Source organism: Gossypium raimondii, chromosome 5, assembly GCF_025698545.1.
Source record: "Gossypium raimondii isolate GPD5lz chromosome 5, ASM2569854v1, whole genome shotgun sequence".
NCBI lineage: Eukaryota > Viridiplantae > Streptophyta > Magnoliopsida > Malvales > Malvaceae > Gossypium > Gossypium raimondii.
The window spans coordinates 29,447,272-29,519,360 of NC_068569.1; the positions used below are offsets into that span (position 1 = coordinate 29,447,272).

Here is a 72,089-nt window from a genome sequence, read left to right on the forward strand (position 1 = left end):
AAGATTAAACATGTCACACTTCAAACGCCGCACACTCAAAAGATAGAATCTCACGAATATACAAGACTATCACTAAGTAACTGAAATTCAATTTAGCCATAACTTTTTACATAAGAATTATAGTTCATAACTCAAAAAACTTTTATAAAATTTGATTTGAAAATAAGCTTTGTGATAGGTAGCAAATTAATAAACCTTAAAAAGACAACTTAAACTTTTAATAGTTGAAAATCTATAAAATAAAATAAAAATTGAAACGTCTTGAAAGTTTTAATGAAATGCAATAATATCCAAAACCGTCACTTCCCAAACTTTTCATGTTCACGAATATAGTAAAGCTTGTACAAAATTATTATAAGAGGGAATGAGTTTAGCTATTCAGTAAGTAACAAGCATTTCCTTAATTGGGTTAAGCAAACATGAAAACATTAGACCAAATATTTAGTAAAAAAAATACATAATTGTAAAATTTATGGGTAATTCATATTAAATAATTCAAAGCATAATCTCTGTCAAAATTGTAATAAAGACAAACTAATAATTTTTGAAATACCAATCAACTCATTTTTTATACATATGGTCACCGTTAACCTCGGTGACAAAGGTCAAAACCACAATTAATTTTGATGGTAATGGGTTGGAACAAAAACACAATTAACTTCAATGGCAATGAGTTGAAACAAAAACCAATGCATTGAAACAAGACCATAAATCACTTCGTCAAAAACAACTATTCTAAATCAATGGCATAGTTGAAATCAATTTCTATGCATAAAATACATGTCGGCATGACCAACATTTAACCCCATTGATTGGTAGAGTTAGAACATAACATTTTAGGAGCAAGTTCAAAATCATAAAATTAAATTAACGTAATGTCTCAAATATATACAAAATATGCTTTATATACAAAGATATACTTTTTCATAACATAATAATTATATATATAACAAAATATAATTTGAGTAGCATAACTATACCAAAGCACAATCCAATAACATATTTCTCTAAAAAATAATCATACTGCTTAACCCAATTTTTATAAAACATAAATAAAAATATTATATTTCACAAATATAACATAAAATATTGAAGGCTAATTTTTGGGGAATTAAGCACCAAAGGAATGTTAAGTCACTTATCTAGTCTACTCAATCAACACTTCAGCTACGGTTACCAAAAGCCTTACTTTCAAAAGCCAAAATATAAGAATGCAAAATATACCATGTAAATTATCAAATAAATATTTATAGATAGATGTTTAGTGTGTTATACAAAATTATCAAAACTCAGACGACAAAAACTTCAACAATTATTTTCTCCTAATATACTCTATAAAAAGGATGCCAAATATACCATTTGAAAGATACAGAAAAGAAATTTCATTTAATGTCAAGAATGTCACCAAAATCTCACTGGAAAGACAATGGAATTTGGCAAACTATAAAACTAACCCAACGTGAACTTTAAGAAAATTAGTTTAAAACCATTGACTGAGAAAAATACTGTAAAATGATTCTATCTTTTCTTTTCCTTCTATTCTTTTATTAAAAAAAACCTATAAAATACGCATAAAGTTCGCCTTCATAACAAATGGGCTAATGGACCACATAATTAATTTGGCATTATATATATATATTCAATACCAAGGTGTACTTGCAAATTTGGATAGTTCTAATGTTGATGAATAGTGGTGAGCATTCGATCGAGTCGAGTAAAAAATTTTGAGTTAGTCGAGTTAATGAATTCTATTTTACCAACCGAACTCAATTTGAAAAGTTTTCGAATCGAACCGAGACAAAAAAAAATTTAGTCAAGTCAAGTTGAGTTAATGAATCTTATTATTTATACTCAATGTTGCGTTTACATGGACTGATTATTTAACTAGTAGACAAAGTATAAGATTATTCAGTAACATAAACAATATAATGGTTTTACCTTTTAACTTAATTAATGGGTAAACTTAATTGATGGGAAAACTTTTATCAAAACGACGAAGTTTTACTTTTTCTTATTCAGATTTTCAGATTACTCAAATTGTGTAGTTCATATTCAATTTAAACCAAAAATTTTGATATTTTATTCGAGTTGATCTGAACAACTCAATTAACTCGAACTATTTAATTTAAAATTTAAATTTTTATCGAGTTTTTTGAATTGAATCAGATTTTACTCACCCCTACTAACGAGTAGAACCATTGGTTATTTGACACATCAACCTGTTTTCAATATTATGATTAATGGGCCCCATTGCATTTGACATTTTTAATTACATTAATTTTAATGTTTTAAATAAATACTACTTTTCATATATGGCAATTCTTGGAGTTACAGGTTAATTTTGAATTCAAATAATTTGCATTTAAAATTTATGTAATTTTGTCACTTATATTACTATCAATGCAATATACTTGATTTATTAAAAATATGAGATTTTTAACCCTAATTTTAGTTTGTCAATTCTCTAGTAGATTAATTATTGAGCTTGGATGCTATAAAGAATTTAAACAAAGAAAACATTGAATTATAAGAGTAATTAGCAACATCAAATTTTGCCATCAATTTTAGGTTTTCAAAGAAAGAGCAAACGGTTTATATATATATATTCTGCTACTATTAGTACTACATGTAATTAATTGAATTAGGATTATTTATTACTTAACAAAATTTTTATGTACAATTATAATAAAAATAATTTTAATTTATTAAATAATAAATTTCAAAATACAATAACGAATATTAAGGCATGCTACATAAATTAATAAATAAAATTAATATACCAACCTTTTCTATTACAATTATGAATATCATTACGAATGAATGAAAATTTATTCCTTACTTTCATACCGTAATTACCACAACCACATATTTAATTAACTTAAATACCCAATCAATTCTACTTATAAATAAGGTTTTACTTTTGAGAAAACTCTATGAGAGTTAGGACTTTGTATTCGGGATTTTGAGTAATTTACGTTTGGTACATTTAGGTTTATTTTCTCCATATTGTACTCTCGTTTGTTTACTCATTTAGTGAAAAACTGAAGCCTCCTTGGCCTGTGGTTTTTCTCCTCTTCAAAGGAATCTTCCACGTAAATATTTGTGTGTTTGACCTTCTTTATTTTTCTCTTTCGTTGCTTATACAGGTCAGTCCCTAATAAATTGGTATCAGAGCCAGGTTCAGCTTTCGCAAATCGGCTCGTTCGATGACACAATAACGAATTTGGATATCGAGAAGTTAGATGAGATCACAATTTCCAGTTTCTGGTAGTTTTAGGTAATTACATAGGTAAATGATGTGGCCGAGCATAATGGTGATGATTCGTTGTTCTCCACATACAATTTTGTTGAAAGTGGAATCATGTAAGATGTCAGACATGCGCTTGATTTAGAGAAGAATATCATCCCCTTTTGGTCTTTAAGAGTCGAATGGTTCGCAAAGTGTTTGAGACAAGGTTGGTCGCAAAGGGTTACAATTAGGTGGAGAGTTTATGTTTTCTCTCCTATTTGGGTATTATTGGCTCTTGTTGCATTATACAATTTTGATTTGAAGACTAGGACTCTTTCAGTTTCCAAGTTCGAGCACGATTTAGACTTGGTTAACATTTTACAAAATTTGAGTTAGACCCGTGACGGGGCATGAAAAAGGAGGCATGATAACTACGAGTCAATGTGGATATTTGTGGGGTGTGCCTCGCATTTATTAGACACGTTGCAGGCACCTTAGACGATAATCAACGAGCAACCGAAGAAGGACCAAAACAGATCCGATGACAGGATGAGGAGGTCCCCGACATCGGGATGACGCGACGGTTTTTGGCAATGGATGTGGCGACGGCGTCGTGACAAGGAGAGATGGCATATCATGACAATGCCTGATGTTATGCAGCCACGTTTTGTACAGGTGAACATGACTTCTTCTCCCAATTAGATTGTAATTACTTTAGGGTTATTTTAACTATTTTAGCCCTTAGTATTGAGTCTATTTAAAGGGTCTTTATAACCCTGATTTAGACATACCATTAGCAAGGGTTTTTCTTAAAGACGACAAGATGTAATCACATGTGGAGTTTTGGTGAGAGTTCAAGAGAATTTTGTGAAACCCTTTTGTGAGAGCTTTAGGTGTGAACTTTGTATTCGGGGCTTGGGTTTTTGTATTTTCATTGTACCATTGTTTTGTTTACTCTATTAATGTTAAGTTGATGCCTCCTTTGCTTATGGTTTTTTATCCCTCTTTGAGGGCTTTCCACGTAAAATATTTGTGTTTGTTCTTCTCAACTTTTAATATCTCGTTGTTTATACGAATTGATCCCCAACAATAATTTTTTTTACAACAACAGAATTTAAATGTTATCCTACTACTTAAACATTTATTTTTCTAACTAAAGTTATGATTTGTGCACACATTTTCTCAATCTTCACTTGACATAACTTTATCATAAATTTATTCTGAGAACATATGCATGTGTTAATCTAAAATTTTCATATATGAATATTATAATTAAACATAAATCACATTCATATAGATACATAAAAGGATATAAATAACATCCCATTTAAACAAATATAATAACATATGTTAGTAACTGTATACCCTCATCATTATTCAATAAACTTAAACATTAAATTGCTTTTCAAAATTTACCACTGCCCTTTATTTGGAATAATGGATCATTATCACAAAAGAGTATTTTTAAAGAAAAACTTTGTAAAATGTAAAGATTATTTGTAAAATGTCAAGTTATTTATAGTGTTATAAGTTATTAAATATATTTTTCACGAGTTAGATTGTTTAAATTCCTTTTATAAAAAATACTACTTATTCCTGGAATTAAATAAAAGAAACTGTTCATTAAGTGTATACAATAATATTTTTATAATTTGACATTTAGTGTTAAAATTAATTGTGGTTTATAATTTATGTTAAGTTCTAAGGTGTTATATACTTAAAATAATTTAAAAAGTACAAAATGAGTTAGGTTAATAAAAATATATAAGTTTAAGTAATTAATAAACATCAATTTTCATTGACCAAATTGTTTTCCGTAAAACAAGTATAGGAAAAATAGAAAACACTGTCCGTATAATTTTTACATATAAACAAATAGACCCTAAAATTAAAATTAATCGTGTAAAGTGAATTAAAGAAAAGAATTTAGCTTTATATATGGAAAAGCAAAAGGTAAAACTGCATATGTTATTCAAAAACAAAAGTATTATTTTAACCAATTAAAATGGTTAAATTTTAAAAGACATCTTCAAATTTTCTTATTATTCAAAACCAATTTAATACATATAAAGTTTATATGTAATTATAACAATTTATTTATTGTTATTAGAATAACATAAATAATAAATGAAAATAAAAACTTGAATATAACATACAAATCCACATCCAAAACTCACATTTGACTATGTTATTAAAAGCTCCAAACAAGTACAGTAATTTATGGAGACGAATTTAGGCAAAAGTTTACAAGAAATTAACTATTAAATAGGGAAATGAATGAAATTGTAACTAAACTTTTGTATGCAACCATAACCCACCTTCGTGTTCAATCACATAAGCATTTCAGTTTCAATTTCTGCAATACGCAATGTGTTAGAAATGGATTATCTTCCTCCTTTTTCTCGTGATTAAACACTTATTCGTATTTGACATTCACATTCGAATCACAGTAATATAAGAAGGATTTGTTCGCACCAGCATGACCTTCAGATGGTGGATGGTGATTGTTATTGACCTCTTATTGTTCCAACGAAAACGAAATTGATGTCCCAATCATTGACCGGTAAAAAGAATGTAAGATCATCCTCCATGTTGCTTTCACAATCCAAAATTTCAACCAACTTGTTACAGACACATTCAACCTCTTGCTGAAGCCAGTGGAATACCGGTTGAAATTTTCATGGCGGATAATCTTGAAAAAACCTATGTGATGAAGTTATTCATTCTCTTCCAAGCTAAAAAGGAAAATTGCACAAGTCAACCTTTCTATTATCATTTAAATTCACAAGAAGAACATACTAAATATCAAAATTCACATGAAGTAGAGGATAATGTGAAAAGTTGATTACCTTAAGATCATCCTTCAAAATTTTTAAGCCATGAGGTTCTGCATGAACAAATCTGCTATTGATATTCAAAAAAAATCAACCAAGTCCCGTGTCTTATTGATGGCAACTGCTCACATCCTTAATTTCCATGTTGCCTTCTCAAATGTCCAAATTCACATGAAACACAGGATAATGTTAGAAGTTAACAGAGAGATGATTGTGAATATGAACACAATGTCAACTATGAATGATAATCAATTATTGAAAGATAAAATTTACGCTGGAAATAAAAAAGTTTACCAGGTTTTCCTCTATTCAAAAACTACAGCTTCTCCTCTTCAACATTTTAGCTTAGAATAATACACAAAATGCACAGGCAGAAGGGGCTAGCAAGTCTTCAGAAATTTGAGACTGGCGTCTGAATTCATCATTTGTGGGAAGGAAGTCATTTTTAGAATGGAAGATCTCACAAAGGAATATTTGGAACATGGTATCTGTAAAGAGCGTGCTCAAAAACATTTAAGAGAAATAAAATAAGGTGCGAGTAAACATGGGCAGTAGTTGAAAGCCAAAATGATTCAACTAAAAACGCCTTTACATTTTACAACCAAGTTTAAGCTCATTAACGCAAAGCTGCGATTGGAAATGATCCAATCACCCACATTTATGATCCCAACTTTCCTTAAAAGCATAATAATAATAACCTTAATTACCTTTGGATTCTAAATGATCCAATTAATGTCCAAACAGAAAACCTTAATTTGGATGACAATCATGCAATTCAAAACATGTTTCCTTAAGTTAAACATATTTCGCAGATCTAATTCTTTTTTTTTTTTTAAATACATTTGTCATGAAAGTAAAAAATGAATGGAAATACCTGCGTCAGAACATTTGTTTTCTCAGTCACTGCCCCTTCTATATAATGACCTCACCATCAATTTCAATGACAGGGATGTGGGAAATGTTGGCCCAATCTTTGCCTTCCTCCTTTTTACAACGTTTCTCCAGCAAAGGACATCCGCAAATGGACAAACGAGAAAGAGAGGGAGGAAGCATGTTTGGGGGCATGGATTGGAGCTTGGGACAGCTGTAGATACACAAATCGCAAAGAGAGGTGAGGTGTTGAAACCCCTTATACTCCAAACTCTTTAGATTTGGAAGAAACCGGATCCAGAGAGATGAAAGAGAAGAGGGAAGCAGATGTTCATCTGGAAAACACTCCATCTCTACTTCTGAACCCCAGATCTCGAGATTTGTAAGAGAAGGGAGTGTACGCAAACTCCATTCCCTTTTCCTAATCAAGCTCTCAATTAGTTTATCACTTCCTCCGATTCTAATTTCTTTTAATTTTGAGGGCAAACCCTCTTTTGGAACCCTCTCTATTTCTGGACAAATTACTATTTCCAAATACTCAAGGGATGGAAAGACGGAGTGCATTTGCTCTGGCAATGACTTTAAACTTCCGCAACATACAAGCTTAAGTCGGGTCAAATTGGTGACAGCTAATCCATCTTCAATTTGAAAAGATATCAACTTTTGGCAAAAATATATCTCCAAAGAATTGAGATGCTGGTGGTGAGCGCCCTCTGAAGCAGCACTAATAAACTTCAAGTCTTCACATCTCGAAATCCTAACACACTTTACCATAGGAAACGATCCTAATGGGAAAGATTCCAGTCCATAACATTTACCACTCCCTATTTCCAAGGATTCAAGGGATGCATACAAGAAGATATCAGAATAATCCAAGTTTTCACAGAAAGAGATGCTAAATCGCTTCAGCTTGATGGGCACCCTAACTTCAGTAAGGGATCTAATTTCTGAACAAAAGTCCAAACGTAGCTTTTCAAGAAGTGTGCATTGTTGCAACATTTGTTCCAATACGGAATCATCCATATTCGAAATTCTAATGCGCAACTCCCGAAGCCCACAAGCCAATGGCTCCAACTGCAATGCTTGGCATTTCTTTAACTCAAGTTCCAAAATGCTTGGTGCCGTTGGAAGCAAGCCTCCAAGCTTCTCACAATCTTCAATCTCCAGTTTCTTTAAACAAGGGAGGTGTTTGGGAAGAGACTTAGTTAGTTTTGGACAATCTCTAATGCATAGCTCTTGTAGAAGAGGGAAAGCTTCATCACTCCGACAATACCATTCCTCCCACTCGGCCATATTCTCAAACCTTAGCATTTCAAGTGATTGAAATGGTTTAGTTGAAGCTTGTCCAGTCCCGTAGAACTCATCACCAACTATTAACACTCCACTCAAACCGGAAATGGAGAGAGATTTCAAAGATGATAACTGCCCAAGCGGTGGTAAGGATATGCAAAATTTACAATCATGTAACCCCAAAGATACCATATTTGAGAAGGAAGGATGCCCCACCCATTCCGGAAATATTATGTCTTTATAACTCCTAATAACAAGATGCTCCAAATTTGTATGAGGCTGTAGTTGTTTAAGTACTTCTCGATGATGCCTTGAATCACCATCAATATCATCATCTTTACCCCATCTCAACTTCAACATTTTAAGGTCCACCTTATCCTTCAAATTGGCATCTTTGGCATCCATGGCACATGCAACAGTTTTTAGTCCCGAAATGGAAAGTCTTCCACGTAGATGCTTGAGCTTTCCCAACTCATTAATGCTTGATCCAGTTTGATAGCCTAAAACAAAATTTGTTACCATTCGAAGATCTTTCAACTTACCCATTCCTTCTGGCATCCTTGCTAACTTTGTTCCCCTGATATCAAGATATAGCATGTTGATCAATCTTTCCATGTCTCTCGGCAACTCATCAAGGTCGCTGCATCCACGCAATTTTAATGCTTGCAAATTATACAATGTACACAAAGAGTTTGGCAACCTTTTAATTTTAGTTCTTGAGAGATTCAAATTTCGTAGATGCTTCAAATTACCAATGTCTTCTGGCAAATTTTTTATATTTGTATACTCAGCCAATGAAAGCACTCGTAAGCTTGATTTCACCATCAAATCATGCATTAGCACATCACTGACAATTGAGAAGTACCAGCCAGACTTTGTAATTAAGAAAGTACGTAGACCCTTTGCTTTAGCTAAACTTTGAAATTTTTGCCGCACATCATATCGTTCTTGGACATTTGACAAATGACGGGTCCTTTCGGTCATTACACAAGAACCACCACCACTACCTTCCAATCTGCAAATGAACTCTCCGGTTACAGATTTAGCCAAGTCACTAATTAGATCATGCATGACAAAACAAGATTTCATTCCTTTAGATTGTTGAAAGAATGACCTCAATCTTAAATCTTTGAAGTACTCGGTACCCCGTTCTTCCAGATCTCCATTGTCTTTGGGAAGCTCTAAAAGACCTTCAGCCATCCATAATTGAATAAGTTCTTCCTTTTCAAATTCGTAATCTTTAGGGAAAATTGAACAATAAGCAAAACATCGCTTCAAATGGGAAGGAAGATAATGGTAACTCAATGTTAACGCTGGAAGAATATTAGTTGCATCATTTGGAATGTCCCAAAAATTGCTATGTAAAATTTTCTTCCACTCATCAGCATCTAGTTTGCAACGCAGAAGGCCTCCAAGAGCTTTTGCAGCCAAAGGGAGACCGCCACATCTTTTAACAATTGCTTCCCCGATTGCCGTCAGATCTGGATGCTTGGTGGGGCTTGAACCATCAAATGCATGCTTTGCAAATAACTTCCAACAATCATCATCTGATAACACATCTAAACGATAAGTTGGAACGTTCCTCATGATTGCTGCAACGTTTTCATCACGTGTTGTTACAATAATCTTGCTATTCTTGGCCCCAGAAGTGAAGGGACTTGCAAGCTCTTTCCAATGAAAATAATTCTTGTTCCAAACATCATCCAAAATGATTAGATATTTCTTTCCCGACAGCTGCTCTTTGAGTTTAAGTTGAAGCTTATTTAAGTTCTGGTTTCCATCACAGCTACATTTGATCTCTTCAAGAATGGTTTTGGTTACCTTGAAAGCATCAAATTCCTCTGAAACACACACCCATGCTTTGCGGTCAAACCATTTATCCACTCTGGGGTCGTTGTAGATCAATTGGGCAAGGGTGGTTTTGCCAAGCCCGCCCATACCCACAATGGGAATCACATCTATCTGATTTTCAGACAGATTTTGAGGATCCAACAACTTCATTATTTCTTCTTTTTCATCATCTCTGCCACAAACATCAGACTCGTCCACCAAAGAAGTTGCGGGCGTTCTTTGAAATGCCTTTTCTCCTTTATAGTTTTCTTTCAGACCCAGAATCTGTTTTTGCTTGAGTAGATAGTCTAGTCTCCCAAGGATCTCCTCCAGCTTTGACTGCATCCCATCTTTGAAAGGATTGAAAGAAGAGAAAAAGCTACTAACCTGCTTCATAGCAGTAGTTTGATATTCGGATTCGATCTTGTTCCGAAGAGCTTCAGTAGAGATTTCATCCAGGAGGTCCTCGGCATCATAAACAGCATCTTTGAGCTCATCAGTCCAACTTTTGACATTTAGGTTGGTAATCTGCTTATTTTCAGCATCATCCAACACTGCTTTCACCGACATCAAGGTTGGCTTCAGTTTCTTCAGCAGCACAGCTTCAAGTTTCTTTCCTTGGATAAGCCGCAGAACATCTCCAGAAACAATCCTATCAAGCAGCACCTCAATGGAAGCAGAGAGAAAAGCTTCACCCACCATAGCCATGTTTTTTTTTTCCTTCTTTGTTTTTTGTTTTACAAAGAAAGGTTTAAAGGAAGATGAAAACTAAATAATTGCAAACAATGGAAAAGAATAGTGCGTAAAGTCAAGTGAAGAAAGTTGCAGAGATGAAGGATTTGAATCAGAAGAAAGTAAGTGAAAGTGAAAGTGAAAGTGAAAGCAAATAGAAAAGAGGAGAGCAAGAGTGAAAATGTGAGATGAAGATGAAAAGGGGAAGGCTTTAACTTGAAATACTTTAATTTCAATAAAGATGAAAGAACTTCAGCACTGCTAACGGAACTTGTAAAATGAGCTGTGATCCAATTAAATAAATAAATCTATAGCCATAATTGTTTGTTTACAGATACTTTAGACTAAGGATGAGTTTGGATGGGCGGTGCGTTTAGCTGCGGTTAGTGTAAAAACAGCGGTGGTAGTGAGATTAGATACTGTAACGACACTGTAACGTGAGACAAAAAGTAAGCTAAACGCACCGCACCGCACTCAATCGCCTATCCAAACCCACCCTAAATTAGGCTAAAGGACGTTTTTTTAATTAATTAGAACTTTAAGACGATTTTAAAATTAATTAGGGAAATAGGTTAATTTTAAGAGATAAATGGAGAGTGCATCAGCTAGGTGAACTTTCTCTAGGAAAACGTGATTCGTTCGATGCGCTTTCCCTCTATGGTCAAAAAACAATTGTTTTTTTTAAACGTTGTCGTGCCAAAAGTAAACAAAAATTAAAATTCCAACAATGAGTTTTTTTACCAAATTCTATTTTTTTTTCATTCGCATTCTTCTCTCAATTCTCCCAAACTTTCTCAACTCTCTTAAATTCTATCAAGTCTCTCAACTCTTTCATTCTGATTGTATTCGATATTTTCATTTAAAAATAATATTTTTATTAATTATCTCGTATTGCATTTGTTTAAAAATTTATTTTTCACAAATAGATGTCTCTCTAATCCGCTTCGACGACAAGTATATGTCTACCGCCTAAGCAGTAATAATAAGACGGAAATCTAAATTTCGTTAATTTCAATATTGTTAAATTTATTTTTTTAATTTGAAATTGTTTTTATTGTGTTTAATAAATAAGCGATGATAGTATTCGGATGGTTTCATTCATAATATGGGAAAGTTTTGCATTCTTGAAATCCATTTAGGCGTAACTAGGTTTTTAAGTCTTTTATTTTAATTTAGGGAAAAAACACGCTTTTGGAGAGAGAGTTAAGTTGTATTTTCTGAATTTTTAATATAGTTAATTTTTTGATTAGATAGTTAAATATTAATAATTTTATTCTTTAAGTCTTAGGTTCGATTTCTCTCCCACTCACATTTTTTAATTAATGTTTTAAACATTTAAGCTCATTTGGTTAAATGGTTAAATAATAATGATTTCATCCTTTAGACTCAAATCCTATTTTCCTCTTTCAAACACATTTGTAATTTTTATTTCATGTTATTTTAAGTTTTTTTATTTTTAATTAATAATTATATTATTTTCAATTTTTATTTTTAATTCATATTTTAATTAATAACTATTTTATTCTTAAAATAAATAATAAATATGTAATTATATAATAAATATATATGTATTTGACATATATCATTATGTTAAAAATATTTGAAATTAATAATTCATTTATATATATTATAAACATCAACTAATTTTTTGATATATTTTTCTTTATATATAGTATTTACATGTCAAATATTTATTTTCCGACCTATATTGTGGGTACGGTGATTTCTAATATTGTAGAATGAAATAATTATTTCAAATATAATGATTATTTTTATATGTAAAATATTTCAAATATCATTGTTTTTCATCTACATTGAGGGTATGATATTTCAAATATTTTTATATATGATATATTTTAATTAATTACTTCAAATATCATTATATTTATATGTGAAATATTTTAAATACATATACAAAAATATATAATACTAAAATTTACTACACTCATTTTATGGATTGAAAATGAATATTACACATATAAAATTATATTTAGTAAAAATAATCATATTTTTAATAATTATTTGATTTTATGAATAAATGAGTTATTAATTAAAAGATGAAATAAATTTTTTTGAAAACAATATATTTATTAATTAAAATAAAAAATTTAAAACAACATGAAATAAAATTAAATATATTTAAAAGAGGAAAATTAAACCTAGGTCTAAAGGATGAAATTATTATTTAACCATTTAACCAAATGAGCTAATATGTTAAAATTTAAAATTTAAAACATAATTAATAAAAATAAAAATGTGTGTGGAGAGGAATCAACCTAATACTTAAAAGGATAAAACTACTAATATTTAACTATCTAACTAAAAATTTAATTATATTAAAAAGAACAGCTTAAAACTTACCTAAAAAACGGCATTTTATTTTTTCCTGTAATTTGCAAGAAAAACACTTTCAACTAAACACATTTTTCCACTCTCCTTCCAAAACAATCTAATTTCCTAAATTAAAAAACAACTTAAAAGCAAAAAAATAATTTATTTCTAGGGTATAACTCTTTCAAATAAAATAATTATTATCAAACTTCTTAAAAATATCACAATCATTTCGCAATTAATTAATTCTTTTTCTTAAACTCCTCAAAATATAAAACAATTACTTTTTCACAGGAAAATAAAACCATTATCCACATGTGAATTTAAAATATAAATCCAATCTCTGTTCCATCATTAATTATATTTCTATATTTGCTTCATAAATAAAATATAATATTGGTTAAATTCTGCTAATAGTTTTTGTACTATGCATAAATTATAAATTTAGTCATTTTAAAATTAAAATGTTAGTCGTGATCAAATTGAAGCTATCAAATTCGTTAACTTATGCTTTTTTTAAGATTGATATGACAACCATATTATAACATGTATAATGTCATATCAACTTATTATTTTCACATACTCACAAAAAAAAAACTAGCTAATAAATTTAACAACTATTGTTTGCATTAAGATTGAAAACTATAGTGACAAAAACGATCTAATTGAATAATATAGATTAAATCTACAACTTTACATAATACAAAATTAATAGCGTAATTGAACCGAATAGATTTAGCAACTATCATTTGGTCATGACTTAAATACTCAAAAAGTACTTGGACTAAATTAACCAATTCGATAATTATAGGGACTAACATTGATCAAATTAAAGTACAAATACTAAATCTACAACTTACTCAAAGTATAAGGTCTATTCACAAAATTTGACCATCTCTATTTTATGTTTGCTTATATTTATTTTATAATTTTATTGTTTTTAACAATTTAGTAATATGGTTGAAAATAGAAAATATTTATATTCCAAATGCTCTCTTCTTTGCAACTTTCCGGCAACAATGGGGACGGTGATCCTCATCCTGAATATGATCGTAATATTAAAAAAGTGAGATTCAAAGATCATGTTTTGATGAAGACACTACGATGACCAGGGTTCCAGAATCTCAATCGGTTTTTTCATGGAAAGATAAACTTTTTGGGGGCAAATCTGGTGAATCTGCCTTGGATCTATCTGCTCCTAATGTGGGATGTGAGAATTATTTTGAGTTACTCGAAGGAGATGTGAATACGACCCTTATCGATGGCGTTCCGACCATTACTTTTTCTGATCGTATTAAGGAGATTTTATTTAGAGAAATGGAGTTAACTGTTGTTGTTAAATTAGTAGGGCGTAACATTGGTTACAACACCCTGTATAATCGTATCATTTTCTTTGGAAACAAGCTAATTCTATCCGATTAATGGACATTGATAATGGCTATTTTTTAGTCAAATTTCAGGATGTTGTAGATTATAAAAGATCTTTGACGCAGGGTCCTTGGGTTGTATATGGACAATACTTGATCGTTCAGCCATGGACTAGACATTTTAGTCCTTCACAACCCTACCCCAGTATAGTTTTGGCCTGGATTCGTCTACCGAATCTATCAGTTTATCTCTACAAATGGAAAATAATTGAAGCCATTGGGGGCCTCATCGGAAAAATGGTTAAACTCGACTTTCAGACCGACAATCAGACCAGAGGTAGGTTTGCTCGTTTGACTGTTTATATTAACCTGGAAAATTCATTGATTTCTCAAGTGATTGTTGATGGGGAGCCGTTCAGAGAGTCGAATATGAAGCCATTCCTGTAATATCTTGAAAATTTCTACAGTAAGATATTATCTTTGGTATAGTAAAATAAGGAAATAAACTGACAAAAAGGGAAATTTTGAGTTATGGCAACATTGGAAAGTATATTATGATATATTAATTCAAGAAAGGATTAAATCGCAAAAGTAAGAAAAGTTTTGTTGCCTAGGAGTAAATACTTAAAATTTGAAGGGTTAAAGTATAAATATGAAAAAGTTGAAGGATCAATAGTGCAAATATTTTAAGGGTGGAATGATCTAGAAACTAAGGAAAAATAGATGAATTAGGACCAAATTGAATAAGTGAAGAATTATGAGGGACTAAATCGTAATTTTACCAAATTGAGTGATGACTCAAGGATGGTATTTTAAAAGATCATAAAGGGCAAAATGGTCAATTAGAAAGAGAGAGAAATCTAGAAGGCAATGATGATGTTGGTGATATTTTAGATAATTAAATAAATATTAGTTTATAATATTTTGATTTGATTTTTTTAATGATATTTTATTATTTTATTTAGTATATATATATGTGGAAAGAAAGATGAAAAGCCACCATCCCACCATTTTTCCATGCATCAACGTGAGAAGAAGAGAGAAAGAAAGAAAGTTTTGCTTTCTTTACAATTTGGTCCTCCCACCAAAAATTTATCATTTTCACCTAGAAATGAAAAGAATTTCTATAGCCATCAAGAGAGAAAGATAACAAGAAGACTATGGGGAGCTAGAATATTAAGTTAGATTCAAGTAATAGAAGCTGGAGGAGAGAGAAAATCAAGTTAAAGGACAAGGTAAGAACATCAAGATTCCAATATATTTTTAAGTTTGATATTATTGAAAAGTGGAGAAATGATGTTATAGTAAAGTTTTCTTATATAAGGTCTTATGTTTTTCTTATATTAGTGAAGGAAATAAGAGAAAGTGATAGGAAATATTATAGAGAAAGGGAATAAGGGAGTTATAAACTTAGTAATCAACATCTTGCACTAAAATAGTTTTAGACAGCAGCAGAGGTTAACTTTGAAAATCACCATAAATTGTGAAAATCGAATTATAGGATGAAAAAATATGAAATTAAATATTATTGAGTCTAGTTTCTCATAGAAGAAATGGTGTAAGTAATGGAATTGTAAATCATGAGATATAATAAATTTTGAGAGACAGGGTCAGAATGAATTCGGGTTCCCCTATTCTGAATTTGGAAAATCATTAAGAATTGTATAAAAATAATTGTGGGTTATAATTTATATGTTTCAAATTCTTAATGAGTCTATTTTCAATAGAAATAAATGGGAACATCATCCGAATCCTGTACGAGGGGATAATTGATTTTTAGTGAAGAAGGGTCGAAACTGTTAGACAGCAGAATAGGGATGATTTTTAAAGAATAAACTGTAATTATTGGCTAAACCATAAATTCTGAAAATTTTATGGTAAGAAGATATGTGAATCTAGTTTTATAAAAATTTGGCAGATCTTAATTCGGAGTTCCGTATCTCAAGATATAAATAAATTAGTGACTATGACTCAAGTGGACAACTTTGAATGAACATATAAATAAATAGTGAAATTATAGATAATGTTACATATAAGCATGTTATATACATTAAGGATGTGTAAAGGAGAGGGGAGGAGGAAAATATATGATTATTCTACTAGCATGAGTTTCCATTAAAATGGCTAATTTGCATGTTTTAGGTTCGAGACTAAATTGAATAAAAGTAAAATTTTAAGGGTAATTTTGTAAAATGTCAAAAAGTGACCAAATTGCATGGAAATGAATTGTTTTTTATTTAAATTAATAAATTGAATGAAATATTAATTTAGATTAAGATTGGGTGGAAATTGAGAAAAATAGAAAATTATCAAAATGTCCCTAATTTTGGTATTTCGTAATTTAATGGAAAGTTCGTATGAACTATATTCCGTATAATTTTAATTAAAGTAAATGTTATTTGGTGATGAATATTATATAAATATGTATTTTATAATTGGAATTGAATTATTTTTGGTAATATATATAATTATTAGATGCATTGAAATGATTATTGGAAGCTTGCCGGAGATATATCACACTATCCATTGGTTCTATCGGTAATTTTGGAAGATTTGATTCTGGTTATAATGGCATGTATAAGTTAAATTGGCCAAAGTTAGCTCATTAATGTTTTGATTTCGATTGGTTATAAATACGAATGCTTGATGAAATGAAATGTTTGTAAATTAATTTGTAAACCCCGGTAATGCTCTATAACCCTATTCTGGCCATAGATAAGGGTTAGGGGTGTTTCATTTTCGACGGTATGCTTCGCCTGTGGCAAATATGGACACGTTAAAGAAACATGCCCGTCAGTTGCGGTCGAACAGAACTTGGCGGGGCCTTGTGGTTATCCGGAGATCGAGATGGCTATTCCTAAGGAAGGTAGATCAGACGACAAACCTTTTGTTTCCAAAAATGGTGAGAAAGAGCCAGTTTTTGGGTCGTGGATGCTGGTAAAAAGAAAAACATCACAGAGAGGAAAGAAGTAGATTCCGGCAGATAATAAGTCGAAACAAACGAAACAGCAACAAGGATCTTGGTTTGCAGCGCTGATGGGGGAGAAAGATTTAATCGGTGATGGAAAGTTTTCTGCTGAAGTTTTTTTAGGGGAAAAAACAAATAAGAAAGAAGCTGATATTCCAAGGGATTCGGTAGTTAGGGTTGCTACTAATGTTGGTTTTGGGTCATCTTTCAATGCAGGCCATAAGAGTGGTTTGGGTGTGGGCTTAGTTAGTGGATCGGGTTCTAAGGAAAATTTAAGGAATGAGGGCTTAGATGGAGTTGGCAGATTTCTAAAGCTTCCTTGGATAAGTCATTGGGCAAATGGCCTGTGGGCATGGATGGTAATATTAATTTTAAGAAGGGTTCAATGGCTATATTACCGAATCAGATTCCTTCTAATGATGGTGAATTAATTCGAAACATGCAGGAGCATCATTTAATCTTATTGGGGATGAAAGTATTCAAGGTAGGTTGGGTTCTAAATTTCAGACTAATCTCAATGTTGATGAGCTGAAAAAAATTAAAGCTCATTATAATCCTGTTTTTGACGAGTCTTAAGGTTTCATCGTACCTGTCGAAACCGTTTTTTTGAAAACAAAAATTTCAGTTGTCGACTTTAAAAATAAAACTGGAGTCGCCACCGATCCTTTATTAAGATGTGATCGGCTCACCTTAAAAATTATTTTGGTCTACGAATTTTGAGAAAACGAGTCCGGGAAGGGTTAGCACCCTCGTAACGCCCAAAATCGGTACCAAATTGATCATTTAATGTCTTAGTGTCGAAGGTTAAAAAGATTTTAAAATAAACTCAAATGATGAAATTTAAAAAAGGATAATCAATTGTTCAAGTCATGTAAAGAAATCGAGTCCCAATACGTTAGGGTACAATTCCTCATAATCCCTGAACTTTGAATATCACTTTTATTTTATGTGAAAATCTTCATTTTGAGAAAGTAACATGCCACACCTAATGCGTTAGGACACAACAAGTTAAGTTCCCAAAAATGATTTTTATACTCATGCATTTTGAATAAAGAATATCCTCGGTTATTTAAGATTAACAAAAAAAATCAGAACCCAATATGTTAAGGCTCAATTTTCCTCGAAAATCTCAAACTTCGAATATTACTTTTATTCAAAAAAAACCTTTGAACCAAGAGAAAATGATTTTGATGTTTTGACAAAACCAAAATATATCTTCTTGTTTAAAAGAAATGACATAATGTTAATATACAACATGGAACACATACCTTAATGTTAAATTATATACGTATATGCATATATATATATATAAAGTATAAAGTTAAAAAAATTAGGAAAGTAAAATAAAAATATAAAAAAAGTATGTATGTATAAAATATAATGTATGTGAAGGTTAAAAAAATAAAAAAACATATATAAAAAAATTTTAAAACGCATGAATGAAAATGTATGCATGCATGTTCTAAAGCTTAAGAACACATATATATTATATAAAGAAATATGTATATATATACTATATAAAAATGCATGTATAAGTTTAGAAATAATTATAAAAAATGATAGTAAATAATATGATAATAATAAATAATGGTACAATGATAATAGCAAAAAAAAATAGAAATAACTGAAAAAAATGGACTCAATTGAAATAAAACGGAAAAAAGTGGGGCAGATTTGAAATAAATTAAAAAAGATCAACTTGAATGCGCAAGCAATAATGGAGGACCAAAAGGGAAATTATTCCCACCTTCCATAACGCTACGCAGCAAGGGACCAAGTTGAAACAGAAATGAAATTCGCGGCTAATTTAAAAAAAAACAAAATGAGTTTAATTGAAACGCATCACAAAAAGCAGGGGCTAAATGCGCAATTCTACCATTAAAAACAACAGCGGATCCTCCCTCGGGTCGGGTCACTGCTGGTCCGGCCATTTAAAACGGCGCCGTTTTGTAGTTTCAATAAAAACAAAATTTCCCTTTTAAAAAAATTTGATAGCCCATTTTAAAACAAAAAAAGAATGCTGCCCCTTTTGCTCTGCTAGGGTTTCGACCCTAGCATCCTTGCGCCGCCGTTCATCAGCCTCCCCACCCAAAGCTCCAATGATGGCGGAGATGGTGGTGGCACGACGACCTCGGCGAATAGGTAAGTGTTTTTCCCTTCTTTTCTTGTTATTTCAGGTAAAATAAAATGAAAAAATAAAAGAAAATAAAAAAAGAAATATGTAAATAAAAAGAAACGATGAACACTTCAAAGTAGAAACAAAACCTTCGAAAAAATAAATTTCCTCTGTATTTCTCTCTATTTTGGTACTTTTTTACACTCCAAAATCCCCTTTTACCCATTTTCCCCCAATTTACAGATTTTTCACGGCTTTAAATAGCCGAAATGGAAAAGAAAAAATACATAATCAAAAGAAATCTATTCCGATTTTCCTATTCTGTTTTGTTCCCCCTCTCTTTGATGTAGTGTTTGTTACTATTATTGCTGCGATGTATGCTATTTTTTCGCAGGTTTGGCGGCCGTTGAAGAGGCGTGTATCGCGGGGTTCTTTGTGCGTGGGTGATGTCTGGTATCTTTGAAGCAAATAGGCTCCTAGGGTTTCTGTTATTTTGTTTTTGTGTGGGCTAGGTTTAGTGGGTTGGGTCTAGTGTTTGGGCCTGCTTATTTGCTTGGGCCTGGGCATAGTTGGGCTTGTACAGTACCAATATCCGATAATTCTCTCAATCCAGGTAATCATTCTGCTGTTACTTTGAATTTCAAGCTCTTATCTTAATTTTTTGAATTTCAAAAAATTATATACACTTTAACATCAACATAAAATCTAAAAAGTAATCGAAATTTTAAAAGAGTAGTTAAGAAAATCATGTATATAAGCAATCCCAAGAAATTTTACAATTTTTTATTTAATAAACTATTCTCATCAAATTCACATCAACACAAAATGTGAATTAGTTTATATATTTTTAAATAGCTTTACTTTGGGTAAAATATATTTACTTTAATATTAAAATAAAGGGATTTTATGAGTAAAACTCATAAGTTAAGGGCTTATTTAACTACAAAAATAGGTTAAGGATTTGTTTAAATACAACATAGTGAGTTGAAGGGGAATAAAAAGAAAATAATAAATAAGTAAGGCTTACAAGGCAATTAGCCATATTCATGGTTTGGTAAAGCTATGAATTTAGTTCATGGACTCCATAGTGGACTTTGCTTTTATACATTGATTCATTATTCAATTTATAAATTAATTGGAAAAAAGAGGGAACTGCTTGAATTTTGCAGCAAAGTGAAGAAAGTAAAAAGGGAAAAAAAATAGTAGGGTTAGCCCCACTTCACTCTAAATTAAGAAAAAGAAAGGTGGTAGTTGTAGGCCATTGTATTTTATTTGCTTTCTCTATAGTGGACTTTATATAAATATGATGAAAAGGACTAATTTACCTATTAAGGTCCATTTCTAAGTATATTTATGGAAATGGGTTAATTTTTGTATTATTTACCAAAAATGGCTGATTTTGACAAAACGCATCTACGTAAGAGCGTTTTAGGGTGAAATTTCAGCAAAATGCGCCTCTTGGGGAGCGATTTTGCCATGTCAGCAAAACGCATTGATGTGGACACGCTTTGTTGACGTGGCAAAATTGCTCCCTAAGGGCGCGTTTTGCTCCGTGTTTTTTCCCCAATGGCTATTTTATTTTTTGACCATTGAGGGTCCAACGGTCAAAATAAGTATAAAACCCTCTCCTATTATTTCACACAATATTTCTTCAAATTTTGGCAAAAAATTCTCAAATTTCTCCCTAAATTTCTCAAAGCTCTCAAATTTCTCCTTAAATTTCTCAAAGCTCTCTTTAATTAATTATTTTCTTTTAATTTCAAAAATATTTGATTGTGTTAGCAATGGCTGTGGAATTAATTTGCCTCGATCATAAACATATCTTCGTCGAACAAATGAAAATGGTAAGGGTTAATTTTAATTTTTGAATATTATTTAATATTTTTTTCATTTATGTAATTTTAATTCATTTGTATTTTATAATTTTTTATAACAATCTATAGATCGGGTGTTACAATGTTATATTCGTAATATGTCTAATCCTTCATCACCGTTGATAGAAAATTACTTAAGGGAAGCGGGTTTTTGGCACGTGGCCACTATAGGCCAGGGATGCAAGTTAGACCCGAAACTCATCAGTGCGTTAATAGAGAGGGGGAGACCCGAGACGCACACATTCCATCTTCCATGCGAAGAGTGTACTATCACTTTGGAGGACATGCAGTTACAATTAGGATTGCTGATGGATAGGTTCGCACTCACCGAGTTCATTCAATCTGCTGATTGGGGAGCCATATGCTACGATCTTTTGGGTGCGATTCTGGATAATATTTATGGAGGTCGGATCGAGATGGGCTGGTTACGAGACACATTCCTGGAGCCGAGGAATGATTCGACTGAAGTAGAAAGAATACAATAAGCTCAGGCATATATCCTTGAGATGATTAGAGGTTATTTGATGTTGGACTTGTCACGAAACCTCGTACATCTAAGGTGGCTGTTGAAACTTGCTGATTTTAGAGAAGTTGGCAAATTTAGTTGGGGGTCTGCTATATTGGCACCATTGTACTGGGAGATGTGCAGGCGACGCCACCAAATAAAGCCAAAATCAGAGGTTGCCTATCACTACTACAATCATGAGCTCGATTTCGCTTTCCATTTTTACTTCCTCGAGTGAACCACCCATATACATTCCCACTCATAACGAGGTAAAATTTTTATTTGATTTTATAATTATTACATAGATTTAAAATAAAATTGTATGCTAAAAATTTATTTAATTAGGTGGAACCATCCGGCGAGTTATGTTGTAATACCTACCGTTCTTGAAGATATACGGCTTCTATTAGACCAACGGTCGGAAGTGCAAGTAAGTATTAAGTAAAATATATCTACATAAAATAATCATTTCATATTTAGTATTTAGTATTATGTATATAACTAATATTTTTATCACGTTCATATAGTTTCAATGGACACTATACGAGGATCCGGCAATTTGGGCAGTAATTCTGAATGAAATCTTTCAAAATCTGAACATTTGGCATGTTAAGGTCCCATTGGGAAACTATGCTACTGTCGAGATGCACCAGACGAATAGCGTGTTGTGGCAATTTGGATTCTAACAACCGATTCTTGAAGCACCTAAGGTGCTCGATAAAAAGAACAAAATTGACTTACAGCAAACGAATATGAATTGGTCAATTTTCTTATCGGAATATATCAAAATTTAGGAAAATTGGTATGATTATATACCTACTCGCGAATCCGTCATGGTTTTAGAGTTAGCGTGCGCGCCAAATTACATGTCATGATTTAGGATCCATGGCAAGGCATATTTGCTATCAGAAGAGCAGAGGCGTTGACAAATCCGTGTCAAAAAGAAATGACAAGATCTTTTAAATCCAAGGAAAAGGGATGTCGGCACGGGCCCATCAACAGCACCCACACAATCACTAGGCCCAACGCCTCAACCGACGACACCCACACCACAACCCCTTTAAGTTATGCTAGATGCGTATCCTAGCCCTTATATGTATCCTAACCCTTATATGTTTCCTTTTCCCAGTCTTATGCCAGGTTGGAATGTATGATCCGGTGCATCTCCTTTCCCAAGAACTTTGACTGAACTGACGATATATAGGCCATTGTCACCGGAGAGATTGCACAAAGCACCGTCGGGGAGCTCATCTCATTACCAATCATCATTGCCTTATGGGATTCAAACACCTTTGCCGTGGGTGATGCAAACACCTCCACATTCTTTATTCTATCAAGGTGGGTCATCCTCCCAACACCCACAATCGGAGCAACCATAACCCCCGCCGAAAGCTGAACTAAGGAGGAATCCAGCTTGTAATCATCGACCACCCCCATGTAGCATTGATTCCGACCGGGACATATATTAATTTTTTTAATATATTTGTACAAACTATTTTTATATTGTTTTATTTAATAAAATAAATATTGTTTTTAATATTTTAATAGTAAATTTTTTTATATTTTTAATAAAATAGAAGTTCTTTTGAATAAGGCAATAGAAATAATGCAACATAGTTTCATTACAACAATTATCAACTATTTTAGTTTGGACACGATCGAATTGTATGACCTGGGTTCCTACACCATTAGCACAACTTTTGTTGGTGCGTTTTTTCCCGGATACCCATATTATTACGTATTCTACTCGAGAAAGGTCGAACTTTTGGTTTGCGACACAACTCTCTATCTAGTAACAACTTAAACAGAGCAAGCGATACAGACGGTCACTTACGTTTATCTGGGATCGGTGGGAATACGTATTCTATTTTGTACACTTCGTCGATATATCTCATAGGATCTAAACGAAGTACGTCAAACATCCCACAGTCGCAAGTCCTATTTCTCAGGTGTACACAGTATTGTCCGCCGGTAATGCATTGGTTCTATCTGTCAAACTCTGTCACACGAAACCATAGGTTATCGCGATCGTGACACACTGTGCATGGTGTTGGCTCGTGCCTTCGTTCTATTATTTCTTGCAATACCTTCTGAAGCCATACATGGCATCCCTGCATTTAGCCTTTATAACTCGCTGCTCGCTTTGGAAATAGTGCCACCAAATGAAAATATGTCTCTCGACAGCTGAGATTACCTGTAAATGGCGTGTTCCTTTTAGAATAAAATTTATGCATTCAGCTAGGTTTGTGGTCATATGACCATACCATAGGCCACCATCGTATACTTGTGTCCACTGTCCGAAAGGTATGTTACAGAGGTAGTCTGCGCCTTGATCGTTAACTGAACACAAAATCCCCAACATCTCATGAAAACTATCCTTATTGATCTCGTACCTTGCTAATATAAGTTGATAGCGAAAATTACATACCACTATTCCATTCAAAATAAATTGAATATTACAAGCGAAATTATATTAATAGAAATAAAATACCCATGTTGGTCACTTGTCGTCGTTCAGTGATAGACAGTTATTACTCGTAGTAGTTGGACGCAACGTGCCTTAGATAATACTGATGGTGTGTGCGATCCCATAGGCTTCTCTGTCACTCAATTACGGTAAGTATTCCAATGCCCTGGTCTGATATAACATAGATATCATGTTGGGGGCATACATGCCTCCTTAACCTAGAAAGAAAGAAATTTCAGTCATCATCTGACTCCCCCGGTGTTATTGCAAACGCAATTGAAAGGATTCTCCCACCATCATCCTATGCCACAGCTAGCAATAGCCGATGGGTATATCTACCATACATAAATGTACCGTCAATTTGTACCAATAGCTTATAGTACACAAATGCGTCCTAGCATTGTTTAAAGCTCTAGAACAGACGTTTGAACACTTGACATCCATGGAGCAATTGATCTTTGTAGCACTCAGGGACCGTTTCAAGGTCTATTATGCAACCTGGGACGTACCTCTCCAGCACCTGACACCATTGCCACATCTCATTATATGAAGCGTCCCACCCACTGTACATCTTTTTCAACGCCTTCTGCTTAGCTATCCAAGCCTTACAGTAAGAGGGCATGTACCTCAATTGGCTACGAATATTAGCAATTAAGACCAACACAGAAGTTCTGGGATCCGCCTTCAACATCGGTAGTATTAAGCTAGCTATCATACCTGAATCTATTTTGGGATGATCTTGTGAAACACATGTCAACGAAGTACGTTAAATAATGCAACATTAAGTAATAACATTATTATTCAAAAACCCTAAACACCCGGTGATACTGTACTGACAACACAGGTATGTGAACCTTTGTACTTTTTTATCTTCCACAAGCTTGTCTTTTTCCTAAAAGAAGCCATGATTTTCCATGAACATGTACCATCTTGTACTACACACTTGGCCTCGAACTTCTCAAATTTGGATTTAACCACACTGTAGTTAACCCCGTGATTGATACTATGTTGTTTCAATACACCAAGAAAACTATCCTTATTGGAAAACTCCTTACCAACTTTCAATTCACTTGAATCCAATGACGAACTTGTACGGTCACACCTTCTGTGTGATAGATCTGGAAACTCCAACGCATCATCTGCCGATATATTGACATCATGCATGTGGGCTGGAGGCGAGTACGCCCTAAATTATGAAATTTATTCTTTATTTGAACCCCCTTCAACGTATTCAGGTTTGGATGAAACAAGCTCTGGTTTAGAAAATAATGCAACTTCTACATCATCGAGGTCGGGCTCTCAAGGTGGATCCACATCGGACTCATCATCGAACCTACCATCATCTACAACGTACGGAGTCCCCTCACCGGTGGACGTCTTAGGGAGTGCATCATCCCTTTTTGTAGATGTTTCATAATGTCTCTAATCAGATGTGGATTGCCAACCACTAGAAGTTGATGACATTCCTTAATACGTATTTCCAACATCGAACATCGACCCACCAATGTGCATGTGCCATCCACTAACCGAGTGTTGAACAGGAGTTATGTATTTCATACTGCCACCAAATATGGGCACTTCCGTATTCTTTCTCCCACTAACGAAGTATCGGGTAGGGGTCATGTATTCCTCTCGAATAGCAGTAGATGTTGAAGTCGCAAATGTTTCATTTGGCGATGAAAATTGTACATATAACTCAAGATAGGATAATCCACTAGCGAGATGAGTCTGCACCATCGCCTCAAAGCTACGACTACTTTTGATATCAAATGAGTCATATGTCACGGGATAAATCGAAGGACAAAATCGATACTTAATAGAAGAAACCCTCATTGGCATCGTTCCGAAGATTTTACGCCTAATTCTTTTACAAAATTCTGTCAAATTTATAGTCTGGTTAAAAACTAGTCGCGTTGTGTTCTCTGATAAAAAAAATACAGTTCTCAGTGTTATGGACCTCACTATCATAGTAAATAACAACACTAATACGTTCTTTCATCTTCAATTTCTATTCTGCTTAGCCTCTCTAATTTTTCTTGTTGTAACTTATGCAACCTGAGAATGAAATTTGGCTTATTTATAGTCTAAGGCCAAACATGAACTACTGCAGAAAAAGAGCGTCTACATAGGAGCTTTTTCATCAATTTTGCTGACAGTGCATCCTATTTGAAGCGTTTTTGACACTATTTGTTTAGAAAAGTCTTCTCAAAATAATTTTTTCAGGAACTACTGTAGAAAAAGAGCGTCCACGTGGGAGCTTTTTTTAGTAATTTTGCTGATAGTGCATCCTGCTTGAAGCTTTTGTGACACTATTTATTCAGAACCATCTTCTCAAAATTATTTTTTAGGAAATACTGTAGAAAAAGAGCATCCACATGGGAGCTTTTTTTAGTAATTTTGCTGACAGTGCATCCTGCTTGAAGCGTTTTTGACACTATTTGTTCAGAAACATCTTCTCAAAATTATTTTTCAGGAACTACTGTAGAAAAAGAGCGTCCACGTGAGAGCTTTTTTCAGTAATTTTGCTAACAGTGCATCCTGCTTGAAGCGTTTTTGACACTAACTGTTCAGAAACGTCTTCTCAAAATTATTTTTTCAAGAACTACTGTAGAAAAAGAGCGTCCATGTGGAGCTTGTTTCAGTAATTTTGCTAACAGTGCATCCTGCTTGAAGCGCTTTTCAAATTATTTGTTCAGAACGGTATTCTCAAAATTATTTTTTTTAAGAACTACTGTAGAAAAAAAAAACAAAATCCTTATTGTCAATATAATTTTTCTTAAACCCTAAACCTAAATAGAATGTTATTTTAAAAAAAAACTAAACCCTTATTTAATTAATTTTCTTAAAAACATTAAACTCTGATTTAATTTATTTATTTAAAGCCCCTAAACCCTAATTTAATTATTTTTAAAAAAAACACTAAATCCTGATTTATTTTTTAAAATTCTTAAAACCCAAAACCCTAAATTATTTTAACAAAACCCTAACCCTAAAAACCCTAAACAAAAAATCCTAGGGACTAAACATGCAAAAAGCCCTAACCTAGAAAAACACGGAGCAAAACGCGCCCCTGGGGGAGCGATTTTGCCAAGTCAGCACAAAACGCGCCACGTTTGAATATGAATGGGATAATGGATATGATGAAGTAGTATCAATACAAGAATTTGGTATCGATACTTATAAGGGAGTATCGATACCATATGTCAAGTATCGATCCATGTTTTCAAATTTTTAAAAACTTTGCGATTTGGTTCAATTTCATGTTCAGACAACAGAAATGGTACTCATAAGCTCGATTTAGACTCGTTTAAATTGTGCGTTATGTTATATAATTGTGTGAATGACATGATTAATTATTTCTTGATTTAATTATGTAATTTTGACGAAAATTATCCCGACAACGAATATAACATTCTATTGTTCAGACCTGACGATCGGATCGAATAATAAGATATTATAAGCACTTTCAATTGGCCTTATTGCAGACGTGGAAATCCACGTGATGGAAAAAAATGAAACAAAATAATGGTTTTAAAATTTTTAAATAAATATAAAAAATGCTTTCAATTGTTAAATAAGTATAAAAAATAGAAGATTTTTAAATCATAATCAATTGTACATTATTAAAATTGGAATCCTTTGAATTCACCTCCTTGTGTTTGGAATCAATGTAATAAGATTGAAAAGGCAAATTTTATTGCTCTACACAGTATTTTATTGAGAAACCAAATTGGTGGTTATCAAGTTTAATGATATACTTTTCTTCAAACTCAATTTTCCTTTCTTTCTGGAATTGGGTGATTTTATCTTTCAACATAAAACAATTTTGAGAGGACAATTAATTAACCAGTGGTATTTGTAATAGTTGGAATCATTTATTCATCATTTTATTCAAATTTTTTTTTTAAATCAAACTAACTTTGGGTCGTAAAAGTAATTACAAAAATATTTATCATGTTTTCCATGTTTGTTTGGCCTAAAATATCTTTAGTTAATGTAATTGATTTTCCTAATCAAAGTAAAATGACTCTTGTTTTTTTTCTTTTTGTAAAATGTCTTACCGTTATTCATCTTGTAAGACATTTTCGAAACACTTACTCTCAAGACTTTTGACAATCAAGGTCTCTCACCAAAGCTTTCAACCAAGCACCAAGAGCCATTCCCGGCGCCAACGCTCTCCGAGCATCAGGTGAGTTGTGTCTTCTCCAATTTTTATTCTTTTAACAAATTTGTTGTAAAAATTTTGAAATTTTTTCTTATGAAAACTTCAAAAAAAATCATAATTTTTTACTCTCCAAAACTGAGCTTGCTTGGTTTGCAACATGAAAATTTATTTCGAATCTGAGTTTTTCATCTTTCATTTCTAAAATCAAGAATGGTTTTTTCAACAATGTAAACAATCTTCACCTATAAATACCAACAACTATATATCCATCTGCCATTCAAATATCATTAACAAAGCAAAAGCTGGAAAGACTGTATAGCAAATACCAAAAAGAAGAGAAAAAGATGGCCTCCGATGAATGCCAAGGTATTTAACAATGGAATGTTTCATAGGATTTAAATAATTATCATAATGGGATGTTATCGACTATCATTTTACTGTAACAACTATTTATTGCGATCAAATGTGAAAACATCTTTTAACTTAATGCGATAAAAAAACATTTACCAACAATTAGATTACTACTTCTAGCACAAATTCTTGTACATGTAGGGAAAAGCTCGTGGCCGGAGTTGTTTGGAACCAATGGGGAGATGGCGGCATCAACAATTGAGAGAAAAATTCTAATGTGAATGCTTAGATAATATCAGATCAAGCATCTGTTATTCAGAATTTCGTGTCCACTAAGAATTGGGTTAGGGTTAATACCAATGGGATTGGAACCCAAGTTCCAATAATTGGTTAAAAATAGGTCTAATAATTCATGTATTCACTTATATCTTATAGTGTTTAAGTTATTCTTTTTTATATTGTATACGTATTGTGTAGTCTTAGTATATCTAATATTATCAGAAATTACAAAAGATGAAGATGAATCCATGGTTCAACCTCTGCAATGATTCTTTTAATTCACCTTAATCCAATTTATTATTTATTAGTTAAGATTTTTAATTTAAATGAATATTATAAACTAGTTTTAATTTTCTTAAGTTTCCCACTAATATGGTTCCCCACCCATGCTAGTCATAGATTAAGTATTTATTTTTGGATAAATTGTAGAGTCTTTTATATATATATATAGAATTTAATTTTACATTTTATTTTTAGGAATTTAGTTATTCTACTTTTCAATTTAAAATTTTAGATCCAGCTATTAACATCGTTAAAATTCTTCTATTAAATTTATTGGTGTTTCATTCTGAAATTAGAAAAAATATTCGCTTGGTATCCATGTAACAAAAAAAATGACATTGTAATGGACTTGAAATTAGAGAATTTTAACGGTGTTGATATGTAACACTCCTAACCCATATCCGTCGTCGGAACAAGGTTACGGAGGAATAATCAGATCAAATATAGACAAGCTGTATTAACACTCCTAATTGATCACACGGCTTGGCACACGGGTGTGTGGTCAGGCCGTGTGGTTCACACAGCCAAGAGACACGCCCGTGTCTCAGGCCATGTGGATATTCGAAATAGGGCACACAGCCGTGTTCCAGCCTGTGTGCATACCCGTGTAACTTTCTGACTTGGGTCACACGGCCCAGTAACATGCTTGTGTGTTAAGCCGTGTGAACATGAAAATTTGTATTAAATAGGTGCAGGGGTCACACGGCCAAGCCACTCGCCCGTGTGCCAGGCCGTGTGATCAATTTTGAGCAATCTGTTTTGAAATTTTTAAGATACAGGGGACACATGGCCAAAATACACGCCCATGTGCTAGGTCGTGTGTCACACACGGCTGAGACACATGCCCTCCGCCTGTATGGACAAAATAAGTTCATTTCCTAGTTGTATTTCTCACCCAAATTTGTCTTCTACCTACAATAACACTTAAATACATTTCCAAACCAATATAAAATATTTGAATTAAGCTAAAACCAAGTCTTATGCATATCATATCATCATATATAACCAGGTATCAATACTTAACAAATTGATCACTTACATATATATATTCATATTTGTACCACCTATACCCACTCAAACCATGTTACAATTTGCCTTTTAGTTAACCATCAATCAATTATACCAAGACGCATATTAACCATAATAAGGCTATATACTTATATATATCGAAATATATCAAACATAAGCCATTCAAATGGCTAATCACAACAAAATACTTTTAAGCCAACATTGGTCAAATTACCACATACATGTCATTTTACCAAAGTTGATTTAATAAATATACCGAAAAAAGGCGATTGATAGTGTAATATGGCTCCAACTAGCTTCCAACCTTAACGAGCTTCCGAGTTACTATAAAACAAAGGAAATAAAACAGAATAAGCATTTAATGCTTAGTAAGTTCGTATAACAGGAAATTAACTTACCGATTAATTCACATTTAAGGTAAGCAAATAAACATGCTCAAACCAATTTGGCCAATTGCCTAAACACATATCCTCATCAAGCTTGTTAGTCATGTAATTGACATAAATACCAAGAAACATTAATGAGCTCATTAATATTCAATCTCCACATGCATGTATTTATCACTTCAAGTGTCCATGAACATGTACATAACATATCTTTGTATTTCAAGTATTTCTCATAATAATTCATCTTGAATTCATATCATCTCATATTAGAACTTTACCCGTTAAATCATTTAAAATATCGATGGATACAAGGGTAGTACACATGAAGTGTACAAAGCTGTAAATTGTCAATTCATATTCGAGAATGCTTATACGAGTACATAAATGGGAAGCTCTCTCTTGAGCCATATAACGAGAAGCTCATGTCAGCCATGTTACGAAAAGCTTATCTGGGCTGTATAACAGGAAGCTCATAAGAGCCATATTCAGGAAGCTCCGGATAGCCATATATCGGAAAGCTCAAGCGAGCTATATCGGGAAGCTCCGAAAAGCCATTAATCAGGAAGCTCACAAATAGCCTTTAATTGGGAAGCTCACTAATAGCCATATATCGAAACACTCATAAGAGCTACGGTGTGTCCACAACACATGCAGGATCACAACCGATCGGGATGCTCCGAAGAGCTATTAACGGGAAGCTCGCAGGAACCATATAACGGGAAGCTCGAGAGGGCTAATAACGGGATGCTCTTTCGAGCTGTGATGTGTCCGCAACATATGCAGGACCACAACCAATTCAAAAACTCTGTATCCATCGAATCTCATTTATCCAAACAGGACTTATTATTTATCGAGCATTATCGAATATGTGATTAATTTCATACATATAAAATTTATACAATTCACATATACAACATTAAATTCAAACATATAAATATACACAATTTAGTTACACGAACTTACCTTGACAATTGTTCGTTTACGCAAAATATACTAATCTGACACTTTTTCTTTTCCACGATCTAACTCTGTTTTTGATCTATCTGGATCTATACGAATGAATTTAACATCAATTCATATTCAATTCATTCCATTTCACATCTTAGGTAAAATTACCATTTTTCCCTATATTTTTAATTAATTACGATTTCATCCCTAGGCTCGAAAAATGAAATTCATGCAACTTAATCCTTATTCCAAGCCTAACCGATTTTTACCTATAAGAATAACAGTCCATGTATTTCACAAAAATCAAAATTTTTCTATGAATTTTACAACTTTTCAATTTAGCCTCTAAATCATAATTTCATCAAAATTCCATTTACAAAAGTTATTTATCTATCAACAACCTTTCATTTTCTACCATAAATCTTCATAATTCATGCATATTCATCCATGAAAAAACTTTAATACCTTAATAACTTTACAAATTAATCCCCAAGATAGCTAGATTAGGTTATTACGATCTCAGAAATATAAAAATTACTAAAAACAGGGCAAAGAAACATACCTAATTAAGCAAAATAAGTTGGCTTGAGCTTAGGTTTCCATGGCTAGGGTTTCCATGTTTTAATTTTGGGAAAGATGATGAAAATGATGATATTTTCTTTATTTTATCATTTATCATTTTTTATTATTTTCATTTTCCAATTTCATAATTTTCTTTAATTAATTTTCCATGATATTTTAATGAAGGAAGGATATATGATTGTTGGTATTTATAGATGATTGTGCATCAAATATTAACAATGGAATGCTTCCTATGATTTAAATAACGATCGGATGCTATCGGCTATTATTTTACATTTCCAACTATTTATATCGCAATCGATTGTGATCACTATATTTTAGTTATTTTTCATATCATATTCAAACCGTTGTATCATGTAATTTTTTTTTGGATTTCTTTATGTTCGTTTTATGGTACGTATGAGTTTATGATTGCCCTCCCAACAATATTGTCTTCAAAGTTCAAACTTGGATTTTTCTTTTAGAAGTATAATATGCCTTATCATTACACCCAACCAATTATTGATAAAAAAAAATTTACATCATGTAATTTTATTGTTTCTAATATTGTCATAACCAATAAAAGGGCTCTTACTAATTTACCAAGTCAGTTGCATACCTCAATTTAAATAAAATAAAATTCAAGATTATACATTTCTTATAATATTTAATAGCACTAACAAGTGAGATTTAGATTGTATCTTTGATAAAATTTACTAATATAATTTCATTTATTAAAATTTGTTTTATTTAATTAAATATAGTTAATATGTTTTATATAAAATTTAAACATTTTATTGAAATAATATCTTAATTAAATTTTTTATTTTTATATTATTTAAGAATAAAATTAATTTTACTAAAATTTAAGACAAAAGATTATTACAAGATTATTACAGTGAACTAATTTAGTAAAGTGTATGTTTCTTATTTTATAGTTATTGCTATTATAGAAAAATATTAGTGAGGTAAAATAAAACATAAAAAATAATTTAATTTTTATAATGAAATGTCATTTTAGATAGTAGTCTCATAGAAAAATTTACTATAAAAAAATTCCTCCGTTTCCCTTAGTTTTTTTTTAATTTATTTCAAATATAAAATATTATATATTTAAATTTGTAATGGTTATATTTTAATAATATTTAAAATATAAATTAGATTTTAAATTAGATTTTACAAATAATTAATACAAAATAAAAAAATATAGACTCTAGACGAATAATAGTTAGAATCATAATCTAATTCAAAGTACAAAACTAATCACCACTATAAAATTACTCAATAAATTTGATCTTCTGGGTTAAATTTCAACCATGTAATACACTTAATTCAACAATAGTTGTGGAGGGAAAGAAAAATAATTTAGAACCTCAATAGAGTTGTTGCAATGTTCAGAGTAAGAGGTGGGAAAGATGATGACATTGAAGACGAAGAGTACGAAGATGAGGACCAATTTTTAGACGATGAGGATTATGACGAGGACGTAGATGTAGGGAGAGGCCGTGGCACTTCAAGTAAGAAGTGGCAGAGATTTGATTTCATCGATGACGTGGCAGAGGAGGACGATGAGGACGACGAAGAGGATGACGATGAGCTTTATGGCGGCGGTGGGAAAAAGCATAGCAAGGCTCCTCGTGTTGCCTCTCAGTTTTTTTATCTTGAAGCTCAAGTCGATAGCGATGAGGAAGAGGAAGAAGATGAGGGAGAGGGAGAGGGAGAGGGAGAGGACGATTTCATAGTTGAGACTGGAGCTGATCTACCTGATGAAGACGTTGGTAGAAGGATGCACCGTCACCCATTACTACTCCGGGAGGATCAACAAGAAGATGTTGAAGCTCTTAAGAGAAGCATTCAGGCTAGGTATGCAAGATCAAGTAACACAGAATATGATGAGGAGACAATTGTCGTGGAGCAGCAAGCACTTTTGCCTTCGGTAAGAGATCCAAAGCTATGGATGGTGAAATGTGTGATTGGTCGTGAACGAGAAACTGCAGCTTGCCTCATGCAAAAATACATTGATAAAGGATCTGAACTACAAATCAGGTCTATGATTGCCCTTGATCACCTTAAAAATTATATTTATATCGAAGCAGACAAGGAAGCCCATGTGAGAGAGGCTGTCAAAGGTCTGCGTACCCTATTTGCAGCAAAGATTATGCTTGTTCCAATAAGAGAAATGACTGGTGTTTTATCAGCAGAAAGTACAGCGGTTTATCTTTCTAGAGATACCTGGGTCAGAATGAAGGTTGGGACATACAAGGGGGATCTTGCTCAAGTGGTTGATGTGGATAATGTGCGACAGAGAGTCACTGTGAAATTGATTCCTAGGATTGACTTACAGGCACTTGCTAATAAATTGGAAGGAAGTAAAGTTGCAAAGAAGAAAGCTTTCGTCCCTCCTCCTTATTTTATGAATGTTGATAAAGCTAAGGCTCTCCATATTCGTGTAGAGCGTAGACGAAATTCGATCACTGGTGATTACTTTGAGAATATTTGGGGCATGTTGTTTAAAGATGGGTTCTTGTACAAAACGGTGTCGATGAAGTCAATTAGTGCTCAGAACATAAAACCAACGTTAGATGAACTCGAAAAGTTTCGGTCACCTAGCAATAATGAAGAAGGTGAAATCGTTGGTTTATCAACTTTGTTTACAAACAGAAAGAAAACCCATTTTATGAAAGGTGATGCAGTTATTGTTGTCAAGGGGGATCTAAAAAATTTAAAGGGATGGGTTGAAAAGGTTGAGGAAAAGAATGTCCATATTAGACTAGATATGAAATGCCTTCCTAAAACTCTTGCTGTTAACGAAAAAGAGTTGTGTAAGAACTTTGAGCCTACGAATCACGTGAAGGTTGTTTCTGGTACGAAGGAAGGTGCAACTGGTATGGTTGTCAAGGTTGAGCAGCATGTTCTCATCATTTTATCTGATACAACCAAAGAAGATATCTGTGTTTTTGCTGAGATGTTGTTGAGAGCTCTGAAGTAGCTACTGATGTTACAAAAATTGGAGACTATGAGCTTCATGACTTTGTGCTATTAGATAACAATAGCTTTGGAGTAATTATACGTGTAGAAAGTGAAGCATTTCAGGTTCTTAAGGGTGTTCCAGAGCGGCCAAAGGTTTCTCTTGTCAAATTGAGGGAAATCAAATGCAAGCTTCATAAAAAATTTAATTTGCAAGACAAATATAGGAATCCTGTTTCTGTGAAAGACGTGGTTAGGATCCTTGAGGGTAATTGTAAAGGGAAACTAGGCCCTGTAGAGCACATATACAAGGGAGTTGTGTTCGTGTATGATCGACATCACCTTGAGAATGCTGGGTTTATATGTGTTAAAGCTAATTCTTGTTGTATAGTAGGAGGATCGCGTTCTAATGGGAATAGAAATGGTGATTCTGTTGGATTACTCGATCAATAGCAGAGGAGCAAAAACAAATATTTTGTGTTTGAAAGATTAAAACAGAAGCAAAGAATTAACTTCATTACATGAATAAGTACAAATGTTACATACATAAATAGTTCAAATTACCTAGAAAGAAAACAAGACTTGCTTGTGCAAGTGTCTAAACCATTACATCAACATAAATGACAACCTAAGTTACTACCAAATCAGCTAAGCACATAATTAAACCTTAGCTGAACAAAATAAAAATGATTGCAACATAAGCTAACAAAAGTCAACTATGCAAAGGCTCTACAATCAAATTACACCATGGACATTAGCATGCTTCAGCTGTGTTCCTGGTTCTTTGCATGTTGCAACTGTCTTGCATGGTTTCTTGCATGTTGCTGCTGTGTTGCCACCTTTAAACACTCCTCCTTGGCTACAAAGCAGCAAACTCCAATTTTATTCTTCAAATGCTTGAATCTTGTAGCAGCTAATGGTGTGGTCAGTATGTCAGCAAGCTGAACTTTTAAGCAACAGTGAATCAAGTTCACTTCCTTTGACATTTCTGCTTCCTTCACAAACTGTTATTTGATCTTTAAATGCTTAGTCTTGCCATGAAAAACCTAATTTTTGGCAATAGAAATAGTTGATTGATTGTCTACTTTAATTTTTGTTGCATCCTCCTGATCAGCATTCAAGTCACATAGCATCTTCCTAAGCCAAATAGCCTGATTCACAGCAGAGGTAGTAGCAATTACTCTACCTCAGTAGTGGATTGAGCTACTGTCTGTTGTTTCTTCGAACTCCAGCAAAAAAAACTTGAGCCAAGAGTGAAGAAGTAGCCTGATGTACTCTTCATGTCATCAGTTGAGCCAGCCCAGACACTGTCTGAATATCCAACCAGCCTTAGCTCCTCAGCTCTTTCAAACTTCACTCTATAGTTTAAAGTCTCTTTAACATACCTTAGGACCCTTTTTGCTGCCTTAAAATGTGCAACATTACAACAGTGTATAAACCTTGATAAAAGGCCAACTGCATACATGATGTCTGGTCTTGTTGCAGTCAAGTAGAGTAGGCAACCAACCAGACTTTTGGCTCTTTTCATCCACTCGATATTGATCACCATAGCTTGAGAGCTTTTCTCCTAGTGCCACAGGAGTGCTAACAGGCTTACAGTTTGTCATACAAAACTTGCTCAGGACCTTCAATGCAAAAGCTTGCTGGCTTATGAAAATACCAAGCTTACTTTGATTCACTTCCATACCAAGGAAGTATGTCATCAAGACAAGATCAGTCATCTCGAACACACCTTGTATTTACTTCTTAAAATTCTCGATCAGGTCACTTTTGTAACTAGTGACTAACAAATCATCAACATACAGAGATACAATCAGTAATGTCTTCTTTCCAGCCTTCTTGACATAAAGAGTAGGCTCATTAGTGCTCTTTGTGAACCCGAGCTTTGTCAAATAGGCATTTATCCTGTCATACCAGGCCCTTGGAGCCTGTTTTAGGCCATACATGACCTTCTTAAGCTTGTAGACTTTATGTTCCTCACCAGGAGTTTTGAAACCTTCAGGATGTTCTATAAAGATTTCTTCCTTGAGAAATCCATTTAGAAATGCCGATTTGACATCCATTTGATGCACCCTCCATTGTTTTTGAGCTGCCAAAGTAAATAGCAGCCTAATGGTATCCAACCTTGCAACAGGTGCAAAGGTTTCAAAAAAATCAACTCCTTGCTGCTGACTGTACCCCTTCACAATCAACCTGGTTTTGTACTTGCTCAGTGACCCATCTGCATTATTTTTTGTCCTGAACACCCATTTGACACTAATGACCTTTCTATTTTCTGACCTATTAACCAGCTCCCAAGTATCATTCTTGTGGATCATTCTTAGTTCAGCTTTCACAGCTTCTTGCCAGCAACTTTCTTTTACAGATTCATCATAGCATGAATGCTCAACCATGGTCACAGCACAGCTTTCATATATGTTTGCCAGTATCCTAGTGCCTCTGACAGGCATATCATTATAATCATTTTCAGTTACACTTTCAATTCAGCATGCTACAGATCGAGATTATGCTGGTCTTGCTCAGTTAGGCTAGCATCTATTCAATCCCATTTCTAACAGCTGCCTTCATTAAACTTGACATCTCTGCTCACAATGACCTTCTTGATAGATGGATCAAAGATCCTATATCCCTTCTTCACACTACTATAGCCAACAAACACCCCTGGCATGGACTTCCTTTCCAGCTTAGTTCTCTTCTCTGCTGGTACCAGTACATAGCACAAATAACCAAACACTTTCAAGTGAGAGATAATTGGTTTTTGTCCAAACCAAGCTTCAAAGGGTGTTTTTCCCTTAACTTCATTAGTTGGTAACCTATTCAGTAAGTAAATAGATGTGTTTACAGCCTCAGCCCAAAAGTTGTTAGGCATTTTGGCCTCAAACAGAAGGCACCTAACGATATCAAGGATAGTCCTATTTTTTCTTTCACAAACACCATTCTGCTGTGGTGTGTAAATGGTTGTTAGTTGGTGTTGTATCCCAGCTTCAACACATATCTTTTGAAACCTCTAAGACACATACTCAGTTCCATTGTCAGATCTCAAGCATTTAAGCTTGCAACTAGCTTGGTTCTCAGCCAATGCCTTAAATTTGCAAAAGAAGTCAGCAACATCTGACTTTTGTTTCAAGAAGCTTACCCAAGAAAACCTGGTGTAGTCATCAATGAACAGTGCAAAATACTTGCTGCTATTTAAGGAAGAGGTCTTCATAGGTCCATAGATGTCTGTATGGACCAGTTGGAGCCTCTCTTGGGCTCTCTATGCTTTGTTGACAAGAAAAGGTAGTCTGGTCTGCTTGCCAAGCTGACAGACCTCACACACTTCCTTCTTTGGCCAAAACTTGGACATGTCTTCAACCAAATCCATTTTTTGTATCTGGCTAAGTGAATTGTAGTTCACATGCCCCAGCCTCCTATGCCATAAGCTTGCTCCATCAGCCTGAGCTGCATGTGCCCTTGCTTGCAGCTGATTCACATTCACAATGAAGGTTCTATTATGCATAGCTACTATTGTTAACACTTAGTCAGTAGCATCTTTGATTACATAAGTTCTGCCTTCAAAAACAAGAGAGTATCCCTTCACTAGTAGCTGACCAACATACAACAAATTTTGATCAATTTCAGGTACATAAAGAACCTCAGAAATGGTTTTATTACCTGACTTGGTGCCAATCACAGCATTGCCTTTGCTTTTGGCCTTAAGAAGCTCACCATTTCCAATTCTGACTCTGGACACAAAGGTGGTGTCTAGCTCCTTAAACATGCTTTTATCTGAAGCCATGTGGTGAGTGCATCCACTATCAATCAACCAAATCTTGCTGATTTTGCTTGAGCTTGCAAAACAAGAGGCTGTGAAGACATGCTCTTTCTGTCCTTCAACATCCTCAGCAGCCTGAGCTTGATTCTGGTGTTGTTGTTGTGCTTTTGGCTTATTTTTGCACACCTTTTCAATGTGGCCAAGCTGTTTGCAGCCTCTACACTGAATATCTGGCCTATACCAGCAGTATTTTTCAAGGTAAGTGGTCTTCTTGCAATGAGCACAAGGTAGGAACTTCTTCTTGGCAGCTTTCCTCTTCCCTTTTTCTTTCTTCTCTGTCCAAGGCTTCTTGCCTTTGTAATTTGAGCTCGAGCTTGAGCTTTCTCTGCTCCTGGCCTAAAAAGCTCCTTCAGAATGCCCCTCCATTCTGTTTGCTCTTCTCTGCTTTTGTGCATAGAGAGCATTTATCAGCTCTGTCAAATGAATGGCTGATAGGTCCTTCGAGTCCTCCAAAGAAGAAATTTTTTATTCATACTTCTCTGGTAAGGTTGTTATGACTTTCTCAACTACCCTTTGATCACTAAACTCATCCCCAAGCAGTCTTATGTTGTTGACTGTGGCCATAATTCTGTTTGCATACTGCTTGATGGTTTCTGAATCTTTCATTCTTAGATTCTCAAAGTCCCTTCTCAAGTTGATCAATTACTGTTGCCTGGTCTTGTCTGTCCCCTGAAACTCTTATTTGAGTCTGTCCCAAGTCTATTTTGGAGTGTCACAAGTCATTATTCTCATGAAGATGACATCTGAAACTCCATTTTGAAGGCATGACATAGCCTTATACTTCTTGGCACAGTCCTCATTATGCTGCTTGATTTGAGCTATTGTTGGATTAGCTCTTAGAGGTGGTGGCTCTGTGCAATTTGAACGACATTCCACAGGTCATGAGCCTGTAGATATGTCTTCATTTTCACAACCCAAATGTTATAGTTTTCATCAACAAAGACAGGTGGTGGTGGTGGTGGTGAAAAACTCATCTTGTTGCAGCAATCAAACGAGTCAACAAAGATAGCTCCTATTCTTTTTCTTTCAAGCACGAGTTACTCATTCAGATCAGCACACAGCAAAGGCCCTCAAAGAACCAAGGCTCTCGATACAATTTGTTGGATTACTCGATCAATAGCAGAGGAGCAAAAACAAATATTTTGTGTTTGAAAGATTAAAACAAAAGGAAAGAATAATTTGAAGAAGAGAATGAACAAAGATTAACTTCATTACATGAATAAGTACAAAGGTTACATACATAAGTAGTTCAAATTACCTAGAAAGAAAACAAGACTTGCTTGTGCAAGTGTCTAAACCATTACATCAACATAAATGACAACCTAAGTGACTACCAAATCAGCTAAGCACACAATTAAACCTTAGCTGAACAAAATAAAATTGATTACAACATAAGCTAACAAAAGTCAACTGTGCAAAGGCTCTACAGTCGAATTACACCATGGACATTAGCATGCTTCAGCTGTGTTCTTGGTTCTTTGCATGCTGCAACTGTCTTGCATGGTTTCTTGCATGTTGCTGTTGTGTTGCCACCTTTGAACAGATTCTTTCTCAAGATTTAGTAGCTTCAAGACTCCACCACGTGTACCACCATCACCAAGGAGATTTGCTAGGAAAGGTCCTCCATTTGATTCTAGCGGGAGACACAGAGGTGGAAGAGGAGGGCATGATGCGTTGATCGGTACTACTGTAAAAATTCGACAGGGTCCTTTTAAGGGTTACCGTGGACGTGTTGTAGATATTAAAGATCAAGCAGCTCGAGTTGAGTTGGAGTCTCAAATGAAGGTTGTTACAATCGATCGCAATTTTATATATGATAATGTGGTTATTTCAACACCCACTCGTGATACATCTCGATATGGTATGGGAAGTGAAACACCTATGAATCCTTCACGAACTCCTTTACATCCATACATGACTCCTACAAGAGATCCTAGAGCAACACCAATCCATGATGGCATGAGAACACCTATGCGTGACAGGGCATGAAATCCTTATGCACCAATGAGTCCACCCAGGGATAATTAGGAAGAAGGAAATCCTGTCTCTTGGGGAACTAGTCCGCAGTATCAGCCAAGAAGTCCTCCTTCAATGGCATATGGAGCACCTAGTCCTGGTTCAGGTCGGGCTAGTACTCCTGGTGCTAATTACAATAAAATAAACAGAACCAATAACTCAGGCCAACAGAAACAATAAAATAAACCCAACAATCTGATTTGTAATTTAATTAATTACTAACTAATGCCAACTTTACTGTTTTAATAATCTCTTGTAATTTCTGGGGTATTTTCTGCAAAACTTAAAAAAGTAGGAACTTTTTTAATAAAAATGTGTTTATAAGTCGAGTTGTCTGCTCTTATCCTTAAATAATAAGTTGTTAAATTCGGGCCAACAACTATATTAATATTGATGTAAAATAAAATTATTTATTTTTAAATTTGTAGAAAGGGTCACCTTCTCCGTCCCAATTCGGACATATGCATAATTTCTTCTAACAATGGAAAGCTGTTGCTGATCATTGAAATAAATTTACTACTTTTTAACTTATTCACAAATAAGCTAGCCGTTGGAACAAAATGGACAATTTTCAATGATATTCATACATGAAAGCCTATTTTATATGGTCACTTTCTATATATTTCTTTTAATTAATGAAAAAAAGAAAATCTTATATTGAGATTTGAAATTTAAATTGTATGGTAAGTTTTCTTTTTCCAATTTTATGTTATACTTATACCATCATTAAAAAAATTATTATTTTTCAATATTACTTGTCTCCTTAACATGTTACTAAAATTGTTTAATTTTTAGTGCATTATGCTTTTTTAATAATGAAAGTGATTTGCAATAATATAATAAATTGTTTATTCGTTTGCATATCTTTAGGTTATTATATTACTTTCTTTTGTCCTTCAGAGATGAGTCTACTTGATTTGTTCTCCTATGACTTTGCTGCATATGTTATTCGTTTGCATATCTTGAAGTTTAATGTTGATTTGTTTTTCGTTGCACTTTCAATGTATACTAATGATGATTCCTTTCTGTTTTTACGCAATTTGTTACATGTCGTTATTCATTTCATATCTCGATTTTAATGTTCACATGTTCTTCATTGCATTAGAATTGTGGTTGCACTTTTGATGTATACTAGTGATGATTCTTTCCGGTTCTTACACAATTTGTTGCATATATGGTTATTCGTTTGTATATCTTGAGTTTAATGCCGATACGTTCTTCATTGCATTATCATAGCGATTGCACTTTAATGTATACTAATGATGATTCCTTATAGTTCTTACTCAATTTTCTGCATATGTTATTATTTGTTTACATATCTTGAGTTTAATGTTGATATGTTCTTCAATGCACTAGCATAGGATAGCAGCGGTAAGCTTTCTGATTAATGACACTGTTTAGGCCTATTATTTCGACTATCATGCTTTTTTTTAGGATCGGGGGATGGTAAAAAAGAGGGAACTCGATGGAGTTTTATAAGTTTTTAAATGAGTGATACGGCTAGTTGATTGTTCATGGTAGCTTCAAGTTACGGAAGAATGGATCTAAGTCTTCTTTAGTTTCCTTTCCTAAACTCGTACTACATACGTATGCGCTTTTTCTTCTATGGTTCAGGTAAAGAAAAAGAAAGCTTCACATGTTTAAGGGTTACGATGGACGTGCTGTAGATATTAAAGGTCAATCAATTCGAGTTGTGTTGGAGTCTCAAATGAAGGTAGTTACAATCGATCGCAATTTTATATTTGATAATGTGATTATTTCAGCACCCGCTCGTGATACATCTCGATATGGTATGGGAAGTGAAACACCTACACACCCTTTACGAACTCCTTTACATCCATACATGACTCCTACGAGAGATCCTGGAGCAACACCAATCCATGATGACATGAGAACACCTATGCGTGACAGGGCTTGGAATCCTTATGCACCAATGAGTCCACCCAGGGATAAATGGGAAGAAGGAAATCTTGCCTCTTAGGGAGCTAGTCCTCCTTCAAGGGCGTATGAAGCACTTACTCCTGGTTCAAGTTGGGCTAGTACTCCGGGTGATAATTACAGTAAAATAAACAGAACCAATAACTCAGGCCAACAGAAACAATAAAATAAACCCAATGCACAGCCTCCATGATCCATCCACCCGCCCACCAACACCCATAACCCATCAGCGAAAGTCGGGTTGGTGATCATAAATTTTTCGCAATTCTACCACAACAACAATAGCATTTTGCTTTCTAAAAGAATTTAAGTGTTTTCTTTTTTAATTGCCTTGAATGATATATAGAGTTTTGAACTTAGCAAAGGTTTGTGATAGTGAAATCAATTTTATTTATCAAAATAGAAAAGGTAGAGAACCAACTTTCCCTAACTATTAATTTGATAAGAAATTTCCCATCGCTGATTTGGAAGTGAAATGGAGAATTTACTTAATTAATTACTAACTAATGCCGCCTTTATTGATTTAACAATTTCTTGTTAAATTATTTTTATGTAATTTCTGGGGTATTTTTTGGCAAAACTTAAGGCAGTGGGAACTTTTCCAATGAAAATTTGTTTATAAGTCAAGCCCCCTGCTATTATCCTTAAACAATAAATTGTTAAATTCGGGTCAACAACTATATTAATATTGATGTAAAATAAAATTATAGATATTTTATTTTATTTTTAAATTGTAGAAAGGGTCAGCTGCTCAGTCCCAATTGGTACATATGCATAATATCTTATAACAATGGAAAGCGGTTGGTAGTGATCATTTTTGTTTATACTACAAATAAGATGTTTTGGAAGAAAAGCTCAACGGCCTATTAGCTCAGCTGGTTAGAGCGTCGTGCTAATAACGCGAAGGTCGCAGGTTCGAGACCTGCATGGGCCATTGCCCTGCATGGGCCAATAGATATGAATTTTATTTTTATGAAAACGTTGTCGTTTATTATTTGAAAATTTATTATTGCTTTTTAATAATTATTATTGTATTTGTTATTTTATGTTTAGAAAATTTTTTAAAACTAATAGATTTTCAAAAAAAAAAAAAACTTGAGATTATTAAAACAATCAATTAGTCATTAATTTTCAAGTGAATTATCGAATAATGTGGCACTTAAAAATCATATAATTTAGTCATTTATTTTTATAATGTAATTACTTAATTTATATAGTAACAACTAAACTTGAATTTTTAATTCTAAAATATAAAAGACTAAAATTTTCAAGGTAAAAATAGAGAATTAAATTCCAAATCTATTAAGTATTATGTATTATATTAATTAAACATAATTAATTAATTTACCCAACGAGAAGCGGAACTATAACAATACCGTAAAAGGTAGCTACAAATCCTTTGGTTGACAAAGGCGCAGCATAGATTTTTTTTTTTTTTTTTTTTGGCATTATCTAAAAGTGGTTAAACTTCAAATTTAGTCTCTTTATTATACTTAAATTTAAATTTAAAATTGTATACTTAAATTTAAGATTTAATATAATTTGACCCTACATTTTAAAATATTATTAATTAGTCTAAATAGTTAATTGTCAATTTTATTAAAATGTTATATAGTTATTTGAATGCACTAAAAATCTTAGAGACTGAGACATGACTTTTATACTCAACTTGCTTTTCTTTCTCACATTTAATTTTGGTTTCTATACCATGCTGAAACTTGAGATTTAGTCTATATACTTTATTTTTATATTTAATTTGGTTCCTCTATTTTTATAACGTCATTAATTTAGGTTAAAGTATTTGAAAAGTCTCGTAATATAGGGACTAGATCAAATTAGTCCCTATACTATTAAAAAATCAAATAAGTTCAAGTTGTAACAAAGTTAACATTTATTATATAAAAAATGTCTTGAAAATTATTTTTCTATTGCAATTCATTTCCAAACAAAAATTCCAGAATTATAAAAACTTGAAAAATATTAAATATGTTAAAGGGTAAATGATATTTTTTAAACCGTAAATGTTAAGTCTATTCCAATTTTACTTTATTTTATTATTTTTAATAATTTAGGAACTAAATTGATCCAATTCATTGTAGCAGGATTAATTTGATTAGGTCGTTATAATAGAGGGCCTCGGTAAATTCACTCATCAGTTAGTTTAAATAGTTAATATTGTAAAGTATCTCAATCAAAATGTTAATGTCAACTTTTTTAATAATACAACTCCTATGAAAAATTATTTTATCATAACAAGTTCAAATAGTTTTTTAGGAAAAAATCCTAACCAAGATTAACATTATTTTTATTGTTACGTGACTACCAATTTACTTTCAAAAAGTTAAACACAGTGAATTTAATAGAAGAATTTTAATGACTATAATAATTGGAGCTCAATTTTTAATTCGAAAAGTAGAAGGACTAATTAAATTCTTGAAAATAAAAGGAAAAACTAAATTCCAAATGTACAAATGTATATAAATTTAAAACATATTTTAATTTTTAAATTTTAATTCTATAATTTAACACAAACAAATAATCCAATCAATACGAAAAGTAGATGAAACCATACTAATATCTACATACATGTATATAAAAGGAAGGTCCAACTAACACGTGGCAGATCAACCAGTTTTCCTTACTTTTCTTTTGCATTTTACAAAAATGTTAAATATTAGTTTTAACCCCTTTAATATGTCTAAATTTGAGATTTAATACTTTAACTTCTAACATAATTTGATTTTATATTTTATAATGTTATTAATTAATCCAAATAGTTAATAACGTAAATTTTTCGATTAAAACATTACATGGTTATATATAATTTGAATACCCTGACACCACGTTTGGTTGAGGTGAATGGAATAAGGCTGTAATAGAATTGAGATGTAATGGAATAGAGTTGTAATTGATAATTCAATTGTTTGGTTCAATGGAATGAAATAGAGTTGTAATAGTATTCTTGTGTTTGGTTGAATGAAATAGATGTTGTAATAGCATAAAGAAAAAGGCTTAAATGACTAGAATACTCTTAACACAATTTTTTTTAAGTAGATGATTATTGTTATTGTTATTAAATTTTAATAAAATTATTATTAAATATAATTTAATAAAATAATATATATTTTAATCATATTCAACATATTTATTTATATAAATATTTATTTTTATCAAACTTTATAGTTACAGACATATTAAATTATATTAAAACATGATTATATGTGACAAATTTTCTCTCCCCTTTTTTTTTCCCATTTTCTTCTCCCTCTACCTCTACCTCAGGAGTCCCCTTCTACAATTTTTCAGAAACTTACAATTTGCAGCCATTAGGCATTGTTTCCCACTGTCACTGGCTCACTAATGGTCGAATGTTGGCCCAAAATTCACCGTCATTTTCCAGTTTTTGATATGTTATTTTTCTTTCTATTATCTTCCTTTTCCCCAAGTTTTTAAGTCTGAAAACCCACTAAAAATACTCAAATTCAGAACCATATTTTTTTGGCCAAACAAACATGAACCATTAAGGAGAAAAACGAACTTTGTAGGAAAAGGAAGAACAGAGATGGAGGCAAGATCGCAAGCCTTGTTAGTCATCAATTACAATTCCACCAAAGCTGGTGAATAAGGAATTTAAGCCTTGATATAGCCAATGTCTAAACAGTTTACACTTGTCTTTCTAAACTAAATCCAAGCTCTTATATCCTCTCTTTTTTTAAACTATTTTCTTTTATTATTTTTTTTCTTTTTTAATTTGCAGGTTATGTTGCTGCAAGATGTGCTGAGGTGGGTAAAAGGGGAATTTTTTTTTTGTTGCATTCCTAGAAGCACCGAATAGTCATTCAGAGGGTGATGCCGTGAATGGCTATTCAACATTTTTTACTGAATTGGGTTGTAATCACCTATTTGTTTGAATATATTACCAACAACCAAACTACTGAATAGAGGGATCGCGTCGAATATGGCTTGAATGATATTACCATTCATATGAACCAAACATGCTCTAAGAGTCTTAGACACTGACATGTGGCTTCACATTTATTTTAGGTTTGCGTTGCTTTTTTTTGACGTTATAAAGCAATGGTTAAATTTCAATTTCGGTCCCTAGACTAAGTCGAAAATTAAGATTTAATTTATATGCTTTAATTTTTTACATAATTTGGTCCCTCTACTTTTGTAGTGTCATTAATTAGTCTAAATACTTAATGTCGTTAACTATTTCAATCAAAATGATGGCATCAATATTTCACAAGAAAACTATTCCAACAAAAAATATTTTATCATGATGATTTCAAATGAGTGTTTATAGGGGAAATTGTAATCAGATTTTCAACATTATTTTTATTGTTACATGACTATTAAGTATCTTTTAAAAATTTCAAAATGTCGCACCAAATAATTTAATAGAAGAATTTTAATGGTGGTAACAACTAAACCTAAATTTTTAAATCGAAAATAAAAGATCATATTCCTGAAACATAAAAGTAAAGGAATTAGATTTCAAATATACAAAGTATATAGAGATTTAAAGTACATTTTAACCAGTGGTGAATCTAGGAGGGCTTGTAGGGGCCCCAGCCCCCCCTAAAATATAAAATTTCTATTTAGGCTCTTGAGAGTTTTTAAAAGACTTAAATTAGTAAAGATAAAATTGTACTTTGGCCCTCCCTAAAATTATAAAATTTCGATTTAATCCTTTAAAAATTATAAAGATGTAGGCTATAAAAATTAAAATTTCATCGAATCCCTAAAAATTGTTCGACTTCTCCTAATTTTAACCTTCAAAATTTCTAATTTATACTTTTAACACAAATAAATAACGTGAACCGGAAGACCAACTATTCTATTTTATGAGATTTGTTGGAAGTTTATACGTTAGAAAATGAGAGTAAATTTGAAATTTTCCTTTGCATTATATATTCAAATTTCTTTCAACGAGGAAATCAAAACTAAACAAAACCAAAAAAAAATATTTACCTTTGAGATTGTTCAAACTTTATAGTTAGAGTGAGATTTGTTTATGATTTTTGTTTTATTTAGCTTTCAAATTTTATAAAATTTAATTTATTCTTTTATTCAATTTTTCATCTCTTTTTTAAAACTTGTATTGTTTGTCAAATCATGTCAAAATAAATGAAAAAGTTAATGTTTGTCAACTTTGTTAACGTGACATCCACGTAGAAATTTACGTGTATGCCGCATTAACAATTAATTAATTTTAAAAATTTAAAATTATTTTTATAAATTTTGTACTTTTTGAATTTATTATATTTAAAAATAATTAATTGCTAACGTGGCAATCCATGTGTGTGACACATCAGCAAAGTTAATAGATGTTAACTTTTTCATCCATTTTGAGGTAATTTGATAAACAACACGAGTTTAAGGATTGAAAGAGATAAAAAAATTAAATGTACTTTTATAAAGTTAAAGGGCCAAATAAGTCATTATACCTTCTTCTTTTTTTCTCATTTTCTACCCATGGTTTCTTAGACCAGTTAAGGTTGTGGGTTACATTTCTAGATGAAATTGAAATAAAAATTTTAAAAAATCTAAAATTTTATGATACTATTAAATATGTACACACATTATAGATGAAAAAATTATAAAATATACATAAAATCAACACTAGCACTAACAACATGTTTATATAAAATATACATAAAATCAACACTAACGCTAACAACATGTTTGGTTGAGGGGTTTATGAATGGATCCCAACCCAATTCGGTGAGCCTACCACCAAACGTTAGTTTAGTTGGTTGTAATGGTATTACAGCCTGATTCTCATTCACCCTTTATTACAGGAAAAAGCTGAATAGCCATTCCCTTCCTTCACCGCTGAATTCTTATTCAACACCATAGAGTAATTTTTTTTTCTATTTTCAATTTGTGCCCTCACCAGAGAGAATGAAGAAGCTGTAACGGGAACCATCATCTTCTCCTTCGGTCTTACTGGTAAATTTCTTTCCTTTCCATCTCTACGTTTCCCTTTTTTTTTCCTTTGATTGCAGAGGAGACAAGCTGTAAAGGGATTTCTATTCCCTTCCGTCCTCACCTTTCCATCTCTACGTTTCCCTTTTTGTCCTTTGTATATTGAGCATCAAAAGGCGGTTACTATAAGTAATGATTCAACTCAGACTCAAAAAAGTTTAAATTGGTTACCACTTATTCATTTAAGATTTTTTTTTAAAGTAGTTTAAGTTATTTAATTTTTATAAATATTTAAAATTATTGGAAGATATAAATATCTTTGTAATAAAATAAATTGTTTAGAAAAATTTAGTTTTTCAATATTTTAATGAGATGATGTACGATTAATTTGTAGTATCAACTCAATTAAAAATTTATAAATAGTATAGATATTGAATTTGACAATTTTTAATGGTTAAATAAAGTAAATAATATGATTTTATTTTTTAGCTTTATAAAAAGAGTCGAACCATCAATCTTTCAAAAAATCAAATTGTTGGCTTTTTAATGTAAATGCTAACTAAAAGTTAAATTATTAAATATGGTAACCCGCATAACAATTCTTGTGTACTTTATATTAATTTTTTTAATTTTTTATGAATTTAATGTCTTTGAATTTTAAATTTTTCTTAATATTGTGAATATTTTTATAGTTTTTTAAATTATAGTTGATGTAACATATATGACAAATAATACCATATTAGCATGAAGTATATGTGAATCGTCACGCGCAAAGGCGAATCTAAGGGGGCTGGCAAGGGCCGCAACCCCCTTAAAATGAAAAATTATTATTCATGCCCTTTAAATTTTTTTAAAATTTTAAATTAGTAAAGATAAAATTACACTTTAGCAACTCTAAAATTATAAAAATTTGATTTAATCCCTTAAAATTTATAAAGATATAGACTATAAAAAATTAAATTTTTATTAGCCCCCTTAAAAAATTGTTTTGGCTTCACCCTTGGCCATGCGGGTTACTATGCCAACATCCAGAGGCTACACTAAGGGAGGCTAGCAGTGGCCTTGGGCACTCTTAAAAATGAAAAAAAATCAATTTAGTTCCTTTAGAAATATTAAAATTATAACTTAATTTATGGTAAAATTACACTTTAGGCCCCAAAATATAAAAAATATTCTATATAGTCCGTTCATAATGATGGAATTATAAATTAATATATGATAAAATTACATTTTGATCTCCCAAAATTTTTATAATTCGGTTCCGACCCTCCTAAAAATTTTATAACTTCGCCACCAACATCATAAATAAATTAATGTTTTATTTAATATTTTCGTTTAAAAGAAAGATGATTCAACTTTTTTTTGAAAGGCTAATGACCAAATTTAACTTAAAAAATAAGGACCAAAATGACAAAAGATGTAAAAGTCAAAGGCTATATTTATCATTATGCCAATAATATTTTACATAATTATTTTAATTCAAGTATTTTTAAATTGATTACTAATAATTAAAATTAATAAATACAAAAGCTTGATTCTTTCATAATTTAATAGAGAATTTTCTAGTGATAAGATTTTCCTCTTAATTTGTAACACCTCTAACCCATATTCATCGCCAGAATAGGGTTTCAAGGCATTACCGGAGATTACAGAACATTTTTGGATAATTCGAGTCATTTATAATTCAACGTTTATCGGTTATAATCGGGCATATGACCAATTTATACACAAGTCATTCATATGTTTTCCTCTTCCTCCTCTCCATTCCACATCCCTAATGTATATAACACGCTCATAAGTAACATTATCTATAATCTCACTATTTACTCATATATATTCAAAGCTGTCAATCTGTGTCATAGTCACTAAATTATCTTTATCTTGAGCTACAGTACTCTAAATTAAGATCCGCTTAATGTTTTTGAAACTAGATTCATATATATTTCTACCATAAAAATTTCAGAATTTTTAGTTCAACCAATTAGTGCAGTAAAATCTTCAAATTTATCCTTGTTCTGCTGTTTGACAACTTTGACATTTGCTTACTAAAAATTAATTATCTCTTAGCAAAGAATTTGGATGATGTTCCCGTTTGTTTCTCTTGAAATTAGGCTCATCAAGAATTTAAACATATAAATTTAAACTCCTAACTATTTTTCTCCAATTTTTGATGATTTTCCAAAGTCAGAACAGAGAAACCCGAAATCATTATGACATTATCTCACAAAATTTATTATATCTCATAATTTACAATTTCATTACTTACACCGTTTCTTCTATGAGAAACTAGACTCATTAAGCTTTAATTTCATATTTATTCATCTTCTAATTCGATTCCCACAATTTTTGGTGATTTTTTAAAATTAGACTACTGCTGCTGCCCAAAACTGTTTTAATGCAAAATATTGATTACTATTTTACCCTAAACTTTTAATACATGACAATTTCATCCCTAGACTAGGAAAAATAAAACTCTTACAATTTAATCCTTGTTCCAAGCCTAATCATTCTCATACATGTCAATAACAGCCCATGAATTCCATGAAATTTCATAATTTTCCACAAATTCAATACTTTTTCAATTTAATCCCTAAAACATGTTTTCATCCAAAATTCTTTAATAAAATTCTTTAAACATCCATTAACATCTCAATTTCATCATCAAATAACAAAAATCATATGAACTTATCAATGGTATCTTCCAAAACTTTCAACAAAATCAAAAACTAATAGAATACCAAGTTGGACCTAATTGTAAAAGTCCAAAAATATAAAAATTTGAAGGAAAAAAAGAAAAAATTGAACTTACTTGAAGCTAGAATATGAAAGACCAATTCAAAACCCTCTTCCATGGTTGTGTTTGACTGAAATTTGAAGAAGAAATGGTCTTGAAATCCTTAAAATAAATTTTGGCCACATAAACTTTATTGTAATTTCAATTTTGTCCTTAAATACATAAAAATCTTTGATTTCTTTTAACATTATGCCGCCTCAGCCACTTAAATTGGTCCATTTACTCTTTTAGTCCTTCCTTATTTAATTATTTGAGCTATTTAATCATTTTAGCAAATTTTGCATCTTTTCAATTTAGTCTTTTTTAATTAATTGTCTGCCGAGTAGTTTGGGAAGAACAAAACAAACCCACCGATTATAACTTGCTAGTTCCTGTAATATTGACACTCCGTAAATATTTATAAAAATATTTATGGCTCGGCTTATGAATTCGAGATCTCGATATCTCGTTTTAGACCCAATTTACCAATTAAATTATTTTTAAATCACAAAACTCACTAATTCAAAAATTCTTCTAAATTCACATTTGACCCATAATTATTAATTTATTAAATTTTCAAGCCTACTTGGCGGATTTAATGATCCCAAATCACTGTTTCCGACACTACTGAAAATTGAGTTGTTACATAATTATGATTTTGAGATTAGAACTAGCCGCTCAAAAAATGAGAGATTTTTGACAAAAATATAGACTCAAGAAATTAACTTGAGCAAAAAATAGTGCCGATTTTCTGGGTTGGGCCTATCAGTCGGGCCTAAAATTTTGTTAAGGCCTAACCCAGTTCATGAACAACTCTAATTAGAACATGGATTTATTTTAGATAAACTATATAGTTGGTTCCTTAATTATGTGTACATTTTGATTTCATCACTCAATTATGAAAAATTATTATTTATTTTTACAATTATTTGAGCTTGTATTTTTTAGTCATTTAGTAGTTAAATAACTAATAAAAAAACATGATTTTTTTAATTGGTGTATATATTATGTTAATTTGAACCTACTTTAAATTTAACTCTTAATACAATACATTATGTAAGTTAAACTTAATACAAATATTGAAAAAATACATCAAAAATTCAAAAATCATAAATTATAATAAATTCTAAAATAAATGAAATTATTTTAAAAATTCAAAAATAAAAATTGAAAATATGTATTTTTATAATTTATTATACACACTTTTATATTTTAAAATGAATGTCCAATTGTTAATACTATGATTATTTTTGTTAAATTCATATTAAGTCATTTTTAATTACATGATCAACAATTGAGTTTTTTTATTTCAAAATGTCACACTAACAAATTTTTAAAAAATCAATAATGTTAACAGTTGTACTTTAAGTTTGAAATATGAAAATAGAGAGAATAAATTTCTGAAAATAAAAATATAAAAATTAAATTCCAAAATTGCAAAAAATGCAAAAACTGTTATTATTAAAAAGTATTGAATTATGTGAAATATTAATAATAATAATAATAATAAAAGAGGCAAAAACCTGAAAAACTAAAGTATGTGCAGATTAGTAAGGAAGGTATCGTTGTTGAAAATGTGGCGGAAAGCAGGATGGTTGTCAAAGAGTTGTATTCCAAGAGGATGTGGCCTTCCCCAGTTTCGCCATCTACTCTGCCCCAACTTTTCTTTTATTTTAGATAAAGCATTATCCTAAACGATAATTAAAACATCTATATTAGAAAAATTTTAAATATATATTTTTTATAATTAAATTAAAATAAATTATATTATTTCTTATTAAAAATTTAGTAAAAATATGCTCAAACAAAGTATTATAAAAAAGACGCTCAAATATCACTTTATAAACGCTACTAAGTGTGTCAATTTCTATTTTTTTTTATATTTATTTAAAAAACCATCCTTGAGACAAATACCCTTCCATTTCCACACAAATTACATTCCTACCACAAAAACCCCTCCTATAAAATTCTTCTCTACCTCCCACTCCATCTTTCATTCCCACTTCGCATTCTCTCGAAAACTCCCAAATTTTCATCTCTTTCCCTCACAAACAAGCACCTCCAAATCCAATGGCCGCTGCAGCTCCACCGCCACCACCATCCGCCGCCCCTGAACCTTCCATGGCAGCACCTGAAACAACCCCGATAGGCCACCCCGTCTTCACCAGGATCCGCCTAGCCACCCCTTCAGACGTCCCTTTCATCCACAAACTAATCCACCAAATGGCCGTCTTTGAGCGGCTGTCCCACCTCTGTTCCGCCACCGAATCCTCCCTATCTTCCAACCTTTTCCTCTCCCCTCCTTTCCATTCCTTCACAATTTTTCTACTCGAACTTTCCTCTTCCCCCATTCCTCCCCTTCTTTCCCCTTCCTCTTCTTTCACTCCCATAGAAAAGACATTCAACCTCGACATCCCCGTAAACGACCCCGAAAAAGATACCTTCTCGATCTATTACGGGGACCAGCAAGTTATAATCGGTGGGTTCGTTTTGTTCTTCCCAAACTATTCGACATTTTTAGGGAAACCAGGGTTTTACGTTGAGGATTTGTTCGTCAGGGAATGCTACCGGAGGAAAGGGTTTGGAAAAATGTTGCTGTCGGCGGTGGCGAAGCAGGCGGTGAAAATGGGGTACGGGAGAGTTGAATGGGTGGTTTTGGATTGGAATGTAAATGCCATTACGTTTTATGAACAAATGGGTGCTAAAGTTTTGCCTGAATGGAGGATTTGCAGGCTGACGGGTGATGCTCTTCAAGCTTATCAAAATGCAAATGTTTAGCTGTTTTGTGTGAGCTTACTGATGAGGAAATAAAAAGGATTTTTCAGTGTTTATTTTAGTCGGATTCTCAGCCAAAGACTGAAAGATTCGCTTCTTCGGTTTATATTTGTATTTGCTTGTTATGCAAAGTTTTAGTTTCAGAGTTGTGGAATGTTGAATTTCTATGGGTTTTTGTTGTTCGGATATACTGATACTTTTTGCTATCAAAACAGGGTTCTGATTACTCTTGCAGACTTTATATCCAATTCTTTTAAACTTTTTTTGTTTTTGTTTATCGAATGGTTTTGAAATGAAATATAATGCTTAAAATAATTAAATTTTTCTCTTTTTGAATTTATTATTTTAATGTGTTTTTGACATAAATTACGAGTGCTTCAAGAAATTTAAAGAATTGAAACAACATAAAGAGTAATTTCTACACAAAGGGATTGCCATAGTAGCACAATCCACAGAAAACAGAAGCTAAGAAGATTTTCCACTCTTTTAAAAGCATTCAAATGATTGGAGAATGCCAATCTACAAAAGGGATCAGTTTACTGCCTAAACTATGCCTAATCAGAATTTTTGAGTTTGTACATGATTCCGGTAGAACTGTTACGGCCCCGGAACCGATAACCTTGTGCGTGACAGATGAAACCCAACTATAATGACAAACTTCCAGGCTCAAGAGTCAATGTAATGCCCGGTTTTTCGTCTATGCCGACTAAAATCAGACACAAACCTGAAAGAAAGGCCACAGCCTTCAACCTTGCACTTATACGGGCGTACTCCAGTGTGCACCCGTATATGCTCGGTCCTAGCCCATGCCCACTTGAATGACATGGAACAACCTTTCCATGGGCACTTGAGGGGCCTATCATCATCGTGGACTCGTTGATGAAGGACTGCATATTTGTGGGAACGGAACTTCTTTCCACAGCCTTCGTACGGACACCGATTGCGTTTGTGCAACCTCAACTCTTCCTTTGTCTTGAAACTCATATGGCAGCCTTCCAGGTCACATCCATGAGACCCTGTTTCGATTATTATCTTCCTATGGGCATGAGTTGAAGGTTTCCTCGTCTCTTTTGTCTGCAGCCCCTCTGAGGATGCTTTGTCTGCATCAAAACTGCTGGTTGCATCTTTCCAAGCCCTTGGCCTCAACCCTTCACATGGACTTCTAATAAAGCCATCACTGCCAACCTTTTGACATGTTTCCTCCAATTCTCTCTTCCTCTTTCGTCCCATGGCATTTGATTTACAATTTACCATAGCAGACTCGAGATCTCCATTCTCTACAGAAGAACAAACATCCGTGCCATCATTTACATTCACAGTAGCACAAGTTTCTCTATGAGCTCTTGAGTACTTTTGGATTGGGATAGTTGTCTGATTTATAGGTGTATGACAGCAAGAAGCAGATTCTTCATTCTTTTCATATCTATTAGGGTCATTTTCATGGCTGTCAGCATCTGCAGTTGCACCAACACACAGTTTCTTTGAAGAACTGCTATCCTGCTGAATCTCGGAGCAAGCTTCCATCATAACAGGAGTAGGCTGCTTTTCTAGGATTGGCAAATCGGAACAAGTTATAACTTCATCCCCACCAGTTCCTTTTGTAGCTTGGATCTCTTGCAACACTTCAACATCTAAGGCCACATCAGTATGACAGTCTTCTTCGGCACCAGGATTCTTGGAAATTGTGGAGTATTCTTCCACAGAGAGATCAGTAGACTGATGATCAATGCCTGCTGACGTGAAAGAACCAGATAGAAGTACTTCCTTCCTTGCATTAATCTGGATTTCCTGCTTCTGTGCTTTATTCTGGGAAACTGTACCGTCACATGAATCTGCCGCAGCAAAGGGCACCTTTGGAACTTCAGATCTTATAATCACCTCGGAGTTATTTCTGCTGGTAGCTTCAGTTCCTTGCTGCACTTCGTTCTCAGACGTCATACCTGAAAAAGCCCCTCCGTTTATAGAAAATTTTGGAACAGTTATGTCCTCCAATCCTTGATTGTATCTTCCAGCACATCGCTGAGCAGAGTGTGAACTTGCTGAGTTACCATTTATCAAACCATACCTGGAAGTTGGTTCATCACTCTGTTGTTCAGAAACTGGGTTGCAAACCTTGGTAGCAGTGGCAGTATTTTCCAAATACACTTCACCATCCGCAACAAGACAGAATTTAGAACATTTTTCAGCAGGAGAAATCTCACCATTCTCACTGTTCCTTTCCATAAGCTTGTTCTCACATTTCTTTATAGAACTAGCACAGGCTATCAAACTCTGAGCTTCATCATCTGGACCCGTTTCCTCCACAATTCTGTTCTGGTCCCTTTGTACAACTGAGGTAGTTGGGACCTCAAGCTGTGCCTGAATTGACTCACTTCTGGCATTTATCTTGGATTTATTTCCTCCATGTTTATCAAGAAATTGAATTGAAGCAGCCGAATCTTCTCTTGGCAAGTCATTCTTCAACAGTTCAACACCCCCACCACCTCCAGTTGAATAATCTGATTTTCTTTTTTTCCTTCTCGAATACTGAATAATTTTCTGCCCATATTTAGAAATGTCGCTATCAAGTTTTTCCATCATTATTTCATCTACTTTCATTTCAACGCTTTCACATGGTTTAGAAGGTGATGGGTGGTTTAACTTGCCTTTTGAACGAGATTTTCTCGACTGCCATTTGATGTTAAATAACTCCAAACTGCTATATTTATCGGTGAAAAGACCACTCAATGGTAGTGCATGCTGAACTTGCTTAAACGAAGAGTTCTTTCGGACTTTGACACAGTATCGCAAGTTAACACCAAGTTTGGAGGTCCAGTCTTCCTGAATTTCATCATGTTCATCATCAATTGCAAAATTGATCAAATTTAGATCCTCTTCAGATGCAGCATCTAGTGGAACATCATTGTAATTAAAAGGGATACCAATATCGTCCGCAACAGGTATTGCATTTGCCTTTATCTTCTGATAATCTAACAGATCAGAGAAAAAAAGTAAGAACTAATTCAAGACTACAACAAAGAATCAAATATAAGAAATGGTTGCACATCAGATAGTAGAAAATATTTACAGATAAGGGACTTCGGTGTATCAGATACGGGTATGAGTCCAACACGGATAGGTTCAATTTTTTATAAATTTCCATCTATTTGGAGGACCTTTAGAGGATCATATCTCCATACTTGTGTCAGAATATGACTCAGAAAAAAAACGGGTGTTAGGAATGGGTACTCACCCCCCACGGGTTCGTTTTTCTTTTCTACTTTTTGACAGGTTGTTGATAACAATGGAAACGTAGCCTAAATGTAGATCAACTAATTTGATGTATAGAAAAATGGGGCAGACAGATTTGAACTCAATCTTACCTGAATGGCAAATTACCAGCATTTTTGCTCCACCTTTGGACTGCAAAAGCTCCTCAACTTGAACAGCATGCTCCAGGCAGAAAACCCGAGGTCTCAGATATTTATTAGAGGTGTCCCATCCATCGGAAAACTTGGTTATTGATGGTAATGCCGCCTGCTTGGAAGGAAGAGATAGATCCAGAACATGATTGAGATTGTCTGCAGAACAAAGCACTAGATTAACTTATCACTCCAGATGCCCGAAAAAATGGGGAAGCAAACAATTAAATCCCTTCAATTTCTTCCATGAAAACTACTATAGCATCATTGGCAAATAACCCACTCTCTTCCAGGAACCTGAATATAGAGAAAATCACAACACTTGCCATATCCAAGTCTGGATATGCATTGGACATCCATGTTGGACATGGGTACTTTAAGAAAAATGAAGAACAAGAGCAACATAGGTTCCAAGTTTTTATGGCAACAGATCTTTAAGTTACAGGACAATAATCCAACTACGTATCTGACAGTTAGAGTGAAGAACAACATAAAGTAAAAAATGAAGTGATGCTGAACACGAGAAACAGATAATTAGTAAAGGTCCCTTACCTGAAACTGAGCCCTCAATAGGGCAAGAATGGGCATTCTTAGGTACCAAGACTGTTGGACCTTGACTAGAAAGATGATCCACAGGTAGAAATTCCATTGCTGCTCCCTCAGATGGTTGTACCACAGACATAAATGGATAACCCAGAATTCCACAAGCAACACAAACCAATGTCCCCGAATCAACTTGAAAATCGCAAGTCAAATCATCATCATTCGAATATAAATAGTTCAGATTTTCCATGTAGAAGCACATCTCATCTAAGAGATTCTTTTGATCAGATTTATCTTCACCATGAATATCAGAAACATTTTCTTGCATTATTGTAGAATCTGTAGCAGTTCTGCTGGGCAATTCAGAATCTCTGCTCGTATAAGGAAGTAACAAAGGGTCCCACATTATTGCACGATAAGTCGATCCTCTCTTAAGAAGAAGAGATAACAATTTATTTTCGGTCAACAAGTCTTCTACAAAAGCCTTCTTTACTAACACCTCTCGTTCTTCCTTCAAGCGGTCTCTCAAACGAGAACTGCGAGCACCAGGTAGCAAGGATCTTGGTACCCTGGAATGAAAACAAATTAAGTGAAACAAACTTGAGAAACAACGAGACAGCTCAATAGATATTACCAAAGCACTACAAAAATTTATGGAGAATTCTATTTTCATTAAGCTTGATGAAATTAAAAGAACGGATGGTACAATTTTGGTTATAGATTGTTCGAAAAACTAAAATTGCAATTTGTTTTGTGTCTAAAATTGTTCTAAAAAAAGATGGCATAATTGGTGGGTTATTATGGAATAACTGCAGTTGATTAAACCATTTCAACAAAAGTAATGCAATAATTTTGGTTAAAGATGGTTTTAAAAACTAAAAACACGAGTATCGAACACAAGTACTTCAAGAGGCATAGAATCAGAGCAACATAGCAGATTACTATACCAAGCCTTAAATTTATCAACTTAAAATTACAAACAGAAATAGCAGCCTATAGGCCCCTTGCTGCAATTCCTGACATGCTATCTAACACAGGCAATCCTTATCCAATGAGCTAAGGAATATTAACAGTATAAATCTTCATAGTGCCAAATTTCCAAAACAGGTATAGCATAACTTCAGTCCATGGTTTGCTTACAAACTGACCTTGACATGAACGACATCGTCAAAAGGTATAACAGCTGCTGATGAGAAAGCATTGGAAGATAGTTCATAGCTGCTCTACGAACAGCAGCATCTTTAGCAACTTGAAGCCACTGTGGAGTTCCAAAGTTTGCAGCTTCCCCGCAGTTAAAACCTGTTTAGTAAAACAATTGACCACAACAATTGATGAGAATTAGAATGAGAGAACAAAGTCTATGGTAAATGCATGTTCAATTTTTTCATAGATTTCAATGTATTTAGAGGGTCCTAGGAGGACCATGTACCCATATGAATGTGTGGATATGCATTAGACATTGGTACTTCAAGAATAATGAAGAGTTGGAGCAACATAGTCTGAGACAGTTTTCAGATGTAGGTTCACGATGACCACACTGAAAGGTCTCTCTACATTGTGGTGGACTGGTGGTTTATGTATTATAGATCCAGACTGATAGCTTCTAGTTGGTCCTAATTCTATTCCTGGGTAAAATCACATACGTTATAAGGATCTTTGCAAGTAAGAAGTCCTACTTCAGAACTCATTTTGAATACCTTCTTAACATACTCGTTAATGAGATCACCATCATCAACAGCTTGATCATGGTTACTAGATAGACTCCTCCTGCACCCAACCCGGACCAAAATGCTTTAGCAATGAAATCCTTCCCTATCCACTCCCTTCTTATTCTTCTCCCGAAGGAAGAAATTTTAAAAGTAAAAAAGAAAGCTATTATTCTCATAATTATGATAATCATTAATTTCCAAAACTGTCAGAGGAGTGAAACTCATCAATCCCATATGGAGCCCCAAATTTTCGCAAGTATCAGCACATTTGTTATGTCATGCCTATCATTTTCGGATAATTTACCCATATTAGAACCTAACCGTTCATTCTTACAATATCATGTCAGGCTAAAATGTCTGCCTATTCCAAAAGGAAATGGAGAAAAAACCTAGTTTTCTTGATGAGTTATGCCGTTGAAGAACTGACACATTCATTTAATATTTGCACAATTTGTATTTCATGCTTCTAATAGTCAATAAAACATAAATGAGCATGTATTAGATCCCCAGTAAGTAGTTCGACAATCGATAAAATTCTTGAAAACTTGAAAATTAACAACAAAGAAATTACCATGGCTGAATCCTACATGGTAGGCTCTCGGAAAAGTCACAACAAATTCACCAGGATTCTGTATTAACCTAAAGAAACAACACAATAAACATAAATAGGACTTCAAATGATTCAGAAGACAACACCAAATGACAGACTCTGTAGTACAAAGCTAGCCTCAAAAAGTTTTCCAACAATGGGACATTAACATCCTCACATCTGCGAGTTCAATATCATTAGGGGATCAGGGGAGACTGAGGATAAAATTTTTCAAAAGAATAAGATCAACTCACCTGCAACAAGGAATGCCAGATGCGACAATCAACTCAGGTGATAGAAGAGTTGTCTTCTCACCCAATAATGACAGAGCAGCTGGCAATAAAGGAAACTGAAACTGAGTTACAAGAAAGATATAAAAGTTGCAATAATCAACTAAATTCTGATAGATGTCAAATGTTTCACTCAAGGGAGGTATTCTAAACATTCTAGAATTAGCAAAATCACAATTTTATAAGCCTCCCACAAATTCTATGATTGGTGAGAGATAAACAATTCCAGACTAGAAAGTCCAATAAAATATCTACTATAATCTGTAAGCCATGAAACAAAATCATGCAATCTGTTCTTAAATCCCACCCAGAGGTAATGCTCAACAACCTAATATACAATAACAAAAAGTGACATACCTAAGCGGTCGATGTTTCCACCATAAGCCTCGGCGCGGATAACCTCCTCAAAAGCAAATGCATGATCTCCAGGAACAGCATACCAAGTCTTTGAAGAACCAGTATGAAGAAAATTCATGCTATGAAGCTCATGGTCTTCAACATGCCATGCAAACCAGCTAAACAACATGCCAATATAAACCATGGGAGAAGTAACACCAGGAATATCATCAGGCATAAATCGTGTAAGTGAGCCAGCTGAGCGAGCAATCACTTGAAGGTTCCAAGGACTATTTGAAAGCTTCCAACCTGCAGTACCTTCCATATCATTACTAGCATTTCCACTCTTTCTTTTAGAGTGAGAATTTACATCTGATGCAATGGCTGACAATGTAGTAGATGACTTGGGTGTTTCTACACGTGTATCTGGATCACTTTTAACAGAAGTATTGTTAATCTCAACCATTTGTGAATTATTTACAGCATCAATCTCATCTTTCCTGCATTCAGAGTTTTCCCTCCGGTACGACATCCTCTTTCTCCTCCTCCTATGGAAATACCGAAATTGACCCTCTGGTTCCCCGAAACCTGATCCAGGGACATCATTAGCATATTCCACATATATAGACTTCTCTGAAGCCACCTTCCAAAACAACGCCTCAATATGCAACGGTGATACCTCCTTAAGCAGACCCAATAAACTCTTTGCAAAAGTCTTCGACTTGGACTCAAACTGCTCCAACGTATAAATCTCTCCACTTTGCCACACTTGTTTCTGAGCACCACATTGTGGACTACTAACCACCCCTTTCATTCTCTTCCCACTCCGTCCCAACTCCTGATGCCGAGTCGTAAACACCGCCCTTCTTTCCCGCACATCACCACCACTATCCCCAAAATTCGAAACAGAACCAATATTCACATCACTTCCTAATTCCGGAGACTTGGACAGTGACCTATTCAAGTTGTTAAAGACATACCTTTTTGATGGTTTAGGCAACGGTGGGATAATCTTACATATGCCATAAGCACCAGCTTCTTTCTCAATCTTTGATATATATGCAATAGGGTCAGCAAACTCGGTATCAGTTGGCCGAAATTCAGGTGCCAATGGCAACCGTTTAAGCCATTTTGGTATTTCCACATTTCCCATTTACAACAAAAATTCTAAACAACAAGGAACAACGTAAACCAATCAAATCATTAACCTTTAACATACATTGCTCATGGAGTAAAAGGCACGAAAATTAACAAAAAACCAACTCTCAAAGCCACTAGATTCCATTGTTCTAACACGTTTCCAACATGGGTTTCTCTTGTTTCCTACTTTTCCTTCAATTGAAACTACATAAAACTCCAAAGTTTAGGGAAAAAGTTCGAATCTTTTTGCTTGAAAAAATCTATCAAAGAAATTGGAAAAGGGAAAAAAATTAAAACCTGGTGAACCGCCTGAAGCCGCTTGAAAATCTTGACATTAGTTTTGACAAAGCGGCAAAGAAGAGAGAGAGAAAGCTAGGTTTTGATCAACCGAAGTGGTGCAAGTTAGCAGGGGAGAGTGGAAAGGGCTAACGTGCAGGGGGGGATGTTGATGCGAATTGGGTGGACCGTACGATATTTGGTGGTTTGATGAGGCAAGATTGGGGTGTATTATAATAGGCCACTTGCATGAAAAGAAGTATAAAATTTGATGAAAAGAACATCTAGGGTGTTAGAAAAGGATTTGGTTCAACTTATGCGACCTCTATTATTCATGGGGTAAATTCTTGCTTAATCACTCAACTTTTAAATCACTTTCATTTTGATCACTCAAAATAAAATTCTTATAATTTGGTCACTGCCGTTAGATTTTTCTTTTTTTCATTTTATTCGCCAAACGTTAAATCCTGACTTGGCACATCACACCACCATTTTTTTCCTCATCTTCTTCCTAACCCATATTTTCCCCTCCACACCACCCTTCCATGTCCTGCTTCCCACACCAGATTAGAACTTTCAAATCCATTCTCCCACCTATTCTTCTAGTCATTCTTCATGAAACCCATTGAAATCTTCTTTTCTCAAATTATTTAGTGTTTCCAAATTAAATTTACAGCAAAGAAAGCCAAGTCATCTGACTTACCTACCGACTCTATTAGAAATATGAGAATCCAAAATGAAGGTAGGACCGAACCGAGAACTTTATTGGGATGTATAGATGCTGCGGCGGAACCCACAGCTCTGAAAATGACATGGCTTCTTATAACATAAGAAACCATACAATATACACAGACTTTTGCACTTATATACAGTGAGAATTGTGCAACTCCAAAACAATTAAACAACACGTAAAAAGGCAAAAAATCAGAAAATGAACAAAGTTAACATTTCTTACTCCAAACGTAACAAAACGAAATCCAATTCCATTTTGCTTTTGCATTCAAACAGACACAAGTAGCATCCGTAGATACTCAAAATAGATTAAGCAAATATAATACTTAACCCTTCTATTTTTCAAAAACCGAGTTTAGCACCATGAGAGATCAGATAAAAAGCTCAGTAGGAAGCACAAATTTAAAGAAAAAGCCAGAGATAGGAAAAATAAGAGGAAAGATGAGAAAAGAAGTAAACATGGCAAGCGAAGCAGTAAAGGTCAGAGCTTTCAGCTGCAAAGGAGTTTAGGTGGAGTTGGCAATGCTGTAGCCATGGCATCTTGATTGGTTGGGGCAATCGATGGAATGTGACCTTTGTAAGAAAGCTGACGGTGGTGGGAGAGTGGTGTGAACTGTGAAGGAAGAAAAACTTGGGCAGAGAAGAAGAAAAACGAGAAGAATGAAAGAATTTGATTGGTCCAAAAGTTTGACCTTGGTCAAAGAATGAGATTTGACTAACAAGTCGAGTGAGGATTTAAAGCGGACTAAAATGATAATTTTTTTAATGACCGCCATCAAATTGCAAATATTTTGTTTTAATGATTAAAATGAAAATTCTTTAAAATTGCGCATACTTTTATTCATATTATTATATTTTTTGAACAATCATTATATGTTTTAATAATATTTGATTTTTTTTACACTATATCTCATCTCAACCCATAAATAAGAGATGATGTATTTCAACATACTCAAACTCACGCCATCATATATTAACAACAAATGTCAATGTCGGTAGAGTTAAAAGATTCAATCGACCATATTATTTTTCTTTAAAGGACATATTATGTTTCTTATTTTATACATTTTCAAGGATTAAATTACTATTCCAACTCCATATATTTGATTGATATAGACTATTTCTTTTTATAAAAATATCTCTTTGGTCTTTTTAATTTTAATATTAAGCAAATTGATCCTTTTTAAAAAAGTTAAAATAATTTAATCATTGCCAATTTTGAGAATGAGAAATTAAGAACAATTAATTACAGCAATTAATATTTTTGGTCAATTGTACATAATTTTAATTGTTATAATAACTAATTAAATTCTCATTGTTTACATATTCTATCAAATTGGTCTTGATTAGAGGTGTCCATGGATTAGGTCCAACTTGGGTCGAACCAACTTACTTGAAGTGTAAAAATCATTGTTCAAGCCGGGCCTATAGAGCTGGGCGGATTATCCGGACCTTGAACATGTTTAGTCTTGATTCTAGAAAATTTTGAAAACTGTATATATTTTTTTAAAATCTAAAAATTTCAAAAGAAATATATTAAATTTTATCTTAATATATATATATAGAGAGAGAGAGAGAGATTAATAAGGATTAAAATATTTTAAATTTTTCGAAATTGAGAAGAATAGAAATTTTTAATTTTTATTTATAAAAACATGTAAATTCAGTTAGATGTTTTTGAATAATGCGTGAACTGGGTTTGTTTATGTGATTTATATTGGCTTATGAGATATATGTATGTTTGGGTATAAATTATTGAATTGAATTTATAAGCATCTCAACCAAGTTGTGGACCAAACATTTCCATCTACTTCTTCATCCATATTAAAACCATTTATTTAATAAAATATGTATTCTTCAATATAAATTCATGGTTTTGAATGTCAAATATTTTAACAAAAGTTTTAAAATTTAAAATTTCAGAAAATAAAATAAAAATTAAATATATAATGACTTATTTGGCCCTATAGCTTGTAAAAAAATCACGAAGTTAACGTCTTTTAACTTCACTGATGTAACATATACATGGACGATACATCAGCCTTTAATTAATTTTAAATTTTTAAAATTCAAAAACATTATAAAAATTATTTTTATATAAAATTGGAGAGTGAAAAAGATTATTATGCCAAAATTAAAACCACTTTTTAACTGGATATAACATTCCCAGTTCAACAAGCTGATACATAAAAGTGAAAAGACTGATCTTTGCATTCCTTGTAATGAGAATATTGTTCAAAATTTTTCATAACTTGAAAGATAGTACCATCCTACTCATATTCCAATTTGTGTCCAACATGAATATTTTGAAAAAAATCAAAGTCGGAATAAGATAGTTAAGTTCATTTTGAATGATGTTGAACCACTTGTTTGTAAATAACATCACATATATTCTCAATCAAGTACAGAGTACATAAGACTATGAAAAATAACAAAGAACTGTAGACATTGCGGATTGGCATAGTAGGTACTTGTGAATACTGTAAGATAAAATCTGTGGATCACCGGAAAATAAATGGCGGAGCCAACCGGTGCAAGTCTTTCTAATTGAAACTGGGTTTCTCAGGGTATGTGCAGCCAGACCTTTGGATGATAACATTTGCTGCATAGCAACCGGCTCTGACACATTCTTCTATAGGCTTCTCTTGGACTAGCTGTGACAAAAATCCACCAACAAATGCATCCCCTACGACAGAGCGAAAAGAAGCATCGATATATATTAATAGAAAAAAGCAGATAAGATGTTCTGAGACAAAATTCAACCAAAGTAGCCAATTGTGAAATACAAAATCGGTTCTTATTTCCCACCAGTTGATCCGATTAACCAAAAATGCATCAATGTACAAAGTACTTGTTGCTCAAATCTTTGAAATTTGGATGTGTTAGTGTTGATATAGTTCGAAAATACTAATTTGTAGACGATGTCAACCCACTGGAGGACTTAGAGAACATAAGAAGAGAAATATACCTGCTCCATTGGTATCAACCAACTTCTCTTTCGGTAACAAGATAACCGGGAATTTTTTCACTTTTCCATCCTCAGCGACCACAACAGGGTCAGCTCCCTGAGTGATAACAGTAATTCTCTTATGTGTTCCCGAAGCCTTGGGCCATTGAGAAATCTTTAGAGCAATCTCCTCAACATTATCGGTCTGATCATCAAAGATAACTTTAAGGAAAGGCAATTTGAGAAGAAAAATAGAATAAAAACTAATAGATAATTACCTCCCAACCATGAACCTTTGAAAATGTTCGGGCCTCAGTCTCGTTACCGAAGACATAATCCATGTACCTGAAAATAAAAAGCCCTGTCAGCTCCTGTTTGAGTGATCAGGATTATCATGAAAGTAGAGGTTCTCAAAACCTACGGTAGAGCTTTCTCCTGCACATCCCTAAAGAACTCACAGATGAATGGAGCAGAAAGATTCATCATGAAAACCTGCAAATGTATAACGAAGTTGGCTGAAACCAATGAAAATATGATCATTAAAGCTAATGAAAGTACTTGCAAATTAAGGTCCAGTAGATTTACCTTGTTCTTTGCAGCAGCATGTTCAGCAACGAGTTGAATGGATTCAGGGGATACCGTAAGGAAAAAACCAGCAACATAGAAATATTTTGCCTTCTCAACTGATCAAATACGAAATTCAATTGAGGCAAACTCGGAAATCTCATAGCCAACAAAAAGAAATAGATTTGGAAGCTGAAACAACAAAGTTCTTGAAAGAATAGTGGTACCTAGTGCCCAATTTTCAGGTTTCTTCAAATGCTCAGATTTGTAACAATTTGCAGCTGACAAGTTGGCGACAAGCGATCTACAAAAACAGTTATAGAAAGAACTTTACGCAGAAACTTCAGGATTATGTATTTACAGCATGCATGCCTACATAAATAAAACCGATGTATGCAGGCCTGACGACATATATACAGATCTGCAAACTGATAAAAGCCGACACTTTGCACATGGCCTTTTGTCCCTAATAATAAACACAAATGTTGAGATTCATGTCCAGAAACTATGTTACTCAGACTGAGTTCGAGTATTAGGCATAGGTACATATCTGACACAGATATGTTTAAATTTTTCTGCTTTTATGTATTCTGAGGGTACTCAGAAAGTCCAAAGTTTTACCTAAAACAGTCCGACCAGCAAGAAAATATGAGGTCTAGTTATGGAAGACATGAAATGATCTCGTTTTTCATTTGAAGTAATAAGAAAGTAAGCAAATTGATATGTAAATTTTAGGTTTCGACAACCATATATGCACAGAGAAAAACAACTTAACTATGCAATCGGATTATCACAGCAGGATTTCAGAGCAGGCAATAGTAGCAACTAACCTCTCGCCACCGACAACACAGACAGCACATGTCCCTGTTGGTGCAGTCCCATCCTCATAGTAATGCACCTGATAAAACATAATTAAATATTGAAACAAACACAATAAGAACGTGGGAAGCAATCACGAATTGGAACTTACATTAACACCAGCAAGCTTTGAATTCTTCTTCATTTCTTCTCCGAACTTATCTTTACCAATGCAACCCATGTAGCTAGTTGCGCCTGGGATTTGAAGCATCCACTGGAAGGGACACAATATCAAGAAAATTCCCCAAAAATGTAAATCTAACTACAAGAAGAAATCCTATGACCTAGCAAACCTGGGCAACTCTGATAGAGTTTTGAGTGGCACCTGCAGTTATGAGCGTAAAACTCATTAGTTGATCAAGATCAATCACAGAAAATTTAAAGCATACAGAACAAAATCCAACTGCAAACTTCATATAATTCAGTAAGAAACATTAAAACATTAAACCAAAAAACTTTCTAGCTTACCTCCAGCAATATACTCCACTTCATACTTTTTAGTCATCTCCTCATACCTTAAAAAACCCATCCACAATATCAGCTCAGCCAGATCGTAGTTTCACATATTATACAAAGAAAATCGAACGACAATGGCCATCTAGCTATAGAACTATAGATCCCAAGCAAAGTTCATGGGATAGATTGTTCAAAATATGAACATTCTATGTATATAAATACATAACCAACATTGGCAGCAGATTTTTATTTCTAAAATGAAAGCTAAATACAAACTTATGTTGCTCTGACCCTTTATTTTGCTTAAAGTAACCATTTCCGAACATATTCAGACATGTGTATAAAGATATGATCCGCCCCCAAATAGATTTTTTTTTTTTTGAAAATATTGAATCCAACACTCACACTCGAGCCATACATGAGATTAATCAGAAAAGAAACTTACATCGGCAAGTGCTTATCCTCTGCGAGAATGGCATCGTTCAACTTGATGCCATACCTATATCCATGAAAAAAAAATGAAATTTAACAATTTCGAATTTCTATAATTCTAAAATCTGAATCCAAGATTCATTATTTTCCTCATTTTTTCTCGGCAACCAAACAAAAGCAATCCAAAAACATGGACAAATAAACATGAAAAACATGGCAAATTAGAGATTTGTCATTGGCAATAGAAAACCAAGTGAAAAAAAAAACATCACAGATCTAACAAAAGTATTAAAGACCCACCAAGACCAAACTGCTCCAAAACCCAAAAATGATAAATAAAAAAAAGTGAACTTTCAATTGTTTCTTCCACTATTTTGATAAAAGCTTTGATGGGGCTTACTTACTTCTTTAAGAAGTCTTCATCAACAACAGCAGAGATATCAAGAAGCGGGTTTCCCATGCCCAAGAGGATGCCTTCGTAAGCCATTGAAGAAAGGGTTTTAGAGAGACACCCAAAAGAAAACAAAGCTTTAAGCTGGAACTGTCGAGTGTACTTCAAATTTGATGGAAGTGAGATTTCAATTCACAAGAGAACCCAAAGGTTTGGTGAGATATATATAGTGACGTGTACAGTGAAACGGCTGTTGTTGGGGTTGGTTGAGTTTTTTTTTTTTTTTTAAGTTTTCTTTAATCTAAATTTAATATATTAGTTTTTTAAAAGCAAGAGCATAATGCATCTTTAAAGTGTTTTCTCATTTCAGTCCTATCATTATTTGACATTCTCACTTTAGTCCCTAATGTTATTAAATGTTCTCGATTTATCTTCATGGCCGTTTATTCTTGATTTATGGTTTCTAGATATAATGTGAGCAAAAGAAAATTACTATGAATATTGTTAACCGTTATGTCAGATATAATTTGAACAAAAAAATTATTTTTCAAAAAACATATAAAATTTATTTCCAGTTGAATTTGGTTTTTTTACAAAAATGCGTTTTGGTAGAAAAACTTTTTGGACTAATTGATAAGAGGTCTCTCTAGTTTTGATGTTGAAGGGGAATAAAAGAAAACAATAAACAAGGAGGGTTTATGAAACAATTAACACTATTTAAGGTTTGGTGTCGCCACACTAAACCTTTTTTAAAAAAAAGTAATTAATCCCCTACTTTTTTTTACTCAATTGGATACTTAAACTTTCAAAATGTATCAAAAAAACCCTCAAACTTTTTTTAGGAAAAGCAATTAATCCCCTACATTTATTAAAAATTAGAAAAAAAGTTATAAAAATTAAAATCAATAAAAGCTATAAATATTATTAAATTTTAATAAAAATTCAAATATTAAAATTTATTAAAATTAGAAATAAAAATCATAAAAATACATATAAAATTATAAAATTTTATAAAAATCGTAAAAATTATAAAATATATAGAAATATAAAAATTATAAAATTTTATAAAGTCGTAAGAAGATTATACAAAATGTAAAGAAATATAAATTTAAGTAAAAATTATAAAAATTATCGTACCAAAAGAAGCATTTTATAATTTTTATAACTTTTATTGATTTTTATTTTTATCATTTTTCGCCACATGCCATGTTGTGTTGCGACACGTGATGACTTTAATTGAAAAAATAGGGTCATTAATTTTTTATGATTTTTATAAAATTTTACAATTTTTTATTCTTTTACGATTTTTATAAAAGAATTTCTAATTTTTAATAATTTTTATAAAATTTATTATTTATTATTTATAATTTTTTTCTAATTTTTAATAAGAGCAGGGGCTTAATTGCTTTTTTAAAAAATTTTGAGGGTCTTTTTTATGCATTTTGAAAGTTCAAGTACTCAATTAAGTGAAAAAAAAATAGGGGCTTAATTGCTTTTTTTTTTTTAAGTTTGAGAGCCTTTTTGATGCATTTTGAATGTTCAAATACCCAGTTAAGTGAAAAAAAAAGTAGGGGCTTAATTGCTTTTCTTGAAAAAGTTTTAGGGTTTTTTTTATGTATTTTAAAAGTTCAATTGCTCAATTATGTGCAAAAAAAAATGAGAAGCTTAATTGTTTTTTTTCTTTTTTTAAGTTTGAGTGTTTTTTATACGCTTAAGCCTAAAACTTTTCCTCATAAGTCAATCTAAATGGGAAATTTTCATATTAGGTCCTTGAATATTTTAATTTATCACATTTTAGTTTAGTACTACCAGTATGTCCGGCGGCACCAGCGGAACACTGTATTAAATACCTATTTTCATAATTAATCTATTTTCCATACCATTTTCATAATTAATTATTTTTATATTATTTACGTAAAAAAGTCTAATAAGAATATATTTAATGACTTCTTTAATATAAAAATATTAAGAAAATGAGGGATTTCAATATAAGGTTTATACTAGTTTTAAACCAGATGCATGGTTACATAATTATAAAGAAAAGTATAAAAACACTTTTATATAAAATTGGTCCTTAAACTCTACCTTTCTGTTTTAGCATTTAGACTTTTTATTATTATTTAGATTGTACTGCCCCAATTCGCATTTGATTCCCGTAATATCACATTCTCAAATAATGTCAATGTATTGTTATATAATATGGAATATCAATACCACACTTTCATTAGGTTGTTTAGGATTATAAGCGTTGGTAATTCTATCACATGTATATGCGGTGAAATAACTTATTTATAACACATGTGCGTTTAAAAATAACATTTAATAAATAATTAACAATATAGTTTAAAACTAATAATAACAACAACATATATGCAATATATACGAAATTACAATAAAACAAATGCACTCCAATTATTTTCCAACTTGTATTGTTAAATTTTCTAAAACACATTAAATTGTCATCATTTTAAGTAACATTATTTAACATGTTTTTAAAATGTCAAAATGTTATCATGTTGGTGAAAAGAAATTTTAACATTAAAATATAGTTTAAAAATTATCTAATAGTTAAAAGTTTATCAATTTTGAGTTAGTGTCGAGTTGACTTGTAACATCAATTCAATCAACGACATTATTAATAAGAAGTTTGTACACCCACAATATGAGTGAGTGTAATAAAATTATTAAAATAAAAAATTTAATTGGTGAATTTTTCAAAGTAAATTTCCTTTTCAATAAAAAGTAGCAAAGTTAAAGAAACCATAATTGATGTTTAAATAATAAAATGTACCAAACA

General features: G+C 32.8%; 4 protein-coding genes, 1 non-coding gene and 1 pseudogene across 6 annotated transcripts; 3 read left to right on the forward strand and 3 right to left on the reverse strand.

Annotated features, from left to right (window-relative positions):
* Positions 1–5,394: 5,394 nt before the first annotated feature.
* LOC105770942 (putative disease resistance RPP13-like protein 1) lies at positions 5,395–10,988 on the reverse strand. Of its 2 annotated transcripts, none has more exons than XM_052631601.1 (4): positions 6,938–10,988; positions 6,358–6,475; positions 6,079–6,212; positions 5,395–5,964 (listed from the first exon to the last, which is right to left on the reverse strand). In XM_052631601.1, exon 1 carries the CDS (start codon positions 10,759–10,761, stop codon positions 6,976–6,978), a length of 3,786 nt encoding a protein of 1,261 aa, XP_052487561.1. In that variant the 5' UTR covers positions 10,762–10,988; the 3' UTR covers positions 5,395–5,964; positions 6,079–6,212; positions 6,358–6,475; positions 6,938–6,975. The 2 variants fall into 2 exon arrangements, with proteins under 2 accessions (XP_052487561.1, XP_052487560.1); XM_052631600.1 differs by having other exon boundaries at positions 6,358–6,551; positions 6,938–10,987.
* Positions 10,989–33,804: 22,816 nt separating this feature from the next.
* LOC105771205 (putative transcription elongation factor SPT5 homolog 1) lies at positions 33,805–41,391 on the forward strand (annotated as a pseudogene).
* A 2,618-nt stretch (positions 41,392–44,009) lies between these two features.
* TRNAI-AAU (transfer RNA isoleucine (anticodon AAU)) lies at positions 44,010–44,083 on the forward strand. Its single transcript has one exon. It is a non-coding gene; the product is annotated as a tRNA-Ile (tRNA).
* Positions 44,084–53,836: 9,753 nt separating this feature from the next.
* Positions 53,837–54,869, forward strand: LOC105770945 (probable acetyltransferase NATA1-like). The gene has a single exon (XM_012592324.2). The coding sequence runs from the start codon at positions 53,924–53,926 to the stop codon at positions 54,629–54,631; it is 708 nt and encodes a 235-aa protein (XP_012447778.1). The 5' UTR covers positions 53,837–53,923; the 3' UTR covers positions 54,632–54,869.
* A 132-nt stretch (positions 54,870–55,001) lies between these two features.
* Positions 55,002–63,401, reverse strand: LOC105770944 (lysine-specific demethylase ELF6). Its single transcript, XM_012592323.2, has 7 exons — positions 61,518–63,401; positions 61,125–61,203; positions 60,853–60,920; positions 59,721–59,871; positions 58,582–59,141; positions 57,991–58,188; positions 55,002–57,597 (listed from the first exon to the last, which is right to left on the reverse strand). The coding sequence occupies exons 1-7, from the start codon at positions 62,647–62,649 to the stop codon at positions 55,295–55,297; spliced, it is 4,491 nt and encodes a 1,496-aa protein (XP_012447777.1). The 5' UTR covers positions 62,650–63,401; the 3' UTR covers positions 55,002–55,294.
* A 2,565-nt stretch (positions 63,402–65,966) lies between these two features.
* On the reverse strand, positions 65,967–69,499 carry LOC105770946 (adenosine kinase 2). Its single transcript, XM_012592325.2, has 12 exons — positions 69,306–69,499; positions 68,915–68,968; positions 68,482–68,528; positions 68,307–68,338; positions 68,126–68,227; positions 67,986–68,053; positions 67,383–67,459; positions 67,177–67,274; positions 67,013–67,083; positions 66,870–66,936; positions 66,613–66,796; positions 65,967–66,330 (listed from the first exon to the last, which is right to left on the reverse strand). Exons 1-12 carry the CDS (start codon positions 69,386–69,388, stop codon positions 66,188–66,190), a joined length of 1,026 nt encoding a protein of 341 aa, XP_012447779.1. The 5' UTR covers positions 69,389–69,499; the 3' UTR covers positions 65,967–66,187.
* Positions 69,500–72,089: the final 2,590 nt, after the last annotated feature.

Coding starts and splice junctions, on each gene's coding strand:
- LOC105770944 (XM_012592323.2), bottom strand. CDS start 62,649: ATGGGAAATGTGGAAATACCAAAATGGCTTAAACGGTTGCCATTGGCA. Junction 59,142..59,720: donor ACGATGTCGTTCATGTCAAG/GTCAGTTTGTAA, acceptor TTTTCATTCCAG/GGTACCAAGATCCTTGCTAC. Junction 57,598..57,990: donor GCTGGTAATTTGCCATTCAG/GTAAGATTGAGT, acceptor CTGATCTGTTAG/ATTATCAGAAGATAAAGGCA.
- LOC105770945 (XM_012592324.2), top strand. CDS start 53,924: ATGGCCGCTGCAGCTCCACCGCCACCACCATCCGCCGCCCCTGAACCT.
- LOC105770946 (XM_012592325.2), bottom strand. CDS start 69,388: ATGGCTTACGAAGGCATCCTCTTGGGCATGGGAAACCCGCTTCTTGAT. Junction 68,228..68,306: donor ACTCTATCAGAGTTGCCCAG/GTTTGCTAGGTC, acceptor TGTCCCTTCCAG/TGGATGCTTCAAATCCCAGG. Junction 66,797..66,869: donor CAAAGGTTCATGGTTGGGAG/GTAATTATCTAT, acceptor TTTGATGATCAG/ACCGATAATGTTGAGGAGAT.
- LOC105770942 (XM_052631601.1), bottom strand. CDS start 10,761: ATGGCTATGGTGGGTGAAGCTTTTCTCTCTGCTTCCATTGAGGTGCTG.